Here is a 69,991-nt window from a genome sequence, read left to right on the forward strand (position 1 = left end):
GGATTTCCCACTTTGCCGCTTGAGGACATTTCCAAGGACAATTCGCATAAGAAGAAAAAGGCTACCCAAGTGAAACAGGTGAAATCCCACCCCTCAAAGGAAACAGTGATTTTTAACTCATTTTAATTTGTCCTCAAAGCGTTTGCAGATTTTTGATTTTGCTTCCCTTGTCTTAAACCAGTGGGTAAAAGCACAGCAACCAAAAGATGCCCTGCGGCTACTGGTCTTTTCGACTGACCTTTTTCACTATTTAAGGTCCTCAGTTTTTGAAGCATTTTGAGGCCTACGAACGCTTGTGCAGCGCTGCTCCCCCGCAGGGAGGTTTCTGCCCCAGCCCTGCGAGCGCTGCCTGCAAGCCCAGTGCTCGGCGGTGCCGGCGCCCGCCCCGGGCCCGCTCGGCATTCCCGCTGCCCACAGCCTGGAACGGGGTCCCCTCCGCGGGAGAGGCTCCRAGCGCCTGGACGCACTGGGGCAAGAGCGGTGCCGCGTGTCCTGCCCGCTTCCRTGTGTGGAGGTGAGGAGCAGCTGCCCGGCCTCGGCCTGCGGGCGCCCCTTGGGCAGGGGCTCCCGGGGCAAGGCTCCCACATCTGATTTTCTTGCTTTTGAAGTGACTCCTCTGTCCCCGGCACCTGCCCAGGTAGGCGCATGGGCAAGGAGAAGSGCAGCCTGTGCAGGCAGCTCCCTGCAGCGAAGAGGTGGCAGCAGAAACCAGCTCGCATGCGCACCCCCGGCTGAGGCTTCCCCTGTGATTTCAGGGGCTCGCACTTCCACCACAGCCCTCACTGGCAGCATCTGTAGGGGTGTAGTCTGCCTTATTCTTGGCACAGCTGGAAGAAGAGACACATCTGCATCACACTGCTTAAATATTTTGTGGCTTGCCCTCGTGGCCATACCAAATTGAGCAGATTTCCATCTSTGGTAAGGTCTGCTGTACTTGTGGGACCAAGTGCTTTAAAGCAGCCACCTCATTAGCTTTATCCAGCTCCCCTGAATTCCTGCTAAGTACAAACAGCCGTATGGAAGAAGCTAGAGCCTGGACCTCCCCGGCRCGGGGAGACTTCACTGCGTTGCCGGAGTCATGCATTGCAGGCAGGTGCGAGTGCTCATTGACACCCGTGGAAACAGCCCGGCCAGGACATTGCCTGGTCCTGCGGGGTGCCCAGCGCAGCGGGAGCCAGCGGGGCGGCCACGAGCATCTTGCGGCCAGCAGGGCTCGGCCTCTGCACTCCTTCAGTCTGAGTTTGGGAGCACAGTTTGCAGGAGCAGGCAGCACTGGCCACGTTTCATTCCTCCTGCTACAGCAGAAGAAAGTGCCCTAGCAGCGGCAGGGTGACTGCCAAGCTGATGCTCTTGAAAGCGTATCTCTATCTGCCCTGCAAAGGGACTGTGCTCCCTTCCTGAAATACCAGAGCAATTGCGAAGTTATTGGAGCAATTCTGCATCCAAGAGCTGGTCCCCAGCGAAAGCGGCAGCAGAATTTCATTTTGATCATAAAATGCTCCTCCCCGACCGCCGGGAATGCTGTGCGGCCCCTCCGGGGTGTAAACGGGAGGACGCTGACGGCTTCAGCGGCGGCCTCGCGCCGGCCGCAAGCCCCGAGGCTGCAGCACCAACAGGCGCTTCCCGCCCCGCTGCAAACGCCTCCCTGCGGCATCTGCCGGAGCCCACGGCCCGTGGAGCCCATGGAAGGTGGTGTCCAGCTTGCACCTCAAGAGACTCTAACCCTGCAAATCCCTCCTACCCGCTATGAAGCACCATCAGTGGCAGATAACTGCACAGCAGAGGAGGGATAAAAATTTGCTTGTAATTGTTCCAGAGGAATTTGCCCACCGAGAATTTCACTTGCAAAATGAAATTATCCGTTCCCCTCAACTGCCAGGAGCATCTGTGGAGATGGCAGGAATGGGAGAGCAGCTCCAGAGCAGTGTCTCTCCCCAGCACAAGGCACCGTGAGTCCGTTGCCATCCCCAGGAGCCACCTTTGCGGAGCAGCCGGCTGTGCCTTTTGGCAAGAAGGAGGAAGGAGGGATCTCCAGAGGGAGACAATGGAGGGAGCCTGGATTATAGCCGGGAGGGGGCAAGAGGCATCGTATATTAACAATAAAGCAACAAATGGAGCGGGCACAGCGAGACTGGGCGCAGAGGTTCATGCCGCTCCGTTCTCTCCCCGGGTGCTCCTCTGCACAGATGCCGTTCGCTCAGGGCGCAGGCGCCGCAGCCGTGCGGGGCGCCTCGGCCTGCGCTGCTGTGCTGTGCTGTGCGCGGGGCCGAGCTCGCCCGCCAGCCCCTGCGCGCGCAGCAGCACGCCTCCACCTCGAACCCTCCTTCCCCAGCTCCAATGGAGGCCGCTGGCTCAGTTCCACCAGCGCAGTGAGCTCCGGGCTGCCCACCAAGGACGGCAGAGGGTTTGCATCTTTGCAAGTCTGCTCCTGATGACAGAAGTCTTGTTTTCTCACTCTCTGCTGGGTATCTCATAAACAACCATAGACAGAAGAACAGYAAACTTCCAAGCACCTTCTGGCCAGGTGAAACCTTCGAGGTCCTCAGCACAGGCAGCAGATGCCCTTGCACTGAACGAGCAACTTCATTGTTCATTCAACACAAGTGGACGACGTGGGTTGGGAAAACACGGAACCGTTTCCCGGGAGCTTTCAGTTCACACACAGCTTTCTGCGGACATCTGAAAAACCTACAGTTTAAATGGCACGGGAAAAGAAAACCCTAGGATCTTTTGATAATATCCTGAACATCAACTCTTGTGTTTGTKGTAGAGCTTCCTTGTGTTTAATCCTTGGGACCTGAAAAGCAGAGGAGCTGCTGCAAAGCAGAGCGCGGCGGTGACGTCCGTGAAGAGAGGAGCTGCGCTGGGGAGGTGGGAGCCCGGCAGCCCCTGAGGGCAGGAGGGCCCCGGGGTGCCGGACCGGGGAGCCGGGGGGCACAAGAGCAYGAGTGACGTCCCGGTGCTGTGTGGGACAGCCCCGCTCTGCTCCGTGTGCAGGGAGCCCCGTGCCGGATGCGCCGGGACGAGCAGAGCCCGGACACCCGGGGGAAGAGCYGTGCTGGAGGAATGATAAAATGAGYCCCGAGTCCATCTCTCCCTTTGCAGAGGGAGAAAATTGCAGGCGCCTGCAGGGGAGAGGGATGAAGGGAAAGCTGGGACACCCAGGGCTGGCCCATCAAGAAGCAGCCAAGCACGTTTCCCACGCATGGGGCTTGTGAGGAGCAAATGGTCCCACTGGCCGCAGGACTCAGCTCCAAGCCCTGGATGGAGAGAAGCTTTATGGACCTTCATGGCAGGGAGGGCCCTTCTCCTGCAGACCAGCCTTAAAGCAGCGCTCCCCGTCCAAAGGGCTCTAGAGGCCTCTGCCCACTGCCTGCGGAGCTGGAGCTGCTCTGGCYGGCAGTGCCTTCGGAAATCCCGCGCAGGGCACCAGGGAGGCTGATCCCGCTGCCTTCTCCATTGCACTTCCCAGGCATTTGCAYGGCACGGGAGCAGGAAGAGCAAGCTGATCACAGCCAGCTGGGAGACGTGACAGTGAGACGGGTGGAAACAGAGCAGGAGGAAAACTAGTCGCCAGCAGCACAGGATAAGTGGGGAAGAGGCTGAGGACAAGAGCTTCTCTTTGGGCACTCCCTTGCAGGCTGCAGCGATGCTTCTAGCAAAGAGGGGTGAAAGCCCAGAGCTCGGGGCAGGATCTCGCTCCCGGCCGGAGCGGGGTGAGCGCGGGATGCGCCCCACGCCCGGCTGTCCCGGGTGTCCGCAGGCTCTGCCGGGGTGCGCGCGCTCCCCGCTGCTCCCTCGCAGCTCAGCCACACCGTGGCAGCCGTCAGTCGCGTTCCCCGCGCGCCCTGCGAATCCACCGCGCAGACACCCGCTCTCCGGCCTCCCCGAGTCCCGGGCCTCTCTGCTCCCGGCATTTCGGCCTCGAGCTGCTTCAGGCACGGGGGTTGTTGAGGATGGTTATCCTGGGGGAGGGCCAGGCAMGCGGCAGGAAGGAGAAGGGGTCTCAGCTGTGCGGGGCTGCACGGCCGGCATGGCTCACAGTGCTGCCGCTCCTCTCCGTCCAGCCTTCAGCTTGCGGCAAAATCTGAGCCCTCCAAAGGGAAAACGGCRCCCCGGGGACAGCGTGTGCCCCGCAGGGCCGGGCAGGGCCCTGCTCCYGCAGCAGCGGCACCGTCTGTGCAGGGCAGGGCAGCGCAGCACATGGGGCCAGGCGCGTGCGAGCGAAGCCACCACCTCGTCACCGTGTGAGGGGTCTGCTTGTGGGGCCGGGGGGGGTCACAGCAGGGCCGGGGGGTTCGCAGTGGGACTGGGGTGGCAGGCCCTGCGCCAGCTCCGTTGCGCAGGGGCCGGCGGAGGCGGCTCGTGGCTCGGAGCTGGCGGCTCCAGCTCTGTGCAGGGCACCAGCTCGTCCCCGGGAGGCCTCCAGGGCTCCCTTGCTGAGCGGGCYGCTCCGTGCGGCGCGTTCTGCTCCTACAGCTGCGCGGGGTTGGGCTCTGCTGGCACGTGCTGGCACCCTCGGGGCTCGTGGAGCGCCCGGCTCTGCAGGAGGGGCGCAGCGAGACGCAGCGGCCCCTGGGTGCCCCCGTCGGGACCGCGGGGCTGCGCTTGGCAGCGCACGAAGCCCGAGGACGCAGTGGTTCCCGAGCCGCCCTGCCCGTGTCCCCGCTGGGCTCCTCGCTGCCCAGCAGCTCCCGTGCGTGCTGCTGCAAGTCCCTCCGCGCACGCAGCCGCGCTCGGCGCTCGCTCCTCGAGGCAGCGGAGCAGCGAACGCAGCAGGCGCCGGCGGAGGGAGCGACGCGGGGAACAGGCGGCAAATGCAGCGCGGGGCCCACGGGCGGGACACGGTCCTGAGCTGCCGACGGCACGTGGGTTGGGTTTGGCCCTCGCCTCAAAGCAAGCACGCCCGCGCCCCGGCTGCACGGGGACCAACAGAGCTCGCGGGCATGGGGCCATGGAGCATCCGCGAGCCTGGGCACGCACAGGCCTGAAGGAAAGCAACGACCATGCAAAGACCCAGCGGAGCCGCGGCAGGAGGCAGCAAGCCCTGGCCAGGCTCAAGCAACAGCAATAACAACCGTCTGGGCTGCGACGGCCTCGCGCACCCACTGCCCTGCTCGCCCCTAAGCACCGAAGCCGTGGGTGAGCACAAGGGCGGGCACTTCATGCAGCTGCAAAAGGCCCTCGCGAGGCAAGGACSAACTGAGCAGGTTCGCTTTGAAGAGCCGCTGTGGGTTATAAAGCCATTGTACGAGAGGGGGGAATCCGGGGAAGGGCAACGGGGCTGAAAAGTAACCGCCACAGGACAAGAGAGAGAGCAAGAGAAAGAGGAAGAAAAAAGAAAGAAAATCATCGTCATCAGCAGGACACAACGACGGGACGAGAGACAGAGCGCTTTCCATGGGCAGTTCCCCGCGGAAGAGGAGCTGCCCTGTCGGTGAAACAAACCCAGTGCCCTCTGGCCGGAGGGGGCAGCAGGACTGGTCTGGCATCCCCTCTAGGGCAGAGGGTCCCGTTAGGAGCAGAAAACCCTGCAAGGGAAAGGGGAGAAAGGCCGGGCTTAGCGGGAGCAGCGCCAAGCGCCCGAGCCCCCTCCCAACCCGGCTCCTTCTCAGATCTCGGCGCCAGGGCCTGGGGCAGAATTGGATGAAGCTTTTGGCGGATGCAGAGTGAGGTTTTGCCCTCTGCTTCTAGGAGGGCAGGTTGGGATCAAGGGCGGTTTTGCTGGAAAACGGACCATGGCGCTTCCCAGTGCAACGTGCCTGCGGAGCGGCCCAGCGATTAAAGGCATCAATCACTGCCTGCTCCTTCCCAGAGGGACAATTAAGGCGCCCCGATATAGGCATTAATGCATGGAACGGTCTGCATCTGGCTGCATGGGGAAACAGGAGACTCTTTATACRGAGCAAAGGTGGCTGGGCGCGCTGCTGATCCCCATTAAACTGCYCGGGATGCCGCTCCAGCCGGGCACGACCGGCACAGCCGGCAGTGCCGGGCGCGGGTTGCACCCCGCTGCCCCCGGTGCCAAAGTGAGGGCACAAAACCTGCGGACCAGCTCCAAGAATCCCAGTCCCAGCTTCTTTGGGGTGTTTTTACAACAGCGGAAAGAACAGGAATTCTCCAGATCTTTCCAATGAGGGCGTGAAGCGGTCAGCGTGGAGACCTCCCTGTGGTGGGTACCAGCTGTCCGACACTGGAGGCCGGGGGGGCCTCCCTTTCCATGGGTCCTGCAACCCTTCCCATCCACTCACGGCATTCCCCTTCACTTCCCGCCAGTGGTTGGGTGGGATTGTCAGATCCCAAATGCTCCCATTGGCCCACCCCCTTGTTTGGGGCAGACTCTGCTCCCTCCATGCTGATTCCCTTCTCCAACGATGCTTTGCAGCAGGATGCGGGCTGGAAAGGGAAAGGCAGCATCCATCCGGGTGCCTTGGTGCGCYGGGTGCCATGGGCTGGAAGGCCTGGGGGATTTGCTCCAACGAGGTGGGAGCCATTAAGGGGACAACCCTGTGGTGGCTTCTGCTTCCAGCACAAAAACCGAGCGCCCTTTCCAGCCTCAGCTCTMGGAAGTGCCATTTATGTGGAAAAGTTGAGGCTTCCTTCCCCGAGCCATGGCCCACGCGCCGGGAGACAGCGGCCCGCGCTGAAATAAACATGTCAACTCACTCATCCGTATCTTTTTTGCTCTCCTCAATGAATGCAATAGACTCGGATCTAAGGCGGTTAGTCACTTCGTACGTACGCAGGGTGACTCCAAAAATATCCTCGTGGTACCGGCTGTCATCCTGAAGCAGAGGACGGCGGAGGGACAGTGAGGAGCAACGACGACAACAGAAGTATTTGCAAAGAGTTGGTCTCGCTGCAGCACCGGGAAGCTGCAGCGCTGCGGGCGGCCCCCCCAGCCCCCGAATGTCACCGGGTGTTTTGCAAGAGCCAGTGGGCAGGACGGACGCGCGTGGAAGGTGCAGGGGGTAACGACCTTCCCAAGGTCGCGCTGTGGTGGAGCTGCTTGGGGCCATCGGCCCTGGCGGCCCGGGGACCACCCGCCTCTCTGGGACAGGCCGCCTCCAACCACGGCTCTCCCAAAGCAGCTGTGGGGCTGGAGCCCAGCACACGCAGTGGGGACCGAGCCCCGAGCGCAGCCCTGTGCGCCAGGTGACTTCCAGYGTGGACCCAAAGCTCTGGCTCCGGGACCACAGGCTGCTGGCAGCGCGGGTGGGAGCCGCCGTCCCCTGTGTCCCCCACGCTGCTTCCCCTGGATCCCATGCACTCCATCTGCCTGGATTCCTTGTGCTGCTTCCCTTAGATCCCCCATGCTCCATCCACCTGGATATCCTGCGCTCCCATCCACCTGGATCCCCTGTGCTGCTTCCCCTGGATCCCATGCACTCCATCCACCTGGATCCCCTGCGCTGCTTCCCCTGGATCCCCTGCGCTCCGTTCCCTGGATCCCCCACACTGATTCTCCTGGATCCCCCTCGCTCCATCCACCTGGATCCCCTGTGCTGCTCCCCCCGGGTCCCCGTGGAGGAAGCCCTGGGTGCGGAGGCCGCGCGGGAGCTCACAYGGACGCGGCTCACCCGCAATTTGCTGATGAAGGCGCCCGCCTCCTCCGCCGACAGCTGCCCTTGCTGCCTCACGATGCGCTGGATGGTCTTGAGGACGTCCCCGGCCATGGTGACATCCCCGCACACGTAGATGTGGCCGCCCTGCTCCTTGAGCGCGGTGTACACCGCCGGGGCCAGCTGCTCCTGCAGCACGTCCTGCACGTATTTCTGCACGCGGGAGGAGGTGGCAGCTGCTGCGACCTGCAGCTTCTCAGACCCATCTCCCTGCACGCTCCCTGTGCACCAGCTGCGGCACCCACCCATGTTCTGCAGCCAGCGCCCAAAACCTGCCCTGCATCCCTAGGATGCTCCGTGAACAGCCTGAAGACAGCCCGAGTGTGCGGTGGGGAGCATGGGAGCCAAGGGAGCCTTGGGGTGCTGCTTGCACGTGGAGGTCTGCACCCTGAGGGTCTGCTAAGTGAATCCCCCCTAAAAACACCAGGATGCAGGCAGTATCAGTGGAAAAAATTATCAGCTCTACAGTAGGTGTTTCTGGGGCCCACAGGGAAATTCAGGGGCAAGCAGGGCCTGAGCTGGGTGCAGCGCTTGGCGGGGGAAAAGCTGCTCGCTTCCTCAGAGCTTGCGCTGGGCAAGGCTTTCCCTCCTGCCCTTCCTTGGCAGTCAGGAAAGTGATGAGAAAAGCAGCAAAGCTTCACTTGGCTGGTGCATTTTCACACCTTCCCATCTCACTGCTGGGCCCACTCGGGTGGCAGCGGGAACTGCGCTGGCTCGGGGCCATCCTGCTGGAGGACATCCCTCCCGGCAGGGCAGGAGGGCCYGTCCCCCGGCTCCGCTTGCGCCTGCTCTCCGGGGGAAGAGCCATGGGGACGAGCCCTGGCGTGGGGCTGGCTGGCAGGGGGGCCCCCGGGCTGCGCGTGGGGCCGAGCAGGGCCTGGAACCCACCTTTGGGGTGTCCGGCTCCCGGGAGTAGGCTGTGTACAGCTCTCTGAAGACACCTTGGGTTTTGGCAAAAAGCGTTTCCTCTTTGTAAATGTGGTCGATCCTGGATTGCCGGCAGCCAAACACCAGGACCATAGGGCACGGCTTCAGGCCTGGGGGTGAGATGTGGGACGCGGTTAGCGCCGRAGACCACCGCTTCCCTTGTTCCCCAGACTGCCTCTCAGGATCCCATCTGGACCTGCCTTGTGTCCTGCACAAGACACCTCCATCCACAGGACCATCCCTGGCCCAGGTGGGGAGGAGAAAACCAGCAAGGACGAGGACCTACCTTTGTGCTGGATTTCAAAAAGCCGCTGCTGCCAGAAACTCCGGAAAGGGGCGATTCCTGTGCCGGGGCCGATCAGGATGCAAGGGACCTTGGGATCCTGGGGTAGGTGGAAGCTGGGCGCCCTGCACGAATTGGAGACGTCAGGTAAAACCTCAAAGCCCAGTGCTCCCTCCCTCCCTTGCTCTGACTGTGCGTGGCCAAGGCAAGCTGGAAGGCAGCCCAGAGAGGGAGGGAAAATTAAGTGAATTTGCAGAAAGCGACATTTTAGTGCTGAGGAGCTTTGTYCTGGAGGAACCCGTGTGAGCACAGGGGCAGCCCTGTTTCCTCCACCCCCTTGGTGCTTTACAAGCAAGAGAGCTCCTCCTGCAAGGGCGCTTGCCATGTGCTTCTCACCCCTCATGGGCCACTCACCCCCTCACAAAACAGGGCACTACTTCATCCGTCTGTATCCGATTGAGCCAAGAGGAGCAGACTCCATGGTGGATGGGTCCTTCACCATCTAGGAGGTGAGAGAAGAGCGTCTGAGCTCAACACCCCAGCCACACCAAATACCCTCCTCAAGCCCCTTCTGCTGCTTCTCCATCTGCTCTCCTCACTGAGCCCCTGCACCCTTTAACATCTCTGCATTGTAACTCCATAGACTTGGTAGAAACTGGGCACTTGGATATTGCAGGGACAAACCTGTCTCCCTACATGGTGAGTGGGGAGGTTTGGACACATCAGGGCTTGTGCCACACTGAAATCTGGCTAGTTGTGGCAATGTGGACTTCAGCACAGGCATGGAAATGATCCCACATGGAGCCCAGAGACCCTGTGGTTGGTTTGTTGCTGGTACCTGAGCCCTACACCTGATCTGGTGTCCCTATCCTTAGACRTGAGACCATTCTCAATAATGTGGTACAAAAGGTTGGGCTCTCAAGGAGTCAAGGTCACTGCAGCAGGTAGAAAGGCTTTAAGACAACATCTCTCAGCATTCAGCATCTCAAGACATGCTCGTGTTGCGCAAATGTTAATGTCCTTCTGCCTGGTCCCCGCACCCAGCCTGTCTCCTGCACGAGCGCCCGCGGAGGTACCTCTCGTGCGGTAGGAGACCACGGCCACGGTGAGGTGGACCTCGCCGGGGTACATCTCCGGGGAGGAGCTGATGGAGTAGTAGCGCGGCTGGAGCAGGGGCAGCTGCGTGAGCAGGAGCGTGGAGGGCATCTGCACGGAGGGGAACTCCTCCAGCACCTCCACTACGGTGGGGTTCTTGGACCATTTCCACTCCTCGTACTCCTGCAAGCCCTGCAGCCAGGGAGAGAAGGGAGGCGAGAGCTGCAGCACCTACCTCTTGCAAGCTTGGTGCTCCACCAGCTTCCCGCCAGGCCTGCGGCAGGTGGGTGGAAGGGAAGGCAGGCGGGAAGGCCCTGCCRCCCCATGGGCAGACTCAGCAGAACCACACGGACGTTGTGGGGAATGAAAAAAATGCCCGTTTTCCCCCAGGGCCTTGAGGAACCTGGGGCGCAAGCACAGCATTCAGTGGTAAGGGAGCTAGCTCCAGCACCCATCTCTGCTACAGATCTGCTTGTTTTCAGGCCACTCTGTTTCAAAGTCTTCATTTGTGCTGGGGAGATGAGGTTATATCTAGGAGTTACTTCATTGGGGGCTGAAGGAAGGGGCTAATAAATAGAGCAAATAGCCTTGGGGGAAGGAGTCGTGGAAGATGATGCTGAAGAGGAAGGAGTGCATGCTGGGGCATGTCAAAAAACATTTCTATGTCCACAATGGGCCACCCTTAATGAATCCTGCTCTCCTGTCTGTGAAGAACAAATATTGGCAGTGACTCACATAAGCACTGTCTTTTCTGGTCACATTTTTCCCATGAAGCTCCATGGACGCCCACACATACAAGTGGAGGAATCTGACTACTTGCTCCATAAAGTCAGCAGGAGTCCCTATGAGTCCCTGCTGGTGGGATTTGAGGCTTTACCTTGCTAAGGACCTGAAGACGTTTCTTCTCCTTCTCGCTGGTGGCCAGTAAAGCAAACTGCTGCAGCAGCAGGGGAGTTGGAGGAGTGGTGATGTCCAAATAGTACTTAAATGCCTGGAAGATGGTGCATGGTGGGATGCGGCTCTCATCTGTCCAGTTACTGATAACACCTGCCAAGAGGAAATCCAACACAACCATGGGATCAGCTGAGCTTAAGAGCCAAGACAGACAATCCTTGCTGTCATCCGCCCTTCTCAGCTCTGAGAGTGAACGAGGCAATGAGATATCCCCATGGTCAAAGTGAGACACTGTGCACTGTGACCAAGTACAGTTGCCTTCAGCCTTGGTGAAATATGTGTGGCAGTAGGGCATCTAACCCATCTCCAAAATATAATATTGGAATGGTCCACCAAGATCACCTAACTTTTCTTTCCAGTGCTAGAGTTTGCTGATGAGAATGTAGATGCATTTAGTTTTTTGGAAGATCTAGGAAACATATTCCCCAGGCTCCTGCTCACCCTTCAACCCTTTGCCCTATGGTTTGAGTGCAGGTTAGAAGTGGATCTGAGCAGAAGAAGGTGAAAGGAGGTGTTCCCAGTTCAGGCAAATGTACCAGTGAGGTGGGAAATGATTCCTCATGGGATCATCTATATCCGTGAGGAGCTACAGCAACCAATGTGAGGTGATGGATGGGGAGGGTGGACTCTGTCTATGCCAAGGCTGCCCCCAGCCTCRCCCCCAGCGCTGCCCCCAGTTACCTAGAGCTGTGTTCCTCTCCTCCAGGAGCTCCACCTTCACCAGCTGGTTGGCTGGAGGGGCATCTTCTATCCTGTCGATCAAGGCATTGACCAAGTCTTCATGGTTCCCTGGGAACACACCTAGGTGGTCCCCTGGCAGGTACTGCAGTTCCTGGTGTCCGTTGGTGTGAAGTCGCACGAAAATCGTCGAGCGACTACAAGGAAAGGAGAAAGAACAGGACACGGTTTTGGGGAGTCTCTCAGGGAACTGCTGAGCTCTGTTCCCTGCAGCTTTGAGTCTTGGGGTGTGTTGGTGACAGGGGTAGATCTGCCGCCCTCTGGAGCGCACGAGCTACTGAGCACGTCACCAAACCACGACAGGAGCCACAACGGGCCGGGCACTGCTCGCACACGGCAACCCCCTCTCCCTCCCCGCCCGCTGACTCATGGCCAGGAGATGCTCAGAGGGGGAAGATCATTTAGCCTCTYGCTTCAGCATTTTTATCCTTTCTTTAAACACATCCTGCCACGCCGCAATTGCAGCAACCCATCTTTTCCTTGTCTTTACAGGCAGGAGGTTGATTTACATAGTGGTAGAGCTTTCAATAGATTAGAAGCTAGGAAAAGCTTCACCATATTAGTGTAGCTGTCAGCCGAGATTATGACTTAGGCCACACTTGCACAGGGCTGGGATCCACGGGACATTGTAGGTTCAGGAGATGCATGCAACGGTTTGTGCACAAATACAGTTGGGAGCAAAGCGAGTGCATTACCTCCCACAGGCCGTGGGATACCTGCACCTCCTACCTGGATTTGGGACTCTGGAGGTTCTGGCGCGTTATAAGCCGGGCTGCAAAGACTCGTTTTTTGTGAATGCTGTATAGACCTGTGAAGGACAAGAGTCAGTGAAGCAGCAGCAGTAGCCAGAGCAGAGAGCGTCCGGCTTTCGCAGGGGCACTGCCGGCCGCTGCCTCTCCTTCCGTGCTCCAGGGAGGCCGGCGCGCTCGGAGAGCCAGAAGCCACGAGACAGAGCCGGGCACGGGCCCTGTTTTGTTATTGACTGAGGACGCACCTGTGCGAGGAGCGATGTCCGCTGCTCGCTGCCCGGGCCACCTGGCTGCTACCTGAGCGCCTGAGCTCGGCACGAGCCCGGCCAGAGCTGCGGACCGTCAGCTGCAGGAACCACGCTGCGGGGCCATGTGGCAGGGCACGGAGCTGCCATTGCACCGCCACGCTCGCAGGAGCCGGGTTGGAGCAAAGAGCTTGGAAGGCTCCCAGGTTTCCAGCTCTTTGCTTTGAAAAAGGGGTCAGGAGGAGGAAGAGCAGATCGTATCTTAACGTGTCAGCTACCCAGATACAGAGAGGAGCTGGCACAGCCTTGGCACAGGGAGGAGAGGCAGGCCTGAAGTGCTGGGCATTTACTGATTTATTGATTGAGGAAGACGGGTATTTGGGTCAAGARGTTTGTCCCCTTTGCCCCCAGTAAGTGCTGAGTGGAGCCCCCTCTGCCCACCCCACATCCAGGTCTTTCCAAGTGACCCCGGGCTGTACCTTGGGTGAGCTCAGGGGCCTCGGCCACGTAGCTGAGGCGAAACTTGCTCCTCTTCCAGCTGCGGTCGTTGCTGATGAGCGAGTTGTTGGCCTTCTCGATGTTCACGTCGTCGCCCACGCAGAACACATCGCACGCTGCCTGCAGCGCACAGCGGGCTCTCGCGCAGCTCCCCGGGGTGGCTGCCCCAACGTCTGGGCCATCCCCACAGCCCCCGACCCCCTCGTCCCACCCCACCTCAGGCAACRTGTGTTGGAGGGAGACCACGGTCCGGTAGCGCTAGACCACAGTGACCAGGGACACGTCCCAGGGCATCCACCACCCCAACACCCTCTGGCAACTATATAGCTCAGACCAGAGCTTCAGCTCCTCCAAAATGTGAGGAACCTCAAGAAATTGTGTTTTTCAGTTGTGGACCAAGCTCCTTTATGACCCAGGGTCCCAGTATAGGGAAGGAGAGGCAGAGATTAGATCCAGCTCTAAGCAGAGGCTCTGGCCCTGGTTCCTCTCCCCTCTGYTCCTCCCCGAAGCACAAGGAAGAGGGCTACCTTGAAGACCTTCTTGGCCCAGGTCCTGAAGGACTCCTCCTGGCCACAGAGCTCATCCCCTTCTCCCATGCGGAGGATCCTCTCTCCACCCAACTCCTCCAGGAGGGTGTCTACGGCCCGGGCAAAGGCGCAGAAATGGGGGTAAGCACGCGATCCCAGCCCAAACACRGAGAACCTGCAGAGAGGTGACACAGGGTCGGCCACAGAGCCTTAAGGGACACGGTGCCACTTAGACACCCGGGGGAGTGTGGAGGGATTTGTAGGCTGCAGAAATGCATCGTGTTTTAGGAAGAGCTGMGGTAGGAGGAGGGCCCTGTACAGCACCAGCACCAGCTCTGTCCCTTCTGCAGCTCCTGAAGTTTCCTTGATCTTTTCCGCCTGGACCACAAGAAATGATTGCCGCCCACCCCGTCCTATTTACCTGACGTTAGCCAGCGGCCCTGTGCTTTCAAAGTTGTCCCTGGAGTCAGGCCCGTCGCTTGAAGACTTGCGTGCGTCCGAGTAAGAGGAGACGCTGTTAAAGCGGACCTTGTAGCTCCTGTGAATGGCAACATCATTGAGTGTTACAGCGGTGAGAGCAGACGTGGCTCGCAGGGCTGTGTGAGCCCCGGCTGGGCCCCGGCTGCTCTGTGGGTCCCTCTGGCAGCCCCAGATGTTGGTCATCGCTTTGCAGCACCTYTGGTCCCCAGGCCTTCCCTGGCTGTGGGCAAGGTCGGGTGTACACACGAATAGACACTTTTGAAGGTTTTTCCATTTGTAGGAAGTGGGGGAAGAAAAAGGGAYGGGACAAGGAGGGGGAAGGGGAGAGGAGGAAAAAAAAGTCTGAAAACAGCACAAGTATTTCTGAATTGAGCCATCTTCAGAAATTGCTCTACACAAGAGTTTCTAAATATACCGCAAGAGCAAGGCAGCAGTAGTGTGTGGATGAGTCAGAGCAGAGCTCCTGCACCCAGCAGCTCCGCAGAGGAGAGCGCAGCGTCCGCGCGGAGCAGCGGCCAGGCCCGCGGCGCCCCGGGCTGCCCGTGCCGCGGAGCCACCGGCCACGCGCCCGGCTCCCCCAACCTGCTCCCCTTGTCTCTTCCTCTCGGGCTCTCGCTGGGCTCTGCCGGGCACAGCGGCAGCCTCTGCTCTCGCCGGGCTATGTCCCCACCCTGGCCGAGGTGGGGAAGGTCCAGCCGGCACAAAGCAGGTGCTGGAGGCGCCYGGGTGGCGCGGGTGCTGCCGCTGCAGCGCCTGCTCCCCTCGGCCAGCGCCACCGGGTCTCCATGCACAGCCTCAAGCTGCAGCTCTGGGCAGGAGTCTTTTCCCCCTCGCCAAAACAAGACAATGTTTTACAGGGTTAGTTCCGCAGTTCAGGTATAGCAGTCTACTCACAGTGCTGCTGTAAYAATTATTTTGATTGCCCAGGATACACAAGCTCTCTTACACACTTCTGATGACCCTGAGCTCTATTTTCCTTTAACAACAGCATGCAATGCAGTGGCACACGGATGCCTTGAAAATCCTTGGAGGACTCTTGTGGAATTGGCTAGTGTTGGACACACAGACCTGAACAAATGACCATAACTAAAGAGCTGAGCTGTGGAGCGAGGCCCAGGCGCTGCACTCCAGTAAACTCACCGAGTTTGCCAGGGCAGTGCCAGCCACCAGCTCCCAGCAGGATGCGGAGCTGGGAGTCCGCTGAGTGCCCAGAACTGCTGCTTTCTCCTGCCCCTTCCTGCCTGACACCGGCCCTCTTCTCCAGACGCTCTCCCTCAGGCCTCCTTTTGGCACTTCAAAAGCTTCTTCTCATGCCTAACATCAGCCTCTCTTGCTACCATCCTGATCTATGATCTCCGAGCCTGTCCCATTTCGGGGGTGCAGGGAATATTTTATTCCTTCCTCTTCTGCAGTCTCCTTTTCCATATGTGAGATCTGCTACCAGACAAAATAACTCACCGTTTTGCTCTGTCCTCCTAGATCACTTTTTCCAGCACTCTGACCACTTTTGCTGTCAGGAAACCAAGCCACAGGCTCTCCTGGTCCTTCCAAACCCTTGCCAGGTCCTTAAATTAGATGTAGAGGTGACTGGGGCAGCCAACATTGAGCTCGAATTTGTCTTTTGTCCTTCTCAAATCTCTGGCTTGCCAGGGATGGCCCCTCTGCACCCAGCCACACGCAGCAGCAACCCARGTCCTCCAGGTGGGAGATCCTTGGGGCAAGAGGCTCGGACAAAACACCCCAACATCTTCCTGATCCAGACACCTCCAGGGCTGCCTGCATGTCCCGTTTTGTCAGCTGTGCCCATTAAAGGACGCGGCCATTAGCAACCTAATGGGTTTTGGCTCGCAAGCCCTGCGGGGATCTGTTTGATGATTTGCCTCACTTCCCAGTCTCTGGATCCTGCCCGGAGATGCTTGAGGCTCCTCCTTCACCAATGGGAGTTTTCTAAACCCCAAGCCTTGTCTTCAAGACAAGTCCTTGTTCTGGACTCAGCATTATAAAAATCACAAGCAGAAGTTACAACAGCTCTTATTTTCCCCAGATTTTTTTTTTTTAATTATACCAGATGATAGATTTGGTTCTCAAACTCTCTCCGTCCTTTTGGGCCGCCTACATCCACACAGCTGGGAACTCCCCTCTTCCTGCAAGTCGCACTATTTTTGTGTCTCCTTGAAAGCCTCAGCTATAGGACTTAATGATTGTGGGTGAATTCCTGCTTTTATCTGTTTTTCTCTAGCCGCCTGCCTCTTACAGCTGCAGAGAAAAACTTTAAAATGCCAGCCCTACAGTCTCAAATCCCAGAAGGCGACTCAAAAGAACCACAGATTTGGTATTTTAATAAACTCTTCACTTCTGAAAAGTATTTGTTGGTCGGCAGCTGTGCTTTCAGCCCTCGTGACAGATCAGCTCTAACAACTCACGCGAGTGCCCCCACTCACGTGGGACCTCCGGCAGGCTTGCAAGGCACCTCCTCACCTCACGGGACCTCGATTTAGGGACCTCCTGCAAAAGCAYGACGTGCTCCAGGGTGTCTTGGTTCATATGGGTATGTGCTAAGTGCCCATGGGACATTTGTGGCTGGGAATTATACTAGGGAATTATAAACAGGAATCCACGCACGTGCCTGACTAGATGCTATTGCTCCTGTGGTGGTCCCAGCCTGCTCCAGCCCCTAGTTCCCCAGGTCTCATTGCTCCAAACTTTGCAAAAACCAAGGGATTGGGCTGATTTTCCTTTGGAAAACCAAGGGATTGGGCTGTGCTGGCCGCTGGGGCTGCCTCCTCGCTGGACTGTGAGAGAGGATGTGCAGCTCTTACTTTGTCTCCTCCAGGTTGGAGTTGGGATTCTTCATTTCCATCAGCGCGCAGCCAAATTTCTATGGAGAAAAAAGGGAAAACCCACAGGAGAGACCATCARTCTGCAAGTTGGCATTGGTTTGCAAGTCTAGCTACAGGAACCAAAGCAATGACCAAAGCTTTGCCCCAGGCCATTAATAAATCATTTGTCTCACAGCTGGCAAGGGAATAACTGGATATCCCTGTTTCAAAGAGCTGGAAGCAGAGATAGGCACGACACCAAGTATGACATAGCATCCTGTTTCAGGCCCTTTCAGCAGGCAACAGCTGAGCTTAGAGCCCCAGGGGTTCTTCCCTGTTCTCCACCACCCCTCCTCTGCCCACGTCCCCACGGGCTGTCCTACCTCTCCATTCTCAGGTGGGTCTCCATTGCCAAAGGTGCTTGTGACCACCAGGACCATGGTTTCATGCTCTAAGTGAACTATGTCGTACTCATCCATGGACATCACCTGGGAGCAACAGAGATGTTAGGGAGAGTCCCTCRGTGGGGAGACCTTCCACCAACCAGTCTGCTGATTCCCTGCTGCCTAAGGGTGGGAAATGCMTCACTGATTCCATGCCAATGTACTGGCAGAAATCTCCATGCCAGGAGAATGAAATCAAGAGATTTGATTAACAAATCTCACAAAACTTTGGTACTACCTGAGAAGAAGAGTACAAATCTAGGCCCCACCACCCAYTGGAGTATTAACTGGCAATGCTGTTGAGATGCAGGCATCTCCTGAGTAACCCAGGCCAACCAGGACACATTCTGGGAGCTGCTGAGGGCCCACACCAATTGGGAAGGTCCATGTGTCTGGCCCCAAAGCCATTTACCTCCTTGGGTTACCCACAGGTGTGTGCAATCTTGCAGGGGCTGGAAGCAAGTACTCTACCTTGGCATCGAAAGCATGCTTGAAAATTTCGCACAGAGTTTTTGCATAGACCTGGGACTTCCCTGTTTCTGTGGCATACAGGATGGTTGCTTTGACCCGCTTGGCCATGGCCTGTCCCATCAGTTTGGCTGAGAATTTCACCGCTCTAGGAAGCAAGAACAGATTCCCATTAGAGAGTAATAGGAGTGCCCACCTCCCTATTGGTGCCTCTAGCCCAGACTATGTGGAGCATGTTTATCATTAAATGAACATCCTGCCTTCAAAACTGCACTTTTTTTTTGGTGTTGTATGTCAAACTTGAGCACTATGGAAGAACCTGTTTGTCTTGACTTAGCAAACAGGTGGACTGGATTGGGCTGGGGCCTGACCACAGAGTTGAAGTACCTCAGTGAGGAGAAGACAGGAGGTAAATGCTAAAGCAGGCCTGGAAGGGCTCTTTTCGCAGGGACTGAGAATCGGAAGAAGAACGTGGGACAGCAGTCCCTGAGATTAGCAGCTAAATTAAAAGCAAAAGCCAGAGCCTAAACAGAGATGAACTGCTGAAGAAACAGTGGCTTCTYCATCTCTTCACATCTTTAGACCATTCCTGGCCGCCCGTCTGCAGGAGTTGTCCTAGCCAGGCACGAGTGCCCAGGCTCCACACGTCACTCGGAAAGCCTGAGGCACCCAGAAGGTCAGACAAGCCTGTCTGTAGTGCCTTTGATTTGCGCTCCAGGGSCTCTATGAACTTGGCTCGGAGGATCAGCCCTCCCGAGGCGCGGAGGCTGTACATTTATTGGCGTGTTTTGCGGGGCTGCATCTAGCGGGGTCGCTCCCGTGGCTGCAGCTGTGCCTGGACGCGTTTGCTCCAGCCTTCCCCCCGGCTCTGCTGTGACAGCAGGGCAGAGCGGCCCTCCGGGGTCACCCGCCTCCCTAATGGTGGCTGCGGCGATGCCGCTCCAGCGACACCGGCTCCTCGAGCTCAGAGCAGAGGCCGGGGTCTAGCCCCGTGTGCTGCGAAGTGGAAGGGGCTTCTGAGGGGGGCTGCCAGGGCACAAAGCATCTTATGTGGCCCCAGCGACATGGGCTGCTTGATTCACTCTGACAGCTCGGAGATGTATAGAAAGTTTCCCAGAAGGTGGCAAAATATAAAGTCCAAAGAGGGAAGGCTCAGCAGCACCTCCTGCTCCCAGTGGTCTAGTTGTGACTCCTGCAGATGAACTGTGGAGGAGCAGAGGTTGCAGCTGTGCTGGTTATGCCAGCAGGAGAAACCCGTGCCCCTGCGCCAAGCGGTCTCTGAGCTGGCCACCCTTTCCAAGGAGGGGAGGAATTCTGTATGTTTAAAAATTCCCTTAGGAAAAGAAAAGGGAGGAGGAAAGGGGAAGAACCCCCTGCCAGGCGGTTATCTCCTGCCTCTGGGCTGTGTGGCTGGAGGCCACGGTGTCCACTGAGAGCTTCCCAGTGGCAGGGCTCCTCTGGGGAGATCCTGCCACTTCCAAGTCAGGATTTACATTCCTTGCTATAGAATCACTCCTGATGTAATTCTGCATGTTAATGTCACCCCTTTGCTTTCCCTGGATGGCAGCATCTCCTGGTTCCAGGGCTAACACTGACCACTGGGCAGGGMAGGGGCAGGATGGGGAGGGACTGCAGATTTGAGCCCTTGGATTTGGCCAGAACCAGCACAGCCTGTCTGAACAGGCACCAAAACCATGGCAAAACCAGTGCCAGGTGCAACACTCAGGATGGCTGGGCTTGGTCTGCCACTTGTTCAGCTGATTAGCTCACATCCAGGCAGGATTAATGGTAAATTAAAAGAAATAAATTCCTTCCCCCCATCAGGAACAATGCAGAGTTGTTTTTAAAAAAAGCATACCTGCCAGCCTTACATTTTTATAAAAGCATTTATCAAGTGCACACACACGATGACTGCAAATAAAATCCATTGTTTCTCCAAACTCAATGGCTCAATTAATCTCTCCGAGATCTCCACCAGCCCCGGCTGCAGCCCGGACCCACGCACCGGTGCCAGCCTGAGGGGTGTATTCATGACCCAGCTGCTGATCCTGCCTAATAAATGTACCCTGGAAAATAGCTTGCAGTAGGTGACGACTGAAGAGTGAGAACAAACTGATAGTGGGCACGCAGGAAACTAACGCGTGGGAAAAGCTGTGAAGAGCACAAGGCCACCTGGCAGCCTGGGCACGGATGCAGGGCAGGCCCAGCCCTCCTCCGCGCTGGCGCCGCGCTCTTCTTCCTCGGTGAACACCTCCAACACAACCCTCCCTGCCAACGGCCCACAAGGAAGGCGTTCGGGCCAGGATCAGTCAAAGGGGCCAAATTGCACTTCCTTCCTCCATCCCTGCTGACTGGGAGCTCAGGAGCGTTTGGCACAGGACAGGGCTTGCACAGCCCATTACAAGGGGAGGACCAGCCGTGAAGCCTGAATCTCAGCTTTGCTCTGAAAAACAAGGGATGCTCAGATCTGCATCCTGATCTAGAGTCCAGACCACACTGTAACGTGTATGAAGATTCCTTACTCCCATCTTCCTCCTCCTTGCAAAAGGGACAGTCAGAGATTTAGACACCCRGTAGAGACAACTATTCCTCAAATAGCTAAAGAGTCGGTGAAAAATAAAGGCAAGAGTTTGATCTTGCCTGTGGCCCCATTGCCGTGCACAGCAGTGACTGATCTCTTTGCCCCAGGAGCCTGTGAAAGGAGAAGCAGGTGATATAACCCCAAGAAGTGAGCTAGCCACCCCAGAGCTTTGAAGACCACCTTACTGGAGAGCGATACATCTTAGGAACAGAGACTACATGCAGTATTCRGTATACATCAGCCCCTATCCACACATCCTTTAAAGTCCTACTGGGGTTTTCAAAGGGTTTCTCTTTGAACGTCCCTCTGAATGTTTCCCTGAAGGTCCCTCTTTTCAACCAAAGCCTTCAGCAGCCTCAGATCCAGACTCACAGCTCAGCACCCAGGAGTTTGCAGACATCCTTAGGGCGACATTGCCAAGCAGGACAACAAGCGAAGCTGCCCCCGACTAGGACCAGCCCATGACATTCCAGGGCATCTCAGGGTCCACTGTCACTTACTTTGCTAGCTTCTTAAAGCCAATGGCCCTCTTCTTGGTCGGCGTCCCGTTGACCCCTTTCCAGATGTGAGTGTTCCAAGGGTCCGGCTAGGAGAGAGAAGAGCAGCCGCAGCTGATGGGCAGTGCTCAGCTCTTGGAGAAAGGCTGCCTCCATGGCGCTCAGCACTGAATTCCCTTCATCCTGAGCAGCAGGATTATCTGGCCTCAAACACTCTTCACAGCTTTGGATTCTTGAAGCTCATGGGTCTCTTGGGGTATACGAGCATTTAAGTAYGCCTAGACCACTGCAGTATAATAAAATGTTGCTGGCTCATAGCAGTGTCTGGTCAAATGCCCCTTCAGCTCCAAAATGAGCATTAATAAACAACAAGCAGAAATAGAAGAAGCACTGCTAGAAAAGGGAGAAAATGGAAACACATCCTTCCCCCAAACCAAATCCCTTTTCTTTGGAGACTCTTTGGGAAGGAGGGGTCAGCCAAAGAAAGAAACGAGTGCACAGAAGCTAATTCAATGCTCTTGCAGGCTGCTGTCTGTAATCAGGGCCAGGAATCATCGGGGTTCCTGGTGGACTGATTATAAAAATGAACAGACTGCTCTGTTTTCTGATTGTTCCTTAAGGGCTCTCGATTAAAGGTCACATTGTGTGAAAAACCACCAGAGCAGGGATGTTTGGTTAATGAGGGTGTGTTTGCTTAGGGCCCTTTTTCCCATGCTCTGAAGTGCTAAATATTCAAGCACCATCATGTCAGCCCGCGGCTTGGCTTGTTSAGCAGGAGCCCCTGATGAACTTGTTGGATCCCCAAGCTGGCAGGAGTCATCTACTCAAATCTACAAGCTGGAGAATGGAGGGAGGCAGGGGCTGCCAGGGCATTTCCCCACTTACTGACCAAAGAGGAGAATTAGGCACCTCCAGAAGGAGGAGCYCTGCTTGAACCAAAGGTGCAAGCTAAGGTGTCCCATGCTCGGGTGTAGAATGGAGAAGGGAGCTCTGGTTATTACACCAGATTAGGGAGATCCTCAGCTAAACATGTCCATGGATTCACTGACTCAAGGGAGAGTTGCTCAAGTGAGGGGCTAGGGCATTTCCTTCTTGCTGCATTGCTCAGTTCCTCCAGCTCATACTCTGCTCTTGGTTATACCTTTGGGCATGCAGCACTGCAGTAGGGTAGAGTGCAGACAGTACCTGGTACTCAAAAGATGGTGTGAGACGGTAGTTGAGCATCTCCTGATGGAAAACAGGGGTGATGCTGCCAGACATCGGGGGAACAATCCACACCCAGTCAGCGGGACAGCCTCCACGGCATCGATACTCGTTCTCCATGTGCTTGATAAAGGACTCTGTGGCTGAATGGTGATCCACAATGGTCACCTTGTCACTCTGGTGGAAGGAAGAGAGCAGAGCCCAGAATAGCGAGTTAATACTCCAGACTGAAAGCCAAACACTTCATCTGTGAGGACTATGGCCAGGAGCAGAGCTCTGGGGAAGAGTGTACACCAAGCATTAATTGTAGCAAACATAAACACCACATGAACTAGCATCATGGACTAGGAGTCCYCCAGAAGGGCCTTGTAGGGTACAATAGAGGTATTTGACCCCACAGTGCCTCACTCTCACAGTCCTAAAGCATTGTACCAATAAAAATGTGCACACAGTGGCTACTGCTACCATCTTTCCAAAGAACACAGGCCTTGAGCAATGCATTTCTTTACAGCTGAGAAGCAGCCCTTGGCCTTCCTGAGTAGACATGCTGTGGGACAGTGTTCGTCTTGCTCTTGGTCATGAGCTGAGCAAGGACCAAGACGGCACAAACAGGCTTGAGCCGCTGCTCAGCCCCCTCGGCCTTTCATGTCTTGCAGATCTCAAGGATCCAGCTCTGAAAGGACTTCCACCCTCTGCAGATACATTACCAAGGACCAGTTTTAYTTCTCAGCCTTACTGCTCAGTGCAAGTGGGGAGAGGCTGGGCCAGGTTTATGGTGTCAAACCTGCCGATTCCTGTCCCGGACAGTACAGCAGGGCTGGATCCCGTGCCCTCGGGGCGCTCCCTCTGCACTGGCGGAGCTCAGACTGTGCTAGTGCCATCTTTGCAACATCCAGGGCACAGAGATTATTAAATTTCACTGCAGGCTCCTGGAACAGCCTGCAATTAGGAAGGCACAACATAATTTTATCTGAGTGTATCAGTAGCCACGATTGTCCTTGGCGGATATCTCCATACTTTTCCTATCCAGTCCCTGCATCCCTCAAGTCTCACCAAAACACTTCAGAGAGTCCTGCAGCTCAGATACCTGGAAGCTGTACAGGACAGCAATGTTGATCTCCACCAAGGCTTGGTCTTTCCACAGCGAGGAGGTTTTCCTCATATCCAGATTCATTTTCTTGGCCACTTGCTGTAACAAAACATGGTAGAAGGACTGAAGATCTCTGAGGAATGAGAAACCTAAARGAATGAGCTATGTTCATTCAAGGCACCCATAAGACTCATTGCAGCACCTTTGCAATGAGTGGCAGATGGTTTTGCCTTCGTCTGAGATGTGGCCCTGCTTCTTCCTTTCCACAACTGGAGCAAGACAAGCGGGACAAGCTTCTCCCTCCTCCCGCTTTCCCACAGGCTGCTGAAAACGGATGTATAAAGTCACTGCTCTCTGTGGAGTGGAGGCTAATGGGCCCAGGAGAAGATGACAATGCAGATGTTGGGAGGAACAGGCCCTTGTCATCATGCCCCGTGCCTGACTGGAGCAGCTCCCAAACTCCATTATTTCTCAGCCCTTTTCTTCCACCTAGAATTCATGTCCCGAACAGTCACACATGTGCATGTGCACATAAACACACGCACACTTGTTCTGAGTCCCCTGRTTTTCAAGTGAGCTCTCAAGCGACTCGAGAAGGATGCACCCCCTCTGAGTGACACAGCATGTTCCTTGAGAGGGGAAAGGAGCCCAGTGAGATTCATCTTGAGTTTTGTGCTGCCAACTGTGGGATTTGGACTTTTTCCCCTCCTCCTCCTCCATCTACAGTGCCAGCATCTCACCACAGTTCGGCCTCATCTCTGACTCACACAGTCCCTGGCTCAGGGAATTCCCAAGCCACAGGAAAGCACCTGGTGGTTTCTCCCGGATGGGCCAGCTGGAGGGCCCCATGGATGGGCACGTCTCTGAGGAGTCGCTGAGTGCCTTGGCACCAGCTCGCCCTCAGCACTTCACCCCGAGCAAGCACACAGAACTCACAGGTTCCCACCTCACCAGGTGCCTGCTGACCCATATGATACTTTCATAGGTCTTGGGGATGCTCAATAGATACCAGCTTTGTAATGCTTAGTACCAGCTGGTCCCAAAGGACAAGGACACAGCAAAACTTGCCAGCGCCATAGCTGCTTTGGCCATGTGAGTCCAGAAGAACATGACTGCTTTGCAGTGGCTACCTGTACTTGCATATCCTGCTCTCTCCCACCCCAGGTGACACAGTCCCAGGATCCTGTCCTGCTCCCCAGTAGTTTCACGTATACCCAATGTACCATGAGAAATGCCCGGCCTGACACAAGGAGCAGGGAATTACCTCCAGGATGTTGTAGCGAGAGTTGTCACAATAATCTCGGACCCCGATCTCGGTGCCCATGTACCAGCCGCTGAAGGGACAGGCAGAAAACTCCAAGCCACCAATCTCAAGGAGCATGTTGGAAACCGCAGGCAARCCGTACCACTTCAGGCCCAGGTCCTTAAACCACTCAAACCTGCCAGGACACAACAGGGTCAGGCAAGGAGCCAAATCTCCCCCGCCAAATGCAGACAGAGCAATGGAGGGGACTACTCTGCCATGAGCCACCCGACCCAAGGAGGCATGAGCAGAATGGTCCGTGGAGATAAAGTCAGTGGAGGTAAAACCTTTGTTTTGGCTGTTGTGAGGAGAGAGTAATACACCAGGATCGTCACAGAGCAAGAAAGCCAGAGGAACCGAGTCCTGCTGATGCCCTTGAGAAGTTTGGGGGCTTTCTCTGACTTACTTGGGATGCCGAATGGGCACTTCCAGCACGAGCTCTGGGGGGATTTCAAAGAGCTCTGGATCATTGCCGTTGGCTTGGAGGAGCAGTGGCAGGATATCGAAGCGCCCGTATGGTGCCTTCCACCCTTGCTGGATGCAGATCTAAGGACAAAAGAAAGCTGGAGTTAGAAGTCCCAGCAGATCTCCTGCCCTTCGGAGATAGCCAGATAGYCTCTCCTAACAGCATCTCTGCTGAGCCCTTATGGTCAAGGAAAGTTCTCCATCCGAAGGAGCTACGGCAGAGGTTGCCTGGTACAGCCAACCCATGGCCACAGCAACGGGTGCACAGGAGAACTGCAGTGAAAGTGARTCCAGACTAAGAATCCCAGAAAGGATCATGGATCTGGAAAAGCTGCTCAACATTTCTGTGCCTAGATGAAGAAGGGAGGTTGAGTGGGTGAGAAAAGTGGAAAAGGGTGCATCAGCACAAGGCACATCTCTCATTTGTGGTTCCTGCTGGCCTAGGTCGGTGGTGGGCATGAATGTCCTCCAGCAACAGTTCCCTTAACACTACTACCCTTCCCCTTCTCCTCAAAGGAAAATAAGACCAGAAGTCTTCTAGTAAAGCTATGGTCAACTCCTGCATGTGTGAGAACAGCTTTGACTCCTGGGAAAATAGTTAAGTCCCGCTTGTCCGGCAGTGCAGTGGATCTGATCAGCCCTGMGTGACCCACATGGTCTGCGTCCTCCTCGCCCCAAGTGCAGAGCCCCCGTGYGACCTGCCTGGCTCGTCAGACAGTATTTGTGAGAAATCTGCCATGGCAAGGGCCATCCGGCAAGAATCTCTCCTGCAAGGGCATCTAACCTGTGTTAGATGGGCTGGAAGGCAGCAAAGTCCCGTGTAGATGCTCCCTCTTATTGGAGCAATGATTATTGGGGCTCCYGGGAAGGTCAGAGCTGCTGCCTTTCCCCCGGCGATGGCCAGAACAGACGGCCCAGCCACGTACCTCCGTGAGCTCCGCGTTCGCTGGGTCTCCCAGCACGGTCCCGTCGGGCTGCTTGTAGCCCGCGTAGCGGATGAGCTGGGCGTTCCAGATGCGGAAGTCGTGCTTGCTGTCCGTCCGCTGCGGGAATATGGTGATAGCAGATCTGGAAGGGAGAGGCAGCCCTGGTGAACACYGCGACAAACAGGAGCACGGGACAGCGGGTGTCGAAGACACGGAGAAGAAATGCTGGGGGAATGTGCAGTCACTGCCTGCCCACCACGTGTGCCCCAGACCCTCTGCGACCTGCACAAGCCCCAGAAGCCATGGCCAGGTGTTTCCATATCTCCCGACAACAGGGAGACACACCCGGGCATCTGGAGAGAGGGAGGATTTGTTCCTGCTTGACCACTGCAAGTAAAATTTGCTTCCTGTTCTGAGGTGGGGAGTAGACTGAGAGAAAGMCCTTGGGAAAGGACATGAAATACTGAAGGTTAGAGTCATTTATTATGTTCCTTCACTGGCAGAAATCTCAGCCAGGCATCCTCYGGCTCTGGAATTTGGGGAATTTCCAGCAATTCTGCTCCACACAGGTTGTTTACAGGTGTGTTTCACAGAGATCTGGGGTGAAGTCCATGCTCTGCTTTTGGTGCAGAAGGAAGGGGCAAATGGAGGAAAAGCCAAATAACTGGAAAAGCTGGGGTTTTTTTTCTTTTTTTTTTTTTTTTCTTTTTTTTTTTCCCAAGGAGAGCAAGAACAGAGATACGATGGCACCAGCAGGACACCCTCTCCCTGGCATCAGAGCCCTCTTGTGCTTCCCAGGACAGGTGCCAGCTACAAGTTGTGAAGCTACAACTGGAGGAGACAAAGTCAGCAGGGACCAGAGCAGGGTTGACACACATCCASAGGCCCTCGGATTTAAACCCTGATCGCTCCCGGACGACTCACCTGAGATTCCCTTTGTTGGTGGCGTATTTGATATGGTTGCAGATATAATTGAACATCCCATGGGCTGTGGTGCAGTCTCGGGCATCAAACACCTGAAAGAGTGGATGCGTCAGAGGATCATGCTCCAGAGCTAAGCCAAGCAGAAGCAGAGCTGCAACACCATGTGCTCGCTGCCATTTTAATGTGGGGCATCTAATATTGTTGCCTCCTGTGCCCTGGAGAGCTGATTCATTTGCTTTAGCAAGAACAGCCCCAGTCCTGTGCTCTCAATCCACTGCTGTTTCTGACTCACCCACCAGTAGTTTTGGCTTCTGTCATTTGTCACTCGTAGATCAAAACTCAAAAGTGAAATAGGAGAGGCGTAAACCAGATCTGAGGGACACGGAGAGGGTGGGAAAGCCAGGAAGAGGAGCCAGCTGAAGGAGGCTGGAAGACAGCTTCTTGCAGCAGTTACTTCCCCTCAGAGTTTAAACTAAAACTAGCCAAAAGGAACAGGAGAAGAGAAGAGCTGAGGGCTGAATGGGGAGCGAAGGAGGCCCAGCCTCCTGGTGGCAGTGGTGGCAATTCCCTGCTCAGAGCTGCAGGAATGGTTTGGCATTGAGCTGCGCTCTCGTTACGATGTGACACGTCATCTCAGCACCAAGAAAATCCAAATTCCACTAAAGATGGCAAATTCAGATCTTACCCGTGTGCTCCCAGCTCAGCCAAAAGACACTGAGCCAAGTGTTCTCCAGCCTCAGCGACTCTGAGTGYGCCAAAGATGAACGTGTCCTGCTGCCTCTTGCTCAGCAGAGCTGTAGTTTTGGAGGCAGCATGTGGGATATTGAAACAGTATTTGATTTGGGAAAATGGTTTTGGAGTGCCAGCTTCCAGCTGGCCAGGGTTCAGACAYCGACACCTCTGCTGCACCTTCCCCCACGGATGCATTTGCAGGTCCAGCTCCCTTCCCAGCCCCTGCACCTCCAAAGCCTTTGGGGAGAGCTTGGCTGCTCCGGGTTTTCATCACCTACAGCAGTTCCCATGCTGTGCTTCCCTGGCTATGTGAAGAGCAAGAGCCTTTCCAAAACTCCAGGGAATCCTTTGCTGGGCAACCTGCCAGCCCTCACCTGCAGCTTGGACCACTGAATCCTGCCCACGCAGCGCGCAGCATTTCTCCAGGCGTGCTTTGCTCCGTAGATGAGCTCTGTGTCCCGCAGCTGATATGTATCTGTGTCTTCGATCTCCTTGGTCACCTCCTCCAGCCTTTCCATGTGGGCCTTAGAGCCAGATCTGTATGTGTAGGGGAAGGAGAAGACACCGGTCACCAGCCAGGGCAYGGAGGACAGAGGCTCCTGCTTTCCTTCTTGCGTGTGCAGCATCCCCCCCATGCACATGGACACCCACTCGCGTATGTGTTCAGCTAACACAGGACCAAGTGCAAAAAGGAGAGGTCAGCAGCCTGCCCTGAGGCACAGCACAAACACCATGAGCTCCACTGAGGAGTCAGCTACACCTGTAACACCAAGGTCTCACCCTGCCATGACTTGCAAGAACGAAAGATCAGATAATTTGTTATATCTCAACATGAGCAATAGCCAGGGTTTGTGACTTTCTCCAGCCAGTGCTTACCTCTTTATGGAGGAGTAGTACTGGTCAATGAAGTCCTTAGCCAAAACGAGCAGCTCCTCTTTTGATCTGATATCTTCTGACTTGCGGACGTGCTGGCTGGGGGTCATTACTGAGCCCATGCAGATCTGCTCAGTGCATGCAGTAGCCTGGTGGGACAAAGGGAGGGTCTTGCACTTCTGAATCATCACTAATTGAAGTTGGTGGCATTTTGTCAAATGGGGACATTTCCAATTTATTTGTTTTCACACCTGTACATAATGTATAGAACAGCCCAAGCCTGTATAGTCATCTCTTAGCCCACCCAATACAGACTGGTTGATCCCCAGAGGTCCCTTCCAACCTCAGCCGTTCTGTGATTCCGTGACTTGTGGCTCACTAGATTCCTGCCACAGCCTGGCATGAAGTCACCTGCTTTTCCTCATTCCTCCCAGATGAACTTCCCTCTCACTCAGCTTAGTGCACCAACATCCAGAGGTTTGACATTTGGATACCACAGGAACCACGAAATTTGGTCTGCATGAGCACATTGAGGCAAGCCCACCTTGGAAACACCGCAATCCACTCAATTAAGGGCAGACAATTTTTGCCCAGTGCTTTCAGATCTACTCACCATTGCTGTCTTGAGGTGCAGGGTATCGTGAAGTATGGAGCCTGTTTCCCAGTTTTTGATTTTGACAAAGCGTGGGCATTTGGAAGGGCTTCCATTCACCGTGTTCTTCGTTGGGGACTGCCGCCCTGATGGTGGTGGCTGGACAACAGTGAAGACCAGGCACTAGGTTAATATTCAGCAGTGGAATCACAGGAGGAAGACAGGGCACAGCCACAAGCACATCTTGAATTAGTGGATTTCTCCTGTGAATGCTTGTGCTTAAATCCTAATGCTAATACAGGGACTCAAGGATGTGCATGAGCCTAAAGATCTCATTTGAGATCCTATATTGGAGCAATCAACTCAGCTTTTAGGAAGTTAACTCCATTTACTGCCCAGCCAAATCTGGAGGAAAGAAGAATTACAGGAACAGAGACAGAAATGACATGAGAGGGTGTTAAACTCAAGTTTCCCAGTGCAAGAGCTTGCTCTCTGGAACTTATATTAAATAGATCTTCTTACAGAGCATCACCTGCTCGGGTTTTACTTGTGCCGAGGCCTGCCTCGCTGACCCGAGCCCTCCGAGATGGAGCTGATCATTCCTCCGAGCAGACCAAACGTGCGTCTCCCATATCACCTCCGCAAGGCGGTGGGAGTAAGGACGGGTAAAGTGTGCAAGCGGAAAGGCTATTGAATTATGCATCGCTGGATTACTTCAGCCACAGCCCTGCGTCTCCAGCCCTCCCTGATATCTGCGTCAGGGCGCGCTCGTCTGGCACATCGTGAATTATATCTCGACATTAGRAGCCTGCTCAGCCAGCAAAGAGCTCATAACGAGAGGCCCTGACTGCGTGTTTGGCTTCCAAAAACATGCATGTATCTGTCCATGTTTTTACATATGGTATTTAGTATTTGCAGCATAACCCTTGCTCACTTCAAGCACTTGAGACACTTAAAGAGAAGTTGGTGTCTACCAGTGCGCTCTGTGAGAGCSAGCTCCCCGCTGGCCCTGCCCATGGAGACGGTTCCTCAGGGAATTAGTTGTTACGGTCACGTGTGTTTCAATCCCTGCAGCTGCGAAGGAATTGCTGGAGGTTTCAAGAGGAAACCTAAACTCAGACCAGATCATCCTGTCAAAACCTATTGAAGTTTGGTGCCACTTAACTACTTGGCATCCCTGCAGAGTCGTTGTGGGCTTGTGGTGGGTTTTGACATAAACCTTTTCTGCGAACCTTGCAGCTCCTGTCCCTTTCTAATTTATCTGGAAGTTCTAAAAAAAAAAAGAAAGAAAGAAAAACAAACCCCATAAAAATGGTCCTGCTCTCAGCGTGTGTTTTATGATCCACTTTGAGGTTCACGCTCCTTTTCAGTGGAGCTGGAGGAGCTATTGCTCTGGGCTCTTGGGCTGGCAGCAAGTGTAAATTTGGCCTTACAGTCTCATTCACCGAAGGACTAACTGGAAAAGCAGCTTCCTATGGCAGAAGAAGCTCTTCTGAACAAGCGGTCCTGCAAACATCACTGCATTGCTCTGGTGACAATAATGGCCATACTATTGCCCAGGTTGTATTTTTAAYGTGTTAACCTGCACGTTGCACGCTTGGAGAAAGCAAACACTCACTGTCTGCAGCTTCTGGATGCCTCTTAATGTTCTACCCAAAGGTCTTCTCCAAGCTGCTCCCTTGCTCTCCTCCTTTTGTGTGCAGGCTGCCGTGAGGTTTGTGTCCCCGGGGAACGCGGGGCCGGGGCGAGGATGGGAATGCTCCAGGTGTGTGTGTGTGTGTGTTTGCCTTGCCTGCAAGGCGTATATGAAGCCAAATATTTCCCCCGGTCCTGTCAGGGAGCTGATATGAGATCCTTTCACGCTTTAAGCARCTGCAACACTGGTGACTCAAGAGCGGGACAAGCGGAGACGAGCGGCACGYGCGTTACCCAAGCGGCTCTTACGGCATTGCGGCTTGCAGGAGCAAGGATGCACCCGGCCTCAGGCGCTGCTCGGGTTCCCAAAGGAGCCTCCTGCTTTTAGCCCACCCATCGGGGCTTCACAGCTCCTCAGCCGCCTTGCCCTGGCCTCCTGGCCAAGCTTTGGGGCGCCCTGCAAGGACGGTGCATAGCACCGGCTCCAGGGGGGAGCAGACTTGGAGCGGTTTCCCAGGTCCTGCTGACGTTTCCTTCCAGACTGCGTTAGCTGTGCTAGTTGAAAACGTGTTTTTCCCTTGTTATAAAGCTGTAAATCTTCCTTGCAAGGCYGGAGCTGAGCTGCCTCCCTTGGCCCGCTCGCGCGCCCGCACACCCCGTGGTCACCCCACAAATCAACCCGCGCAGCCTGAAATGCAGCTCACGCCCGAGCCCTCAGGGCTCTGGTGAAGTCACAGCACGTGTCTGTCGGGAAGCTTTGGGGCCAAGTGAACAGGTCTGCCGGGAGACCAGCAGAATCCACTGCATCATTTTGCAAAAAAAAAGAATAAAGGCAACAAGAGGGCCCCATGCCCGCCTGGGCTCCGGGCAGCCTCTTGCAAGCACCCGGGAGCATCCTCCACTTGGAGAAGTGATACCCCAGACACCGCTTTAAGAACAACATATATAAAAAGCTCATATATAAAAAGCTTGGCACCATCACTGTGTTAAAGTCTGATTGATTGCCTTTTGTATTCAGCTCAGTGAAACCACTGATGGTGACAAAACCATCTTCCCAGAGCACAGCTAGCCCAACTCGCCTCCACACGCCCTCCATACAGCACTAACCAGCCTGTATCCCTGGAAAACCGCAATCTCTGGGAGGTGAGTGCTGCAGGGTTGGTTTTGCAGGGTTTTGAAGGTGCTGTGTCGAGGTGGTGGCTTCTCTGAGCTCACATGGCCCAGGGGAGTGGGGACACCGGCTGCAGCCTGGAGACCGCAGCGAGGAAAAGCAAAACCCCAAACTGCCTCCAGCGCAGGAGGCATCGAGATCTGGGGATAAGWAGGATAAAAAGAAAGCCTGCATCTAATAAAAGGAAAGAACAAAAATGAGTTTAATAGCAGCTTAAGACTGCGGATTTTAGCAGCCCTAACATGGAGAGAAATTAAGCTCTGAACACAGAAGGTTATAAAGTGCTTAGAGTAACAGGCACACACACGCAAGGAGCTTAGCAAAGGAGGCGGAAAGACAGGCTCTTTGCACAGCCAGGGGAAAGGGACCGCAGTGTCACCTGTCCTTGGGTGAGATGGACTCGTGATAGCTGCCACTGCGCATTAGGGAGGACACGGAGCTGCCCAGGGACGTCTCTGCGGCGGCCGAGCGTGGCAGCTCTCGGATGCACTTGCATGCTTTGCATATGGGGACACATGAGGAGACCCGCGGGGAGAGAAATCGCTCCAAATTGAGCACCCAGCATGGATCCGACACCAAGATTATCCCGGCCTCCCTGAGGAGTCAGGTCTCRGGACAGCAGGAGGTGACCCCTGTCACAAGCTGTGCTGCAGGGCCCTGGTCAGGGTGCTCCTGTCCCTGCCTTGTGCACAGGGCCCTTAAACACGCAGCAGCGGCACGTCCGCTCGCCTCCCTCTTTCTGTGCCTGCGTCTCATCTGAGCCTGGAAAATCTTCGGAAAACACCAAGAACAGCTGCTGGACACGGCCCGGGCATTGATGCCAGGCTCAGTGTATGGGTGCCAGGCTTGGTGTGTAGAGCTGCATGTGGTTGTGGCCCTAGCAAGTGCACAGACGGGTCCTGCAGGCAGCGTGTTGATGAAGATGCTCTAGCATCTTCACCAGGCTTCATTGGGAGCCAGGAGGAGGCATCGACCAGGCCCATCCAGTGCTGCCCTTTCCACCGAGGAAGCTCCTGAGCTTCCTTCTTGGAAGTCTTCATGTGACCATTAATCTGCCTTTTTCCCCCTCCTTTGGAAAATATTCCTTACTAGGTCACCCTGAGAAATCCGGTGGGCAGAGGCGAGGTGAGCAGATGCTCCCAGGACTGGTACCACACGGTCCTGCCCCTGCTGCCACTTAGTCCCATCTGGGAGACGTGTTTGGCCGAAGGAGCTTGGCTGCGTGGAGGTAACATTGTGTTTTCCCCGAGGAAATCCTTCTGGCCTGGCAGGGACCGCCTTGCTTCTCTGGCTCTGCTACAGACAGGGACTTAATCCACGTTTGGCAGGGAAGCCTGTGAATTTACGCTCGCGGAGAGTGTGGAGATGAAAAGGCACCGTGCAACGTATTAGCTGAAGTGCTCTATTGAATTACCTTCACACAAATCAAAACAAGCTTAACCAGAGCACTCGGCTTTTCGCCGCGGGAAATGACGGTGATCCCAAGGGAAGGTTTCCGAGAAGGATCGTGAGGCTCCTGCTCTCCCTGMCGCGCTCCCGACCCTGCTGCAGCCCCTGCTCCCTCCCAGCACCGCCAAGGGGTATTTGGCTTGTGGCCCTAAGTGGTTCTGTGCCCAGTTGCACTGGGGAGCCTGTTGGGAGATGGYGCTGGGGATGGGGATGCTGTGCCCAGGCCTTTGGATCCCATGACCATTGCTCCGCCGAGGAGCCACCTCCACCAGCTGATGACCAGGAATAATTCCGGGCTCTCTGTCCTTGCAGCAGACCCAGGGTTACTCTGTGCTGGATGCCACTGTGCCCGGTGCTGGGCTCCCTCCTTCCCCTTGAAGTGGGGAGCCCTCACTGCAGCAAAGGGGGTCCGTGAGCATTGCCCATGGTGGGAGACCCACCAAGGTGGTTCTCCCTCTGCCGAGCCCCTCCTGCGCACGGCCGCGGTGCTCTTACCTGCTCAGCTTCGGAGTAGGGGTTGTTGAGGACCACGGGCGCGTTGCTCTTTCCCCACAGGTCACCGAAGACGCGGTCATTCTCCATCTGAGCAGGGAATTTCTGGGGCTTGTTTTCCCCTTCTCTGAAACTGAAGGGTTAAAAACTGCGTGGGTGAGCAGGCGGTGGAGGGCTGCGCGCTGTGCACCGGAGCGGGGTTGGAGCTGGGTGTGGAGCGGCTCCGTCTGGAGTGGGGCCGGAGCTGGCTGGGTGTGGAGCAGCTCCGTCTGGAGTGGGGTTGGAGCCGAGTGCAGAGCGGCTCTGTCCGGAGCGGGGTTGGAGCTGGGTGCGGAGAGGCTCCGTCTGGAGCGGGGTTGGAGCTGGATGCGGAGCGGCTCCGGCGCGCTCCACGCAGAGCCAGCGCTCGCTCCGGACTCGCTCGCACCACTTCATGCAAGGGCAAAAACTTCAGCGTTGCGCCCAGGGAGAGGGAGGCACCGCTCTGCGTTGGTCAGGGCAATGAATCACCTTCCATGAGGACAACCAAAACACAATGGACATTTCCCAGAGAAACCACTGCAGAGACTTTTAAAAAAGYGACCAGGAAGCCAGTGCGCTGTGTTGGCTGTGGGACTGAAGCTGGGTCCTTCGCCAAGCCCAGCACCCAAAGCCCATGTCAGCCCCTAGCAMCCACCACCTGCACCCATGGGCTGGCAGCCTGGGCCCCCTTCCCTCTGTGCAGTGAGTCCAAACAGCCCCTGCGAAAGCACCGGGCCGGAGGCAAGGAGGGGAGCTCACATGTTTATCTACAAAGCCTAACGGCAAAACCAGCCAGGTTTGCAGAGAGCGGCTTGTGTTTGTGAGCGGAGGAGAGGAAAAAACCCAAGAAAACAGAGGTGGCTCCCGGGAGGCAGACACAGCTCGCACTGCTCTTCCTGACCTTTACCAACGCTGTAAATGCCTCTGCAGGCAAGGGATTTAACCCAGGTGAATCTGTTCGAGCAAACAGAGCACTTGCTTACACAAAGCTCAGTGCACTTGGGAGGTCGGGGCAACAAGGACGTCTCCAGCGCTGGCTACRAGCGCTTGGAACCGGCATCGCTCGCAAAGTCCACCCCGCGGCCAGGCCCACCGGGGCAGCGCCCGGGGACGGTGCCGAGGGACCCAGTGCTGGTCGGATCCAGGCGGCTCCCAGCGCCACGGGATGTTCGGCGGCTGCGACCGCACGGCCGCGCTGCCCTCGCCCTTGCTCCACAGACCCGCGAGCTAATGGGCTCTGGCAATTACTTTGCTCCTGCTGTCGGTTCTGAAAAGTCTTCCAGATGCCCACTAAAGCCAGTAATGAGCCTTTCCATTAGCAGCGGCAGGTCTGGGCACTGCCCGAAGGACGGCTCTCGTGCTCAAGCTGCAATTCTCGCCAACACGATGCTCTTGAAACAGTCTCTGGGAGATGCATGCACACATATGTATGAATTGAGATTCACCACCCACCTCGCCTCCAGCCCCTATCTTTGGGTACAGCCTAGGCAAAATATTTCATTTAAAGGCAATTTCCCTTTGTTCTAACTTTTCAGTATATTTTCGGTGTTTACTGAGCAATATTCTGCTGCCAAGATGTCACAGCAGGCTCCTGGATATCTTCCAAACTCTGCGTGCCGTTGGGTGAGAGAGGCCAGCTCGGTGCAAGAAAGGAGGCCTCAGGGCAATGGGGGTAGCGTTTTGTTGAAATCACTCTCTTCTCTTACTCAGAGGAGCTACTAAATGGTTTTCCTTGGAAAAACAAGTGTCTTCCCTTGATTACTGTGCTCTGRGTGAGGTGAAACACCTTGTGGAGGAGGAAGGGCAGACTATGTCTTGCGTACAAAACATTGAGGTTTTCTGCAACGTTCTTTGACCTCCTTCAGGCTTTTCAACAGCCCTTGGGCAGAACTGTCCTATGGATGGGCAGGTCACCCAGCAGCAGCATCCAGAATCAAGACAAACACAAAATCCAGAAGGAGATGGGAGAAATCCCTCAGCTTTACCCTCTCAAAGGGGAGCTACAGGCGAGGAACCTGCTGGGGGATCCCAGTACCTCTCTAAGAGCACAGGGCCACTTGGCCAGGCAGATCCCACCATGGCAGATGTTCCACAGGTGCCCCCAAAGTGACAGGGAGCAGATGCCTGGCGTGACCCACTGCTTCTAGGAAGGGGTTTGCAAGCACCTCTAAATGGGCATCTGCAGACGTGAGGGAATCTCAGAGAGGAATCCATCAGCTGGCAGCAGCCGCAGCTGCAGGACGCGGCTAGAAAGCTGCACGCGTAATCTCGCTGTCTGCACACCAGTAGGGCCATAAACACCGGTACCTGTGCCAGCAGCACGGAAAAAGCCCAGATGCTAGAATTAAGTCCTCGCTGTAATTGGTTACCTCGTGCATTACAAGCAGGAGGAAGCTGCTGGGTGGAGGTGGGCCCGGCTCCTGTTTGCTGGCCTCGAGGCCCATCCAGCAGTGAGCCACGTCATCCTGAGGAGCAGGGAGGCATTAGTGGCTGGATGCTCCAGAGCCAGGGCTCTGCATCCTGCTGTGAGTTTGCAATTGGGGCAGAAATGAGATGCTTGTTGCTGTTCTCGTTTGGCAGCCCTATGGCTGCGTGCAAGGCGCTGCCCCCTTTGCTCTCTGCTCTTAGAGCAGCCAAGCGTAGCTGCAATTAAACCATTAGATAAAACCTGGGGTTATGTCTCTGGCACCTGTGCTGTCCTTGGATTCTGTGCAGAGCTAGTTAAGGAGGCTGGATGCTGTGGAGACATCCAGCCTTAGAAGAGTGGCTGGTACGTGCTCCACRGCTGTGCAGGATCAGGCTCTGTCTTTGGGAGAGAGAGGATTGAAGCCACAGCTTTATCCTCCTCAGAGCCAAGATAGGAGAAAAAAACCAATTGCTTAACTCTACAAATACTTCCTGCACTTYCCTTGGAATCACCTTGCTTGTTATCCCAGACAGGGCTGTGACCAAGGCTGGTCAAAATCACCACATGCAGCATCTGCAGCAAAGCTGCAGCCAAAGCAGTCCCTTCTGCTACCAAAGGCAGAGGGAGCTTCCCTAGGCTTGGCTGACATCGGCCTTTAGAGAAATCCTCTCRACTCGCTCCCAATCCCAATCCAGCAGCTTTCAAGAACTGGAACAAATCCTGAAGATCTTGTCCTCCAAGACATCTATTTTGCCGAATGGCTAATATCRCTCTCCTAAATGCCAAACCCAAGATTCAAAGTTCTCCTTTGTGGCCTAGATCCCACTGACAGATCTATTGAATGCTATTTCAGCATTAGCAAATTCTCTTGGATCCGGAGCAGGTTTCTGAGAAGGAACCAAAGCTTAGGCCTTTAGTTCTCAAGGCAATTTTCTCTCGGAAGAAAAGCAAGCGGAGTCCTGCCATCCCCCGCTCTCGAAGCGGCGCAGCGCTGGCTTTGCTGTCTCACCTCCGAAAGAGCATCTGGCTGCTTGGGAAATGAGAGGCACCACCGCTCTCTTTTGACTAATCTGATGATGTTGCAGTGCTCAGAGTGATGAAGCAGAAGGAAARTTGCTGAGACAGGCCTTTGAGAATTTTCTCCAAAGCCGTTCCAAACGAAAGGGGGAAAAAAAAAAAAAGGCATTAACAAAAGTTTGTTATTTCACTCCTTTGAATTTGCTTGTCAGAAGGATCTCTCTGATTTCCCATGCAGAGATGAGAGGTACAGCTAGCACCAGCAGTCCCAAGGGGCCAATTTGGATGAACTGATGAGGACCTGGAAGCCCTCACACCTGGTGGCTCTCGTGCTGTGACGCTGCTTGCCGTGCCCAGTGCTGGGACTGCAAGGCTGGGATGCTGCTAGAGAGGAAGGTCTCCTTCCAGATCCTTGTCCTGGCAGCTGAAAAGCCTCCCCCRGATATTGGGACTTGCCCATCACACGTGCACACACTGCTTGCTCCGAGCAGCCAGCGAGAAATACCTTCTTTTTTCCCCATCCTGGTTTGTCCTTGGGGACTGCTGCAAGGTTGTCCTACTAAAGCACCAACACGCTGCTTCCTCCTGCTGAGCTAAATGGCTCTTACTGGTCTTTTTTGCAGCTTGGAAATCCTTGGAAAACCCATTTTATTCTCAGAAGTTAATGTTTCTCTGCTATGAAGCCCCTGGGGTTCAGTAACTGTCTGCAATGTCGAAAAACGTGCTAGCTATGGACCCCTCGCCTCCTTGCTGGAGAACTAAGGCAGGAGCTCGCCCAACAAGGTTATGGGGAGAGCCTGGAGAAGAGATCCACGTTATGTGTCTGCATGGAGCAGGGCCTGGGATCTGCGCAGAACAGGAGCAGGTAGGACCATAGCTCAGGAAGAAGCAGGGGCATCAGAAGCAGCCATAGAAATAACTTCAGGAGGCAGGAGGCRCTGGCTGGAGATGGAGCGGGGCCAGCCTGCCCGTGCAGCACGCTCCGAGCGGAGCAGGTGAGAGCAGAATGATCAAAGCAGCAAAGTACTTTCCAAATGAGAAGGGAAAGTCTGAACGGGGTCAAAAGAAGAGGATATAAGCGTCCCTAATGAGCACATGGTGTGGCAGGAGAAGTGGGTCCCACGCTCTTGGGACCTYTTTGGAGGCCGGGGACACCATTTGGCTGTGCTGAGAGCTGGGATTAGGATCTAATGAGCTGAGCAGGTTGTGCAAAGCTGGTTCTGAGAGAGGTCATATGATGAAATACAAGGCTGCTAAATGCCATGCATGGCTTGTGAACAATGAAGACRTGGAGACAGATCCCTGTACTCTGACCATCTCGGACTCCCACCAAATTAATTCAGAAGTGAAAGGTGGTGCACAGGCAAGTGTGGGACTCCAGATGGTGCAGCCCATGGAACTGGGTGGTCTCCAAGAGTTTAGCAGCCCTGGGTGCACCATGGCCACTGCAAGTTTGCTGTCACCTTCCTGTGATCCCAGAGTGCTGCCCCKCTCTCATGACCCCATGAGAGAAAGCCCCATGCCTATGGTGTGGACTTGGACTCACTGTCACCTGGAGCCGACAACCCCCTTAGCAGTGGGGACGCCCCTTAGGCTGACTGCCAGGGAGAACTTGAACCATCTTGGTGCAGATCAAGAATGATGAGAAGAGCCTGGGGAAACCTGCCACRGGGTGGCCCATGAAGACGGGGAAATAGCAAGAAGGATCATGATGCCACATCGGTGGCTTAACTATAGAGCCTGATATGTGCATTCAGTTTTGAGTTCTTTACTATGCTTTTGAGCTTTGCTCTACTTGCAGGTTGTCTGGTGTTAATTGGATAGTGTTGTCCAGCAAAAGTCTCCTGTGAAGAACCACTTAGGTCTAATAAATCTTTATAGTTAACAAAGGATGATGTCTGGATTGCCACTTGCCCTGGAATCAAAAGATTCCCAGATGCTCCTCAGGTGGCACGTCACAGGAATTCGGCCAGTTTCCRATGCTCCTTGTCCTTTCCTAGCCATGTCTTTCTGAACACAACGAGTGTCCTGAAGATTTCAGCCTCAACATCTTATTTCAATGTGGTTTACAAAATAATTCAAGTCTCTCAGGAAAGTGTAGGTTCACACAAGGACTTTGAGACAATCTGCTGAGGATCAAGGTCTGAAAGAAGAGCTATTCCAGGCRTTTCAAGGAGCACCACAGCACAGAGGCCTGCGCTCACATTTGGTGCTATGACAGAGTAGGCAAAGGACTTCCAAGCCCCAAGAGGTGGAATTTGGAGTTTTGCTCAAGCATTGCCCTGAAAACTGCTCCTGCAGTTGGGAATTTGTGTGGTGATGGATGGCAGACATGCCACCAGCCACACCGCCACCCTACTGCCCCTACATTGGGTTCAGCCCCTACATTTACACCTCTATATACTAGAAGCATCTCAATGAAAGAGGGGCAATACCAGACCGAATAACTTTGCAGCTTGCTGAACAGAACTGGGAGCACGGGCGGGAAGGAGAGATGAATATCTCAAGCTCTGGTGGTCTCCATCCTGCTGGACCAACCTTCAATGGGCCCAAACACCACAATATCCTCCAAGTGGTGGTGGGTCTCAGAGGGACAGGGCATAAACATGACACTCTGCACAAAGGACCTTGAACACTCTYTCTTTGGGAGGGTGACCAGAGATATTCTGGTGGAACAGGCTGTATGCAGGAACCAAACACCTCTCCAGGTTAGATGGATGTAGTCAGAGTGACGAGGAGGAAGAATCTGCAGAGGGAGAAGGGGAGTAAGGGGAGGGTTATTCACTGTCAAAGCTTCCTGCTTCGACATTTTGCAGAATGAAATAACATGATAGTTTCAGGGAACCTTTTCATTTCAGAGGTTTTAAAGTTTTGTGTCCAAGTACATAATAATGAAGACATCAGAAATGCAAATGAAATGTTTTGAGCCACACAAAGAGATTTTGGCGGCAGCGAAGGAGGTGGGAGGAAGAGAATTTTCTCTTAGAGAACTGCAAAATTATGGGGTTTATTCCAATGCAGGATGGAGCCTGAAACCTTGAAACCCTTCATAAGACTGAATTCCTGCTCTCAGCACAGTTCTCCCGCTTTGGGCTGCTGATGCTGCCTTTTGGACCCAAACTGCCATGTTTCCATCATACAGTTCATGCTATGGAATAAACCCAAGAAGAAAAATAAATACTGGCTACTTGAGGCAGGAGGAGAGAGGGGAGATGGGACATGACAATCTCCTTAGAGCCTAGAGGGAAAAACAGACCAACAGACCTAGGCTAGCTGACAATGAATGAATCAAACTCTATTTTTATTTTCTAGCCCCAGGTGAGCCTCATGGGAGAGGTGACAGCTCTCATCATACCTTGCTCCCCCATTTCCATGCTCCATGCTTTTCTGACCAGACTCATCACAGACGGGTTGTGCCAAAAGCAGATGTTTGACCAGTGCTACCGACTATCCCATGGACACAAGACACAGGCACAGGGAACCTTGGGATCGAGGGGACTAGAAAACAATGAGAGGGTAAATGCCAGGTCATTTTAGGAGAAGCTGCCCAGGGAACACAAGCCATGGGTGGAASGGATGTGATTAAACTGTTTTGGTTTTCTTTTCAGTACAATCTTAACAGCTTCCAATTTTCCTTACATGTAACATTATAGACATAGACTGAAATCCCAGAGCATCAAGTGTAGTTTGAATCACTTTGGGCAAAGTCCGTCTTGAACAGCACAGGAATAACTTAGACTTGTACCGATCCTTTTTGTCCTAAGAAAATGGTCAAAGCCCTGCGGGCAGGACTGGCTTGGACAACGCACAGCTGGCTCTGGAGGTCAGAGAACGGGATCGACCCCAAGGCCAGCTTCTTCTGCTGGATTGATGGTCAAGAGACGTCTAGAGCTAAGCCTTGAGAGAAGTTAGAGTCCCTTTAGACTCTTCTGGTATGTAGGTAGTCCTCTATTTCCAGTTTGACTAACGTCAGCTTTGCTTGGTTTCTCTAGCCTGAAGAAGTCACACTCTAAGGCAATAGAGATGCATCAATCAGAAGAGGGTTACTTGTATTTTTGGACATTTCTTTGGCATCTATCAACACAGTATGCATAGTTATGTACTTCTCAGGTGGACCAAGAAAATTCTCTCTGTCAAAGACCTCTACAATGCCCCGGTTCTTGCTGAGACCAAGCAAGGGAAATGAATCATCCTCAGCACATGCAGGAGTGGGAGGAGAGGCCCTTCAGCCTGCGGAGCAGCTCCCCACAGTTTCCCCTTCAGTGTACGGACGTCCTTTCCCTCTTCTCTGCTGAAGCCCAAGCCCTCTCTTTCATACCAAGTCCTACCACAAAAGCAAAGCTGCAGCTTCTTCCTCAAGCAAAGAACTGAAGACTGATTTTGACTGAAAAGTGGATTTTCAGGCTCAAAGTGCTACTCTTTTTTTTTTTTTTTTAATGAATTTTGAAAAATAAATTAATCCTGAGTTTTGGTGAAGTATTCAGTCTGCCAATATGACTTGAGGTTCTTTTTTTTGTTTGTTTGTTTTTTTGTTTTTGTTTTCAGTGAATTCAAGCTGTTTTGATTTAATTTCTTTAAGAATATACGAGATACTGAAAAGAAAAGCTACATTTTTCTCCCCTCTTAGAACTTCTTAGCCAGCTGATGACATGGGACAGGGACAAGGGGAGACACGCACGGAAGGGTGAGGCTGCACCTTGCATCACCCCACCTGGTGCCCTGGGCTTTGCCGGGCAGCGACACATCCCTCCGACCCATCCCAACCGCACATCCCATCCGCCAGAGCAGACTGAAATCAGCAGGTTAACAAAACAAYGTATTTTTTCCCCTCAATCCACTGTCGAGATCAAAATATGCTCACAAAGCAGCCAGATGCCAATGCCTGAGGCCGCAGGAAGGGGATGGCTGTCCCTGAGCCACCCTGTTCCCCCTTCCCCAAATTCCCGCTACCAGCTGCTGGCTCCGAGCTGAGCAGATTTTTCCCTGACTTGGTTTGGCTCTGCTGGTGAGCTTGGAGTAACTGCATCCTCCTTGTAAAAACTGCACCGTTCAAGAGGACAGAAACAACAACACAAAACATTCATCTGAAAAAAAATAAATCTCGATAAACATAAAGTGTGGATGTTAGCTTCTAATGGAAGCAACCAGGAACGTGGTTTGTGGTCGCAGTGTCCCTGGCTGGGAATGCAGCCCACGGGAGGATCCAGCCAGGGATCAGCTCCAYCGCAGCCCGTGTGTCTGGCTTTCCCCTCTTGCTACCTCTGAAAAGAAAAGAGCGCTTTTTGCTCCAAGGCAATGGGCACCTCCCAAGACGCAGGCACCTCCAACAGACGCAGCAGGGAACCTGGAAGTCACCCATCCCACGTCACTAGAAGGCAGCAAGCAAACCCTCATGAAAAAAAAGATGTTTTTTACCTTCAGTCACTAACCTATGACCACAACAAACCCAAGACAACTCTTAACATGCTTGAGGACATGGGGAGAAGCAACAGGAAAAGGCCAAGGACCATTGCTAATATATTGTCAGGAGGCAAGGGTGGGGATATGCAAAATGTAACTACCAAAAGTGTCCTTGCTAAGCATAAAGGACCATAGGGAGATGCCTTCGCTTGGAGGGGTGGTGTCCCTCCAAAGGCATATCTTAAGTGAAAGCAATCAGGGGATGATCAGAGAGGCAATCCCACACGCACGGGCTCTTGCAGGAATCGGTCTCACAGAATGAACCTCTTGCTCTCCCCAGTGCAACTTCCCTCTCCGCAAGGCCGTGGGGCAGACATCCATGTGGGCCGCACCCTCCTTGCACACGCACATTGAAATGCTTAATTACACCAAGAAGCAGCAGAAGGGGAGAACAAGCAGCTCCACCTTTGCGTTCCAGCTCCACCTTTGCGTTCCAGACTGATCCATCTGAGCTCCCTGGATGCGAGAACCCATCCTCCCCCTTCCATTACACCATCAACCAAGCAGCCAAGATAGATCCCACTGCCCTTTGTGCACCTCAGCTGGGGCCAGATTGGGCTCGTCTCYTTCCACCAAAGCCTGTTTGTCAAACACCACTTAGTTCTGGTTTCAACACCCCTTTCTTTGGGGAGCGCCGTACTCGGTCGCACTGACATTCCTCCACCCATCTGGGCAGCAGATTTTGACTGGGGAGCTCCCCAACAGAGCACCGAGGACAGCCAGCACCGTGAATCTCACTTGGCAAAGGGGGAAGCTGAGTCATGAGGTTTTGGCCAAAATGTTGCTGCAAACATGTCCCAGAGCACAGAGAGAGGCAAATCCGAGGCCCGCCTGCCATTCCCGCATTGCACTGTTACAACGTCACTCCTGCTGTCTCTCTCCCATTTCTCATGCTTACGTCTTTCTCCTTTTCTTCCAGTAACTACTCCCAATATTTCATTCCTTTCCCACCACCTTTTTTTGCATCTTTTCCTCTCCCATATCTGAGATGGCAACAGTGCCACTTTAGATAGTCATAAACAAGCAAATTTCACCGAAAGTAATAAATAAATAAATAAAGTWAAAAAAGTATTTAGGAACCTACCAGTCCACCTGGACTTCTATATCTCTTGTTTCTACCTTGAAGGGTGCATCTCCATTGCTGTCCTTACTGCTGCTCTTCAGGAGATCCAAGACAGGCTCAATTTCTTTGAGCAGTTCATTGTCTTCCACGCCACCATTGAGGCAAAAGTGACCACAAGCACTGTCCTTCCCCTTCTCAGTGTCCTGCCCTTTCGCATCGGGAACAACACCATTAACATGGACCAAGGGCTCCACTTCCCGTCTGACGTCTCTGGTCCACAGGGAGCCCATGGTGCGGTCTGCTCCTGACAGGGGCTGCTCTTTGCTGCACAGGCTTGGATTGGACAAGTCAACTGCTTTCGAGGTCGGACACAAGGGCCTGGTTACACGGACAGTTTTTGGTGTCCCATCGCCAGCAAAGGTGGTCTCCAGGTGAGTGGTGAAGCCCTCGGGGCCCCGCAGAATGAGGACCACATAGGTCTCGGAGGCGATGCTTCTCAGTATCTCCAGCGCGGTCTCATAGCTCATGTCCACCAGGGGTCTGCCATTGACGGCTAAAATGATGTCCCCAGCCTGGATGAGGCCGCTCTGCTCCGCAGCTCCTCCGCGGATCAGGTCCGAGATGATGACGGGTGGCTTGTTGACGCGCTCCTTCACCAGGAAGCCAAGGCCCCCGACCTTGCGCTTGAAGAGTCTCACCGAGATGACGTTGGGCTGTATCTGCTGCACACTGAACACATTCTCTTCCATGGCAGTCTTCTGGCCTGCGGGTGAGGACCTCGAGACCTGTTGAGCACAGAGAAACTCAGCGCCCAGAGCTCACCAGCTGAGAAGCTTATCTACCCAAGGATGCGCTGGGCTGGGGAAAGGGAAACGAAACTCGGCTCACTGCAAAACTCCTCTGGCCTTTGGGTCTGGGCTGGTGCTTCGCAGCATATTCCCTCCTGCTTCTCTCTTCTAACGCAGAAAGCCCGGGGACAATGAGAACACGTCACTAGAGGGACGCAAGCTGAGGAGCAGCGGGTGCAGRTCTGGGCATCACGTGGCCGAGCAGGGGCTGGAGGGGCAGCAGGGCAGCTTCACGTCAAGCTCTGCTCCCRCGCGGGGCAGAGTGGGGCAGGAGGTCTGCTGGCATTGCGCACATCCCCCAGGCTGCTTCTCAGGCTGCAAATGGGCCAGAAGCTTCTTGATCTAGAAGGGAGGAAAGAAACAAAAAAGGGAAAAGAAACAAGTGACATAGGGTAGGTGCAAGCACAGGCTCCGCGTGCATCAGCCAGTCCACACAGGTGTCATCCCCAGGCTGTATTTCAAGGAGAGCCTGAAGCCTTGTTTCGCTCTGAGCAATTTCTTCTGCTCCCCCTGCAAAAACCTCCACCTTCTCCTCTCCAGGGGAAGCTAAAGCATTGCCGAGCAGGGACGTGCTGGAGGCRGCTGCTGAGCAGCCTGGCTCTGAGCCTCCCCTCTTGCCGTTTTGGTTACAAGCAGAAGAAAATGCAAGTTGCACAAAGTGGTGGAGCCGCTTGGAGCTCAGCAATGACTTCTACCTGCTGAGGATCTTGTCTCCTTGCATTTGTCAGGGTGTCTTCAAGAACCTGCCCCTCAGGTGGAGAGGGCTGGGGGTGACCAGGCAGGGACCTTGCGCCCCTGTCCAGGACGAAGTAGGTGCCAGCAGCACCTTCACACAGACTCTGCCAGTGGGGCAGGAGGAAGAGTGGCACCCACCGGCAAACCAGGCCATAGAAGGGGACACTCTTTATCCTGGGTTACATCAAATCACTTCCCCCGCGGCGCTATAAAGCCTGGCTGAAGACATCACAACCTCAGCTGGACTTAGCCAATTCTTAAGGCAGTTCTCAAACAGATTGCTTTAACTGATGGAAAAACATCTAGGAGAGAACATGCGGTGAGTTTATGCAGCTCCCAAGGGACCTGCTGCATCCAGACATGACTTTCCACAGCGCTCGAGTGGCCGAGGGAAACACATCTCATGGACTTCTGCTGGGACCCCAGTTCCTACATGCCTGTGCTTGAGTTAGATCACTTCAGCTCCCAAACCCTTGCCACACTTCTCTCCCCTTTCTTAGATGCTTTGGAAAATGTTTCTCCATGGGCTTGAAGTTTAACAACAAGCTGAAAACCTCTCTATTTTCTTTTTTAAAGATTTTTTTCTTTTTCTCCTTTTCAGAGAAATGACAGAAGGCAGGATCAGTTACCGAACGTGGCCCTGTGCTTTACGAGGTCTGCAGATTGGAGGTAGTGACAACGTGAAGGAAAGCAGCGCCCTGTCCCCCGAGCTGGTGGGTGGCCTCCCATGGGGCACCCACATCCCTGGAGCAGCCAGGGAGCCGGATGAGGAGCACCCAGCAGGTCTGTGAGCCCTGGGAGATGAATTCAGCACTGCAGGATGCACCAAGGCCAGCTCTGCTCCCTCCCTGCTTGCTCAGGAGCCCTGGGAACGGGAATATCCTCCAGTGTCCRTGGGGTGGGACAGGGGGACGCAGCCCTGGTGCTCCAAGGGGGACGAGGGGAGCTGAGGGGCAGAGAGGTTTGTGATGCCAGGCCCAGCATTAGCTCACTTGGGTGCTCTAATTCCCCTGGGACAAGGGTGGCCAAGCCCATGGGGGCTCTTTGCAGGGGAGCGGAGAACAAAGCAGGAGCAGCATCAGAGGTAACCCAAGATGAAGGATTTGACCCCTGTTGCTCTTGTGCCCTGCAGAGCAGTAGCAGCACACGGAGGGACAAGTAATTTTTCTGCTGCCCCCACCCCGGACACTGCAGGTCCCCTCTTCCCACCGGAGCCCCGCAGGACTGGCTGTGCTCTCTGCCAGCACCCTCGCTGCCCGGGTGGGAGCTCCCCRTGCCGCAGAGGACAGTGGCCCTGGCAGGGATGGACCTGCTCCCCGGGGACATTCCCTAGCCCTTCCAGCAGCACCCCACTGCGCAGAGGGAAGGAGACACCTCTGGAGGACCAGAGCATGGATGGATGGCAGGAGCTTGAGGGCTGCTTTGCCCTTGGGCTCTGCAGCCACCCAAGTGGGAAAAATCTTCCTTCTCTGACAGCCAAGAAGCCTGGGGCTYGGCAGCAGCAGCACCCAGGGCTGGGACCAGCTTGCCTTTCCCTGCATGGGATGTTTCTTTCCTCTGAAGGAAAGGAAGCCTGGCCAGGAGCAGAGCACCATTCCCTGCATCCTGGGAACGATGCTCTGCTCTGTTCCTGGTGCTCCAGCCAAGGGCAGCACAACTTTGACCTAACCCAGTCACCGGATCCTTGTGCAGACGAGGTCRCTGCAACCCTGATGCCCGGACAAGCCCTCTGATTCACATGGGATTCATCCCAACTGTTTAAGCTGACTCCATAAGCATAAACTAGGCTTGGAAAGGAGTCCAACTGTCAGGCTTGCTGCCAAGGGGAGAGCCCTGTTATTTGTTTGCAATTASTCACAGACCAGGGTCGTTTTTGGGATGGCAAAGCACAACTCCTGATCATGGTTAGTGTAAGGTATGGAGCCTTGCACATTATTATGTCCCCAGCAGATAGAAAAAAACCCAATCCCAAAGTCTCCCTTTAGTGTCGTGTCTGAGAAATTAAGCACAGTGATGCCTGTAGGACTCAAGGACCAAGGATCATCAATTCTTGGACCCTGAGGAGACCCTCTGAGCCAGGCAGATCCCACAGTAGCCCCATCTCCACCCTSCCCTGTTCATCCCCACACAACCGTGGAGATTCAGGCACCAGCTTTGCTSCAGCCATGCAGCAGCAGCAAGCAGAGTCTGTGCGCCCCCAAAATGCTCTTCACGTCAAGGCAGCTTCCTCCTAATGGGGCGGCAAGTGTCACAGACCAGCAGCAGGGGATGAGACGTGGGAAAGGATGGCACCTACTCAGCAGCAAGGAAGGATAGTGAGGAGAAGCGTCACCAAGTTGGAAATTTGATTGTCAACATGTAGATGCCGCAATGCTTTCCTAGACACATCCAAACCTATTAGAGGCCATCATGTGTCAAGAAACCGAGGTCTTTTTGAAGGGAGAATCAGGTAGGGTGAGAAAATGCCAATCTCCCAGCAGAGCAAACAACTTCACTCATCCCTGCCAGCACAGACGGCTCCCAGCACCAGCGCCCAGGCTGCAAAATCCCAGCATTGCTGGATAGGCTGCGTTTGCTACCCCGAAAACCTCTGCAATCCCCCCGTCACTTAAAAGTACTGAGAGAAGAAAATCAGATTGTAGGAGATGCCTATCTGTCCGGCCAGGAATTTCTCCAAGGTCAGGATTAGCACCAACCTCTCCCAGGAAGAGAGGAGGAAAACTCACTGTCATTCCCCCAGGGACAACCTGCCTCCGAATCCTGGACTCGACTGCTTTCCTGGGAGATCTGGGCAGGCATTCAGAGGTACAAAATCTCATGCAAACTGCGCGGTGCCTTTTAGCTCCCTGCTAGACTCAAGGCAGAAAGCCCCATCTGAAAAGAAAGCTGAGTTGGGGGATTTCATGAATTCTTGGTGAAAAGGTTCTGCGGGACCAAGAGCTGACACTGGAGAGATCAGAATGAAGGGGTGAGGGACAGGCAGACAGTCAGGACATGGGAGACTGTCAGGAACCTTGGGGAGGACATCCCAGGACACTCAGATGTCAGGCCATGTCCCACACAGCCTGTTCCATAGGGTTCTCCGGGCAACAGGCATGTTCTCTCATCAAGGGGCACATTTTGCATCAACCTGGAGCATTTTCCTCCATGCAAAGGACTGGGAGATGCAGTGTCCAGCCGTGCTGGACTCCATCAAGTTCAGTTCCATTTAAAGGAAATTAAAGCACCTTATTTATGTGTCCAAGAGCAGTGGCCCATTTGCCAGATAGTCCTCGAGGTGCCACACCTTGCTCCTGAAATTTGGTGTGAGCTGCGCAGAGAGCAGTGTTTGCCCGCAGGGAAACGTCTCATTTCACCCCAAAAGGCAGCCGAGAGATGCTGCAAACATTCCCTAGCACCTCAGGCAAACGCTCTGACAGCTCTGGCCACYGCTCCACGCTGCAGAATGGGAACCTGGGAGCCGACTGCAAGGCCCAGGCGCCGCGGGGCTTGGGAGGCATTTGCTTAAGAAACGTTAAGTGCTTAGGAAAAAAAAAAAAACCCAACGATAAAGAAAAGCTTTTAGAGCCACCAAACAGCATTTTGCAAGCAACTAACTCCAGCGCATATGCTAATTGGATGATTTGATTTCAAAAGCAAAGCGGAGGAGAAATAAATCTCCTCTGAGCTTAACACAATCTCCCGCTATGGGATGGCTGCGGGCAGGCGGCACGGAGCGGGCACCGGGTCTCCCTCGCCCATGGACAGCGAGGCCGAGCCTTGTCTCTCACCCGTGGCAATGGCTCGCCATTCCACACGCCAGCTTTCAGCGGACACCATTGTCCTATTTAATTAGTTTTCTTGGGATTTATATTGTTCGGCAGTGAACCCCAGGGCTGATGGATTTATGCCGGCTTAATTCTTGCAACCCGTGGCGCGCCGGCGAGCGTGATGAGGAGCAATGGGATGCAACATATGCACAGTTACTGTAAACCTACTGGTTTGTGCAGCTGAAAAGGGAGCATTAAAGTGATTCACTGGCACTCGGCTGTGCTCGCGCCAACCGCTCATCTCCCTTCGGCTCACATCGAAGCCATGAACCAGCTATGCTCCAGGGCCTTTTAATCCTGAAAATATATATATATATACATATATACATATATATGTATATATATATATATTTCCTTTCCCTAGCAATCCCAAATGATGCCCCTATGATCAGCCGCCCAGGCTCACCTGGAAGAGTGCAAGTTGTTTTTCCCTTTCTGCCCAATAGCCATGGGTCTCCCTTCTCCCCTCATCCCCAGTCACGATGCAAGAGGCAGCTGAGTGGCTGTTTCACCTAGACCAGCTTCTTTTCCTCACCCCTCTATAAAGGTGATTTACGTCAAGGGGTGAATTAATAAAAGATGTCCTTAGTGCCCCAGGGGGCACTGGAGCTTTTCCTGATGCATTTTAACCCATTTTTACTCTGTGGCAGGGGCTGCGATGGGCTCCCTGGAGGAACCAAGCGGTCCATTCTCAGCCCTAGGGCTCGGATCTTCCTGCACACTTCCCTACCGCACGACTGCTCCCGCTGAAAACTGATGCGGGGCTCTCCCTGGCAGGAGAACAGTTAATAAACCAGATGCTTGCTTTCTGATATAAATAAATCTGTGTTCGCTCCCCGAGAGCCTCCATTTGCCTCTAATCAGGGCTTTGTTTCCTGCAAAGCGGAACGATTCGCGCCGCGGGCTCGTGCCAGCCGCAGCTCGCGCACCTCGGCCGGCGGCTGCGTGGCGCCCGTCACCGTCGCTTCTGGGCGGCGCAGGGCTCAGCCCTTCACCCTGCTCCTGGCTCCCCTGGCCCAYGGACAAAGGGCACCTTTCCCAGTAGGTTGCGGGTGCTAAGCCCTAATGTTGCCAAGACAACTCTGTTGTCACCGGGAGAAGGGGAATTTTGGTCAAAATATGGGGTTTGTTTCAATTTGCAGCCCAAGGCTGAACGTATTTTGGCAACGCAATCGASGTTCCTCTTTTGTGGCAGGAGCTAATGTTCTCTTGGTGCCCACASGGCACTGCTGAAATGGAGCCTAGAGGAAAATCCTGCCCCAACCCCATCTGAACCCGATGTTCTTATTAGGGCCGGGTYCATCTGTAAGACATAAATTTCATTGTGATCAAGATGCCAAATGGATTGGAATTACCCCAGTGCCTGCGATGTGACAAATGGGGTCCGTGTTAATGCAACAACGTGTTGTCCTAAGTGACGAAATAGGTAGATGGGAAATAAATGAGCAAACGGCACTTGATATATGGCCTTGCAATCTGATCGCAGCATGTGAGAGGAATCATGCTTTCATTTAAGAAAAAGAAAAAGGGCATTTAAAATCGCAGCGGGTTGGCTGGAGCTGTAATCGCTCCCGAGCAGCCGGTCGGCATCAATAAGAGCAGCCGTGGAGATCTCAGCCCAGACTGGCTCCTACCTCACCCTCGCGCTCTTGCTCCTTCATTCCCCCAAGCCTTTCCAGCACGGGGTTAATTTTTCCAGCTCTAACGAGCCTGTGAGAGAAGGAGTCCAATTAGGACACTAAATGGCAATAAACCTTATTGTCGCTGACTTTCATAAAGAGTGACTCACATCACTATTAAAAAACCTCCTGCAAACATCAGACTTCTCCTGGCACGCGTCTCAGTTCCCCTTCCTTGCCTCCTTCCTTCCTCTCCAAGGCTTCAATCTCCTGCCCGTGTGAAACACCCTGCTACAACAYTAGGAAAAGCAGAGGAATTTTCTCCATCTGCTACGCTTCCCTGTTCTGCAATGCCAAAGGGTGCAGTAAAACCAAGAGGTGCGATTCCCTGTTGCCGCATGGCACTGTCTGCTCTGCAGGTCTCGCGCTCTCTCCCTGCACTGACCTCCCCAGCAGGAGTGTGGAGCAGAGCATGGAGCAGAGCACCCGTAATTCGGTCCTCTGGGTTTCTGTTAATATTTCTCTTGGGGTTTTGCATTTATCACTTGTTGCCATCGTATCAATAAAGACCTCCACAAGCCTCCTGGGACCTGTGTCTTGCCCCATGGAGGACTGGGACTCTAATTTGGGCAGGACAGGATGGGAAAAAGGAAGACAAAATTTCTGCTTCCTAGTTTTTGCCCAAGGAGATGCTGTTCCCTAGGGACAACCTCAGCCACACTCGCTCCCTTACTGCCAGAGTCCCTGGAAAGGATTAGAGCAGAAAAACATGGGTGCAAAAACAAGCTCTTCAAACTGAGACTTATCATCTGAGACCTTTCTCTTAACTGAAAAGGCATAGCCAGCTGTGAGAGTTATCAGCAAACCTAAGAGAGTGTTGTTTTAGATGGCCTTAAAAGAAGCCTCCCCACGGCTCTCAATAGGTGACTGTTATCACAGGGAGACACAGTGGGGCAGGGGGTTGCACCAAGAGCCGTGGTGCTGAACCAACCGTGCTCAGAAGGGACTGGAGTCTGGGACTGACACGGCTGCTGCCCTTGTCAAGGGTCTGTGTTGATTTTGGTGGCACCTGGGGATGCAGGGTGGGCCCCACCCTGAGAACACCCGGCTCTCATCGCAACAAGAGCTTCGCGCCTGAAGGCATAAGCTGGAGAGCCTGCAAAATGGGATTAAGACAACCCGAGAAGTGTGTTGAAAGGTCTCGTTAAGCATTTTCGAATTGTCATGCAAAACAAGGGCTACAGAAAAAGAGTATATTAGCATAAATACTGCCAGGTTTTATATGTACACACGGCACTTGCCAGCTTCCAAGCTCGGTGCGTGGAAGCAACATACTGACAACATATGGGCTTAGCAGACCCGCTCCTTGGCTCCGCATTCCCACTTTCCCCAGCCCGACACCGAGCACTCACGCGTGGCCACCGAGGCGGCTCCGCTGCACAGCTGTTGTGTGCGGGGACGCTTGGGGAGGTGACAGTGACACGGGGCGCGTGCCGATGGGGACCGCGCGCTCGGCCTGCGGCAGAGCTCGCTTGCAGTGAGCTGCCAGGAGGGAACGCGCTTCCATCTGCCTTCGACCAAAGGCAGCAACTTGCTCCTCTCGTAGGGACACRAAGTGTGTGTTTGTAGATACGTACGAGTGGTCAGATCGTGTGTACAGATTTGGTCTGATACATAGATACAAGCAAAGCAGCACGACTAGATCAGCTCTGCAGCAGTCACAGCCTTTGCTTCAAGCTGGCTCCTTGCTTTAGGGTCTGGGTTTCTTTAGCAAAAATTGATGGTATCAACAAGTATCAGACAATATCCTTGCTACACAGGAAAGGTAAATGCTAATCTATGCAAGCAGATCTCATGTGACTTATTGGTTACTATATATAGTTGTTTGCAAGCACCAGTTTAGGCAAACTGGCAGATTTCCTGTGCCCTTGTACAGATTCACTACGGAAATGCAAAACAAAACACAGAAGCAAAGCAGAGGGGGGAAAAAAAAATATATGTCTGGCAAGGCTGAAATGCCGGCGAGAGTCAGTGAGGAGCAGCCACACAGCACTTACCGGCCGGTGAGGATTGCGCCCGGACTCCGCTGCCTAGGAGGGCCTCTACGCACACGTTAGAGGCACAGGGAGCAGGCAAACAGAATGCAAAGGGCAGAGGGACTCGCCGCGCTCCTGCACTCACGAACGAGTTTGACGCTTCTCCCAGCGCCGAAACCGTGCGGAGAAACATCCTCCAAAACCYGTGCCTGCGCGGAAGGAGACGCTCTGTACGGGGAGTTTGTTGGCAAACACACACATGTTTTAAGACTACTGAGTATATGACTGAGTTTGTGGCATCTTTAGGAAAATAGCCTGGATAATACATGCTGGAAGGAGTTAGAGTAGAAAAATATGGGTGCTAAAACAAGCTCTTTGAAATGAGACTTCCTCACTTGAGAGGGTTTTTTTTTTTKTTTTTTTTTTTTGACTGAAAAGGCATAGCCAGCTATGAGAATTATTAGCAAATGTAAGAGTGCTATTTAGTGCTATTTTATACAGCCTTAAAACAAGCCTCCCCACACACCACTCTCATGATTGTCCTTGTAAGTCCTATTCCTTCTTCTGTCCTGGCTGACATAGAAGAGGAAGCTGTTTTAAAACAGAGCAAACTGGCATTTAAAGCAGGCAAGCCCCAAACCCCTGAAACTGCCCCACTGCAAGCTTCAGCTCCATCCAGCCTCTGCTCCAGCTGGAAGGAAGGAGAAACATCTCCCTTTCAGGGGGAGATGGATCCGCTCCTCAGGGACTCAGCAGATAATTGTCAAGTTGCCTGCCAGAATTTCCTTCTGACAGTCATAACTCGAGCGTGTTGGAAGAAAATGTCTGCACCTGGGCTGGGGAGTCGGCACGCTTGACGGGCGCACGTCTGAGGCAGGGAAAGTCTAAGGGGGACCCAGAGCAGGAAGAGGTGATGCCCATTTGCACCCATCATGGAGCCAAATATTCCGCATATGGACATGTAAAGGGTTGCTCTTCCTCTGCCCACAAAACCTAAGGCTCCCTCCTGCCCCAGGCGCTGAAAATACAAACCAAGCTGAGTTTCCCAGCAGGGTGAGTAGGATTTGATCCTTGCCCCAACACCTCCCGCCTGCGCTTCCCGCTCGCTGAGCGGGGTCCGCCTGGTTTCTTGTGAGTGGGCTGGGAGATGGGTCCGGACCAGGCTCACCCTGCAGGACCGGAGCCCTGGGACATCCCGGGGCCCCGCGGGAGCTCCCCGTGCGCCGGGCSGGGGTTCGGGAGCCCTTCAGCACCCGGGACAGCTCCGCGAGCCGCGGCCGGGCGAGGGCAGCGCCGCATCCCGGTCCCCGCATCCCGCGGGAGCTTCCCTTGCACCCCGGGGGAGCTGCCTCTGCCCGGGCACGCCGGCCGCCTGCCCTTGCCTTCCCCCGTGYCCACCGCCGGGCTGCCCTCGTCTTTTCTCCCGTGCAAGCCCCGGGCGAACCGTCCCCGCTGCAAACGGCCCCCTCGACCCCTTCAAACTTGCTGCAAAGCTTTGCGGGGGGAGGCAGGAAAGAGGCCCCCTCGCTGGTTTTCCGCAGCTCCCTTCAGCTCGGCGGGGAGCTGGGGACGGAGGCGCCGCATGAAGTTCGCGGCGGAGCAGCCCCGGTGCCGGGGGGAACGCGGCGGGCACAGCCCGGGGACACTCGGTGGCGGAGGCGACTTTGGCAGTTGTGTCCCCGGCTCGGCGCGGCCCCCACGGCCAGAAAGCGGCTTTAGCTGCGCGGCTCCCACGCGCGTCCGCGGAGCCGCCCGCTCAGCCCGCTCCGCAGGGCGGCCCCGGGGGGAGCCCGGCCGGGCCGCTCCGGGCACACACAGCCCGGGACCGGGCAGCGCCGGCTCTGCCGAGCGGCGGCGAGCGCTCCCCGCCGCACCCCGCGTCCTTCCCCGAGGGCGCCGCTCCCGCAGCCGCTGCCCCGCCGCAAAGTTTCGCGGAGAAGCGGYCCGGGGCAGCCCGACCTACCGTGGGGCGGCGAGGGGCCGTGGCCGCGCATCGCTCCGGGGCTCGGCGGCTCCGCTGCCCCGCGCGGCTCGCACGGAGGGAGCCRCTCCTCGCTGCGCCCCTTTATCCCCGCGGCACCGAAACGAATCCGCTTTGGCGTCCAACCAGGGTTTTTATGGGTGTGGAGCGAGCCGGTGCAGCCCTCATTAGGAGACACTCCACTCTCCAAATCATACATCTTTTATATAACCTCATTTCCAGGGTGGCTTCTCTTCCCCCTCCCTCCCTCCCCTCACCAGGGAGCATTGCCTCCCCCGCCAATTAAAGAGATGAGAGACACCCCTCTGGCCCAACAGCCCCCACCTGTTGTCGGGAAGCACCATTCCCTATCCTAGTGTCCCAGCGCAGCCTGTCCCCASGGGCTCAGTCTCCCAGCCCCCCTGCCCAGCTGCAGTATGTCAGGACCCTGCTTGGTGTGCCTGGGAAGCCACTGCATCCCTCCTTGCTTCCCAAGCCTGCACCCAGCTTGGGAAGGAGCCGGGTCCCAGTCTGTGGAGACCAGGAGGCTGCAGATGAGCCCCCTCTCCCTCCAAGGCCACCTCCACCCTTGGGTGCCAGCCCCACCAGGATCCTGCCACGACCTGCCCCGAGCGCCGAGGTCAGACTGGGGTGCAGGCTGCAGCCCAGGATCCCTGTAGAGCTGCCCGCATTTCTCCTGCTAGAGCCGCGCTACACCCAGGGGCGCGAGGGAAAGGGCTTCTCTTCACCCTGCTTTCCCTTCTGAGCCCTGGCTTGYACCTGATGAGGGCCGGTGTAGACACAAGCTTGACACCAGTCACCAGGCTTTGCAACCGCGCTCATTCCCATGGCAACAACAAACACACAATTAGAGATATATAATATTATATAAGCCCAAGCGGGCACTCGGGCAGGTCTGCACCGCTCACCTGCTCCCAGGCTCCTCCTGAGCCCCTGCCAGAGCGGGGCCCGTGGCCGCAGCCCGGCGAGTTGCGCTCACGGCCAGCTCACTCGTGTGCACCCCAGCGCACCCGGCCGTGCCGCTGCCCGTCCGGAGGCGCGCGGAGGGAGCCGAGCGCGGCAGGCGATTCAATTACTCAACTTCCCGCAGGGGAAAGGAAATCAGGCAGCCTTGTTCCTCCCGCAACGCGCGGGGAGTTTTGCAGAGGTGGGGAAGGGAGAGGGTGGCCCCGCAAGCCGGCACCAGAACGGGTTGGGGCGTTGGGCTGCTTCACCCGCACTGCGCTCTGCTCTCACCAGACTCACGTGGAGCGGCTTCGCTCAGTCTGGGGCTGACGAACACATAATTATGCCAATGGAGATGCAGGAGGGCTAATTTAATAGTGAGCTACCCAAAGATATATGCACTGAGCCATTGGGCAGCAAAATCTGCCCCAAATGCAATGTGTCTGGCTTTTCTGGCCATTAGCCTCATGCACTGACCACTAGCCAGGGTCCCAGCCCTGCAAGGGCTCCATTCCCCTTTCCATTCAAGAGGAGGGAGCCAGACAACCTGCTCMTCCAGGGGCCAAGTCCTCCCAGAGCACGGCAGCCTCCACCAGCATCAAACTTAATGAAGTGGCGCTGATTTTTATAGGCGCAGCGCCCGCCACTTCGCCAGTGCCATCATTCCCGGCAAGCGGGACCTCGGCAGGGAAGGAGCCGCCGGCCTGGGCACGTCCCGTGAAGCACCCGGAGCCGGGGGGAGCTCTCGCCTCCCACCCAGAGCCGTGACTCAGCCCGGAGGCTGGTAAACAACTAATGTCACAGCTGCTGGGCTGCAAACGGAGGTGGGGAGAGACCCTCTTCAGCCCATGCGCAGCCACCCAGCCTGTCCCCTTCCTGCAGCCAAGAGCATCTGCAAACAGCCTTTCTCTGCAGGGAGCACCACATTCCTGCCTCATCCTGGTTGGAAAACCAAGGCTCGAGGGAACCGAGGTGGGTCCCTGCCCTGGTCCCTGTGCTCACCCAAGCCCAAGGAAACAACTTGGAGCCAGGAGCAGCAGGGCTGAATGAGCCACGGGAACGAGAGGGTTTGGGAGAGGAAAGAGCCTCCTCCTGCCCCTTGCCCTGCTGCCTCCCGCTTCCCCCTTGCCCGCCGACAACCTCAGCACCGCTCGCCATATGCTCGCCACCGAGCCAGCCGCTACCCCGCCAAGTTTCCTCCCCTCCTCCCGTCCCTCTCCCGCTCGCACCCACCTCTCGCAGGAGCCGGCAGCTCCCTGCGGCGGCTCCGAGGAAGGAGCTGGCGCGGGGTCTTCCTCRGGCAGAGGGCCGCGCTCGGCTCGCGCCCCTGGGGAGCTAAGATCCTTGGGGAGCTGCGGCCTCGGCGCGGATCACGCACACAATCTCCGCGGCAGCCGCCGCTCTGGAGTTAGCCTGCTGCTATTTCTATTCACCTCGGAACGTGTTCGAGGGATTACCGCCGCGGGAATAAAGAAACGGCTGAACATATTTATACTAAAGCTTAAGGAGCCTATGTAACCGCGCGCACACACACACACACACACACACACCAGCTGATGGGGGTCTGGCACAGAGACTGCAGCGATTTGGGACAAATCCCAGGATTGTGTCTCTGCTCCAGTTTAGAGCGGTGCCTTTGCTGGCGCTTGCCTAGAGGTGGCAGTGAACCTTCGCTGTTCCCTGCCCGCCGCAGCGCCGCGGACCTGGAGGGTGCCCAGCCCGACTTTTGGCCATGGGCAAAGCACTCGGGGTGCCAGCGAGGCCAGGCCTGTGCCCGAACAGTGCCGGGGGGTGTCCTGTCCCCTCCTGTGCACGGCCACGCACATGTCCCACACGCACTGGGGTTCTCCGGCATCCTCGTCCCTGCAGCCTTTCTCTGATGCCATCCAGGTTGCATTTAGGGCTGGGGGGACACGCCTGGGAGCCCTCTGCACACCAACRTGCCCATGATGAGCTCTGCCGGCTCACGCGCTGCCCGCGCGCTCGGGGACCCGTTTGCGGGAAAGCGCTTCCCTTCTGGGGTTGTAGCCTCCCCGACACCACACACCGCACCAGAGCATCCCAAGCGTCCAGGCAGGACACGGACACACTGACAGGATAACATAGGGATCCGGCGTGGACACCGACTTGCCGCTCGCTGCTCGAGCTGCCTCCCTCCCCACAAAGAGCTGGGTGTAAATCCCGCGCGCCCGGCTTAGCTGTGACAGCGCCGGGGGCTCCCTTCCCCAACGCGTCCCTGGAAAGATTCTTCAAGAGCAAATTTCAAAGGCTGCATCGGCATCAAGAGGGATGTAAAGGGTGATCTCTCTCTCTCGCATGCGCCAGCACACAGAAACACACACGAGCGCGCAGAATCTAATAAAAAGATATTAGTTGAAGAGTATTTGGCTTCTGGCATTAAACTAGCTCAAGCTTCATACAGACACCAAAGAAATGAAATTACGGGAGCTCACAAACAAGAAATTCCAGGGGGATGAATTAATGTTTCATCGCTATCACAGTGCGGAGCAGCACCTGCCTGTCTGCCCTCGCGCTTCTTCCCCCGGCACTTCAAGATGTGAAAACTCCCCCCTTGAAAAGTCACAGCGTCGCGTTTCCTCCAGCACGAGTCCTACCACCTTTCCATCAACATTTAAATTATTCCCATTACCATTTTGCAGACGCACTGGAGGGCTCACAAACATATCCGAGTTCAAGGACTTCTTTTACATTCAAGGTCTAATTTAAAAAAGGATAAAAACCTCAGGGTCTCGCTTCCCATGCAAAAGGAGGCTCAAGGTACTTGTGGGTTCTTCAGCCACAATCACTGCCATTAAATGCGACGCTGSCACCATTGGGCATAGGGGCGAATTAGGGGCCAGAATGGCAAAAGGGGCCAAGTTCCACAGCTCCAGCAAAACCAGCAGAGTCAAGGGCATTACAGCTAGTTAAAAAACACGCATTCTCCATATTTTTGTGCCATCTAAGTCTTTACTTCAAGCCTCTTCACTTCTAGTAGCATCACATCCCTTTTAATCTTCAGATCCATGTTGGGGGGTATTTGTAATCTAAAAGATTGCTTTGGGGTCAACCCTACATAATACAGTGGAGGTTTTCCTGCTAGGCTGTGCGTCTCAGAGCAGCGTGGGTTAAAGCTGGTTTCAGAACGGCAGAAATCCCAGCTCTGCGAGTAGCCCTTATCGCAGAGGACCTGCGGGGTGGGTGCTGGCAAGCACAGGAATAGGGCCCTGCGTCAGCGCGCGCCCTGGGTAAACAGCCCGGGGCCGAGGCAGGAGGGTTCCCAGCAGCCTGCCAGCCCCGATAAGCCAAATCAGCAAAGCATTTCTTGCAAAGACAAAAAAGAATCAAAAAAAAMCAAAGACGTAGCAGCCCCAAAACAGAGAAAAAGCCGCCGGTGAGCTTTTAAATTTCTAAAAATAAAATAAATTCCACTACTGGAGAAAAAGAATGGAGAAAAATGCCTGAAAAGGGGCAGGAAGGACTTGGGGTGATGCTGGGATAAAGGGGYGCAATGAGGACCAGCTCCTTCCCTGCGAGGGCTGGAATCATCTGTTTGTATCCAAGGAACCCTGGGAAGCTCCCCTGGATGGAAAGTGCCCATCAGCAGCTCCCTGAACCAAGTCCCTCCGTTGGTGCTGGGGACTTTCTCTGCCTTTTTTCCCCCTGATCTGAACAAAAGAAAACCCTCTCTCAGCCCTCCCAGGGACCAGCATGAAGTTTGCTGAAGCTGTGCCAGGAATTAGATTTATTCCTGGACTGATTTCAATGGGATGGTGAAAGGCTGCTGTAACGTAAAGGTCTGTGAGAGCTTCAGCTCTCCAGCTAACGCCTCGCTGCTGCGCCTGCCTACGGGCAGCTCAGGACCCACCCTGGGACCAGAGCCCAATCCCAGCGGCACCACTGACCCCGGCACTGGAGGGGCACGAAGGGACCAAGCGGCCCCAAACCCCCCTCGAGTTCAGTGCCCCGGTCAGGGGGCCAAGGGAGCGGGTTCGGAGGGTGCGAGTGCTGGCAGACACCTCGCCTGCTGCAGAAGGTTCCTTGYGCGCTCGCTGGTGCCCCACTCGCATAGGTGCCCAGAGCCCTGTTTTGAAGGGACTCTCCAAAATGAACCATTTTGGAGGTTTCTGCCTCCCCTTTGGGTTTGGCTGAGAGCAGGCAGGTGCCGACGGGACTGATGGACACACAAGAGCAGAGAGACCAGTCCTGCTTGCTTAAGAAAACAGACTACAGAGAGTCCCCCAAATACCCGCAGTGCTGCCAAGCACCAGCCCTTGGCTTTCCCAAGCGTCTCGGGCAGGATAAGGTGGCCGAGCYGGGCCGGCCCCGGGCAGCCCTTCCAGCCCAGCCACCCGCTCCTCCCTGCACAGCAGCCCCGTCACCCGGCCAGGCACCGCTCCCATCTCCGGCTCCCTMCGGAGCCAACACTCAGAGCCCGTTCCAGGAGACCCTCCCTTGTTGGGAAGGTGCTGGACAGGTCCCAGTGGCTTTTACTGCCAGGGTCCTCCATGCTCTGCTGTTTCTCAGGAGGCTTCATCCCTACAGGGATGCTCCACAGGCTCCCTATGAGATACATTAGTGAGGCACTAATGTCCAACCTACAGGTCTGGCTCCCATCAGGGGCAGTTTTTTGGTCCCCAACAAACTTGCAGATAACTCCTGTCTCCATAACAAAACCCGTCAGCTGCAGAGCTCCGGATGTTGCTGCCCTTCCTCTAGTTTTCCTCACAACATTCCCAGCTGCGGCTGTCACTTTTGTCACATCAGGTGCYGTGTACAGCCATGCAAAGCTTCTCTCTCCCCTTGGGAAATGCCAACATAGCTGCCACCCGACCCACCCTCCCAGTTTTGCTTTGCTTTTAGCAATATTTTTTCCTTCCCCAGTTTGAGGTCCCTGCAGCTGGAGGCACATGAGCACGTGGCCCGAGGGAACGCATCCAGGCTACGAACACGGTGAAAGGGGGAAAAAAACAGCCCTGCAAATACTGAGTCCCCTGTGGTCCCATAAAGCTCCGCACTGCAGAGAGCTCCTGCCCATTCCCATTTAATAAGCAGGGAAGTGCAGAGCAGAAGGGGCAATTGGCTCATTTCCAAGCAACMCCAAGAGCAAAGGGCTGAGAAGCCCTTCCTTTTGCTCACCTGCTTGCTGGAAATTGAGGCAAGGGCCAGGGTCTCCAGCATGAGGTTAAGGGAATGTCACCCGTCTCCAGAGCAAGGGAGCACTGGGAATGCTCGCCCTGGAGCACGGGAGAAGCTCAGGCCTGAGCTGGGCTGGCCAAAAACTTCTGTTCCTCCTCAAGCAGGGAGAAACCAGGGGTCAGAGAGGAGTCTCCAAGGAAGAGGAGAAAAACTTCAAGCAAAATATTGCATGAGGAGCTCAATGTGCTCCCCAGCTGACAAATTCTCTTTCAAGGGGAGGGTGCCTCCTTACCCAATGGTAAAGTTAGGCCAATGTGGATCAATTAGGAATACCTGCAAGCAAGGGCTGGCAGAGGCTAAGCTTGCACTGGGTGCAGGAGCCTGCAGTGAAGCCCTGGGGCTTGCCCAGCTCTACCACCCGCTGCTGGTTTGAAAGAGGGGCAGGGGGACCTCAGGCTGGTGACATCCAAGCCTCGCTCCTGGCAGGAGCTCGTGGGGTTCAGTGCCCGAGCAGACCCTATTGTAGAGACTTCATTATCCATGCATGTTGAAATCAATCCTTTTGGCCCTTCCTCCTTCCAAACCTGCCATGCTCTTCTCCGTCACGTGCACTGCAGCAAGGCTGGGGGGCCTCCCCAGATTCCCACGGCTGCAGCTCCACAATCAGATTTTCCACTTTGCCAAAGAGCAGAAAACACTGGGATGCTCCCCAGAGCCCTTTGCTGAGTGGAGCCGCTCACAGGAGAAGCGCAATGTGCTCTGGAGGTCCCCGAGACATGTCCCTCCACGGGGGACACACGGGGGTTCGGAGGAGCAGCCCCCACAGGCTGAGTCCTCGTCCTCGTCCCGCGTGGCCGGTGCCACCTGCTCTGGGTGAGCGGCTGCCGGGCCGAGCAAGGCACAGACAGCCCCACGGCAGCAGCGGTGAGCGCCCAGATTAGTGACAGTCCCCACGCGGCTCTGCGCTGCAGCGGACACCGAGCTGCTGCTCCGCTCGTGCAAGCRGAGCAGCCTCCTGAGCCCTCCGCTTGCAGCCTCCTTGGGGCTACAGGSACGGCACACGGTCACCTCTGGCCCCGCCGGGGAGAGCCCTGCTCTGTTGGGGACAGCGGGGGACGAGCTGCTGCCCTGCGGCCACCCTGGGCACCGGCTCCTCGGCACGCCACGCTCTCGCCCATTGCTTTGGGGCAGTGACCCCAGCGGGCAAATCCTGCTCTCAAATACACCCCGCGGATCTTGCTGGAGAGGGAACGAGTCTCCTCGCTTCTCCCCTTGCAGGACACCTATGTCAGAGCGTATTTTGGGCACTGCTCCGTGCAATTCTATTTGTTCGGCACAGAAATCACCGTCTTTCTAGGGTGTGTTTTCTGCTCASCAGCTCCACGGCCTCTTTCCTTTTCCCTCTGCAGCTCCCTGCTGGTTCCTATAGAAGTCTCTCTTGCCRGCGCTGGGGTTTGCAGCGATATCACAACCTCAGATGTGTTTTTCTTGCTCTCGGGGCCCTATCAACCACCTGCCGAGGAGTGCAGGGCAATCKACTGCCCTTACAGCTGTGCTCACGGGGAGCAGAAGTGAGCTGCAATAAACAGGCACATCTGAGAGCTCTTCAGGTCTTGGATACAGTCAAGATTGACAGAGGCTGAGACAGGTTTCCCCCTGCTTTTTTTTTTTTCTTTTTTTTTTCCTCTCTCTCTTTTTAATTTTTTTTTTTTTAACTTTTATTCCCAATGGCCAGGAACATTTAGTCTGGCCGGGAAAAGGAAATCACATTACAGAATTACGGTTCATTTAGCAGGTCCCACTGGAAGCCCTGCAATAACCACCAGCTTCCTAACAGGATTAGCCAGTGCCTGGACCTCCCGATCTTACTGGAGTCGTCTCCACTCCCCCACAACAGGCTTGAGGAGCCCAGAAGCCCCCAGGCAGCTGCAGAAGTCCCCAGTGCAGGTGGACACRTAGGAACGAGATCTGGGGCACCCAGCACAGGAAAGTCCTCTGCATGGTGGGGACTTGGTTACTAGAGGTTACTAGCCTGGGTGTGCAGCTCTGCCTGGCTCCAATTGCAAATCCCACTTTGCTCTGCTTTGCTCTCTTGGTCTCTTCCACCCTAATGGCTCATTCTCACTCAATGGAGCGTGCTGCATCCCAGGAGGGGTCTCAGGATATAAACCTCAAAAACAGCAACAAGACTTTGGAATAAACAAGTTCTGCTGTAGCGTTAGGAAGGACATGCTACACCCAAACCCTTCATCATGTGCATAGCAGCTTCTGTGGTGCCGGGGGGCTATCAAACCACCCATGTAACTTGGTTGAGGCTCCTCTTGACTGGAGTCGTTGAGTTGAATGAACACAGGGTGTTCCAGTTTGCCTCGCATTGCAAGGCTGCCCATTCACCAGGACCAGCTCTTTATTCAGCAAGTGGTCCAAAGGGTCCAGAGGAAAAGACTTAATAGGATAAGAAGGGCAGGAAAGAAGCCAAGTTACAGGGGGGCCATGGAAGAGAGAAGATCCTCGTTTAGATCCAATTTTGTCTTTGGCAATGCTGAGATATCATCATTTCTCCTCCCTCTCCAGTACAATAGAGAAGAAGAGGAGGTGAAAAGGCAATAAATTAGCTGTGCAGGGCAGTGGAAATGTCTCTACCATTTCACCAGAGTTGAACAGCTGCCTCTCACCACAATCAGCTCCCGGCTTTTCATTAGGGCAGTGGTTTGCACGGAGCGGGAAAGCAAACGCCTTCCCACGCGGAGCGGGCTGGCCACGGCAAGGCCGCCGGATCCAGCCCAGCAAGCGCGTTCCCAACACAACGTGCACCACGCTCGGCATGGCGGCCCGGCCCCGGGGAGGCGGCAGTGACACAACAGTCGGGCACAGAAGAGCTAATTAAGACAACACGAATGGTCTCAGTGGCATCTCTGTGAGTGCTCACCTGCAAAGACGACACATCCCACCAAATTTACCTCGCTGCCAAGTTAGCCTGGACAAYGTTCCAGCCCTGCCACCCTATTAGCCCCCGTCCCTGCAGGGGTGGCCCCRGAGTCGCTCTGACTGCCCTCTGCAGACACACGGACCCAGCTGCTCTGCTGCGGTCCCTTGAGCAGTGGGAAGAGGCATGTGTGGAACATACTGGAGTCAATCCCCATGCAGCCCTCTGGAGATGACCTCTGCTCGTTGACAACACTAGGAGCCAAAAGTATCGGCTCCAAATGTCAGTGCTCCGATCGAGCTGGCAGGGTTGAGGAGCTTCATTACTGCCAGCAAGAGAAAGGCCAAGTGGGGTTGGTTTTTCTGGGAGGGAGAGCGCTGCATCCCGGAGCTCCCACGCTGTTCTCACTCAGCAAGGAGATCTTCTTCCTTCATTAGCAAGACCTTCAGCTGCAAGTGAAGGGGCTCTGTGGTCTTCACACGCTACTAATGAAGCCGTGTGGGCAGGGGTTAAGTGCTGTRGGTCAGAGCAGAGCGAGGGACGTGCTGAGGAAGGTCGTGGCTGCTCACGGAGTGAAGGTGCTCGGCCAAGGCAGAAGTGGTGGGAAGAGAAGAGGGAGGGATGATGCAGACCTGAGAGTAAGGAAAGTTTTGCTCATGCACACACGGCGTAATTCAGTTTGCAGGATCTCACCGAAGCCAAGAATTGAGTAAGCGGCCGAAAGGGCCGAGGCGTTTTTATGGCTAATGAGAATACATGGCCCGTAATCATCCCGCTGATGAGAGCGCCTAAGGAGGGCTGCAAAGCCCTACTCCTGGCCTTCAACCAGTCTGTAATTACTGAGACCATGAGGGGATCCTCACTGGGAGGCAGGTGACGAATGAGCTCTGATTCTGTCTGGGAACCTCTCACTGCTCTCCCTGCACCCGGCGCTGATTTGCCCGGAGCGGCGGCTCCCGCAAACCCGGGTCTGCCCCTGGGCACTCACTGCATCCTAAGGACTGACTGGGGTCCCCAGTCCCAGGGACCTGGGGTCGTGCAGGAGCTGCCCACCCCTTGCAACAGCTCTAGGGAGGACGATCTCCCTCCCCAGCGCACAGATTGCAGTTGTGCCTGTCACTGTGGCCTTTGCAAGGGATTTTTCCCTTTTGGCTGCCAGCTGGAGCAGATGGGCAAGTGCTCGGGCTTCCTCTGGCCCTGCTGCTGGGACCCTCTGAGCAACTTTGCCCTTCCCAGCATCACTCCCCATGCAGCTACACAGGGCAGGAATGCTGCGCATGAGCAAACATGCCCTTTTAATGTGCCACATGCCTCCGAGAGCACTGGCCACACCAGAGATGGGATACGGGACTTGGTCCAAGAACAGTAGCGAGCTTTGGAGATACTCTCAGAAGGAATAAAGAGGAAGTTTCTTCTTCCTTTGCATTGATGCCTGCTGCTATGACATGCTGTTGCTGCAGAAGTGACCTCACCAGCTTCACAGTTTTCAATATAGCGTTTGGGGATGGGTTAATAGCCAAGAAACTGTTTATAAGGAAAGTGCCAGGATCCAAGCAGGCTCTGAYTGCATGCAGAAAACGAAAAAGGGCCAATACAAAGAGGCTAATGTAGATCTGTCCTGGTGCTACAGATCAAATGAGTATGAATTTAGGAAAGTCTGCAGCAAAGCAAAGAGCTAGGTGTAGCCAGCCTCAGTCACCGAGTCCATAAAACCCAGTCAGAGGAACCTCTCACCAGGRACTTGGTCTGGAAATGAAATGTCATGGACAAGCGCCTCGGTTTTGCCATCTGTGGGTGCAATGATCCTCCGCAGTGTCTCCAGTACAGGAGTGCTGCCCGCRGGATCCCGCCCTGCACGGGCTGCGTGCGGCTCTGCTCCTGCCCCTCTGGCCCTGCCGCACCGGGTGCAGGCTCCCTGCTCCGTACCCTGCAGACGGACACACAAGAGCCCACAGCAGCCACAGAGTTTCCCTCACCCTCTCCCATATCTCCCCTCTCTTGTTTGTTTGTTTTCCCATCCAAGCAGCATCAGAGGCAGCGGGGTCTGGCGGCCAAAAACTTCCCTAGGGAAGAAGTTCTTGCATCCAGCAGGCGAGTCCAGACTCTGGAAAGTTGCTCAGAGCCTGTCTCATCTCACTGCTTGACATATCATCGCTGTCCATTCCACTTCCCAAGGAAATCTGATTTGTTCCAAAGTTTATAGTTTCAGTGACCTAATCCCAGCATAGTTGTTCCTGTTTCCCTTTAATTTACTGCCACAGCTTGTATTAATTGATGTATTGCAGAGGGCTTGAGCTGAGCTAATTGCTTTAAAAAAAAAAAAGAGGAAAAAAAAGAAAAAGAAAGAAAAGAAGAACAAAAAGGGTCTTGTGAGGTCCCTTGGAGGATTGCAGAAGTATTTGAAGGGGGAAACGGCGGCTGGCAGACGCAGTGACAGGCTGCAGCTGTGACATGCCACCATGCGAAGTAGGAGCAGAGCTGCCTTCCCGGGGACAGCCCAGGAACGGCTGCACCTTCCTCTTCCCTCCTCTGCTGGAATTCTGGGCTCCCATGACATGAGCGGGGTTTCCTGAGGGACTACAGAAACACAAGGCATGGCACAAGGCGGGGATGGACAGTGTCTGAGAGGGCAGGGATGGGTCTGGGAAAGTCACAGCTCACTTGGGGAAATGGCAGGGCCACAAGGGCTGCTCCAAGGACACGGGCAGCAAGATGAAGGCAAACAGGATCATGCTGCTCATGAGGACAGGGTGTTTTCACCAGCTAAACACACCTAAGTGTGCATCAGAGGCTGCTGACAGAGCCACGTACTRTCACTGTGAGGCCGCTCTCTACCCCTGGAAGGTCACGGGGATCAGGAGATTCTCCTGAAGGAGGATCAAGAGACCTACAAGCTGGTCAGCCGGCTCACAGTGCCCAGGAGGGTGATGGAGCTCCCTCCTGGGAGCCGTTGCCACCCATGTGGTGGATAAGGACATCGTTGGGAACAGCCTGGTGGACAACAGGGTGAGACAACCTTTAGCTTGGCCATCACTGTCCGCTTGCTGGGCTGTATTAGCAAAAACATAGCATGGCTAGGAAGAGAAGGGAAGACAACACCTGATTCTGTACTATAACTACCGAGGTGGAAGCTGAAGAGAAGACAGAGAGTCTCTTTTTGGAGGTGGCAAGGGAAAGGATGAGAGGCAACAGCACAAGCTGGAGGATGGGGAATTCTGACTCCGTATAGGAAAAAATGCACCCCTCCCCCCACCCCCATGAAGGTGGTCACACACCAGAACAAGAGCTGATGGACACATGGGACATCCATTCCTGGAGATACACAGATACCACTGGTAAGAGGCCTGGGCAACCTTCTCCAACTGGTGCTGCTTCGGTCAAGGAGCTCTTGTGCTGCGGGTGGCTGGGAAGGACCCCAGGCAGAGCACGGAGCTTGCCTGAGGCTGCAGTTTTCTGGAGCCTTCGGACTTAGCTTTGCTGTTTGTTTTTGAGCAGATGCCAACCAAGAAATAGGTGGAAGAGGAAAAGGACRCCAGGCTTCATCTCAGAGAGCAGACAGCTCCAGCCAGCTGGATCACAGAGCATTTCTGCTGCCTGATGTGTAATGCAATGCTCTGGGGCACAAAGCAGATCTGCTTCTGGGAGGCAGCTGAGGTATCAAGAGCTAAATAAGATCCCACAGGAATGTGTAGCGAAGCAAGGAAGGAAGCCCAGGTCTYCTCCACACTTCCACGAAGCACAAACCATTTATTGATCCTCCATTCCACCTGGGGTCCCTTCTGCATGTCCTGCATCTCGCCATGGACAAGGAGAAGGCCAGAAGCAAACCACGAGCAGTGGGTCAAGCAGAGGCCCCAGGCTCTTATCAGGACCTCTGCGAGACAACTTCTCATGAAGCAAGTGCCCTGTGCAAGGTCTCTGCCTCCTCTCCTCCCACACACCTTCCCCTTCATGGCCTTGTGCAGCCCGTCTCGGGCTCCACTTGTCCCCCAAGCCACAAGGACTCGTGATGCGGTGAGTCCAAGCTCTACAACCCATAGGACGTCACSAACAGGGTTCTTGGATGGCCCCAAGCTCCAGCTCCTGCATGAGGCTGCCACACAGACCTCCCTGCCGGCAGCCCAAGGGAATATCCCCCCGGGTCCCGCGGCTCTCCGCAGCACGTCACCTTCCTCTGCAAGATTCCTGGGAAAGAAACTTTGCCTTGTTGTTTTGGAGGCCAGAGAAAGCCCCCGCGTTATGTAAATCAGTGCAGACTTTGAGCGCGGCTCTGGCTGAGAGGGTGATTTATTCGGGAGCAACACRGGGAGTTTCCAGATTAACACTAATTGCTCTTCCAAATTACTTAATGGTTTGAATTGCAGGCCTCTCTTTGGAAATCATCTCCAATGGTTCAATAAAGAAAGAGAGAAAAAAACAAAAGTATCATCCGAGAGACAACTGCAAATTGATAAAGTCTTTGAGACCTAATATCGATGCTGTCTGGCAGATTTATCCATCTGAAAGAGCGCGGAGAGGCAGCAGGCGCCTCTCTCCACCGGTGAGGAGGATGCCGCTCGCTGCTGAGCTGCTCAGTCCCTTCTGCGAGAGGCACCGGGGTGTTTGGAGAGAGCAGAGAGCAAACAGACTAAATGAAAAGCAACCCTASGAACACCTGCACGCGGGGAAGCGGCACCGTGACCTTTGCTGGGAGGCAGGAGGGGCAGCGGGAGATGCCGGGAAGCTCCGGGCTGGGCTCTGCTCCGGAGGCCGGCGCAGGGGCCGCTGCCAGCGCGCGGCGGCCGCGCTCGCTTGCTCGGACGCAGCTCCTGCAGGGCTTGAATTGTCACCCAGGCGGGAAGGGGAAAACTTGTTTCATTTTGGCCGCTTCCCAATTTCCCATCCCCTGCAGGGGCCCGAGATGCAGTGCCGCTGGCCGGGGCGGCTGAGGGGAGGAGGAGGAGGAGGGGACRTTGTCGGGAAGCACACAGGGCCCCAGGGCATCCGCTGGGCTGGATGCGGCTTGGATACAGCTCAACACGTTGCTCTGCAGGCACCAGAGCCCCAGGTCAGGCGCCGTGCGGGAAATCCGCATGGAGAAGGGCCCGGCAGGTGGGAGCGGGGCTCGGATGCCGCCTGTGCTCAAAGGGGAGGCAGGAGCATCGCGTYCTTGGCCGGTGCGCGGTTAGGGAGCGAGGGGGTTACGGAGAGCAGCTGTCCCGCTCGCTGCCAGGAGTCACGGAGAGTCGAGAGAAAGCCCGGCTGGCGGATGCCATCTGCTCCTGGCACCACGCGTCCCGGCCAGCAGCATGAGCAGCCCCGCTGCACACGGACGGGCTGCGCGGCGCCAGCAGTGCCCGCGCACCGGCTCTGCCACCCGGGCCCTGCCGGGACCCGCCGGGAATGGTCGGGAACGGCCGGGTGCAGAGAGCAGGGAGCGCACGGGCGGAGGCGCCCGCAGAGCCGCCACGCTGCTTAACGGGACCCAAGGGCATCTCGCCCACGAGCCCTGGCTCCGGCCTCGCTGCCCCTCTCCACAGTTGGGTGCTCGTCCAGGCTAAAGGCAAGGGGAGGAGGGACAGGGAGGTGGCAGGTCCCCCCCAGGCCTGCGGGCAGCCTGGCTGGATTCATGTTCCTGGGGCCGACTTGGGCACGGGGTGAGGATGCCCTTCCGGAGGCCGCGTCCTTCCTCCTGCTGCGTGCGGAGGCACCGACGGGGCTGGCTGTCCAGGGCCCCGCAGCACGCGCGGAGACCAGAGCCAAGGCCGGCAGCGGCGCATCCCCTCCACGGCGCCCGCGGAAGCGCTGGGGCTGTTGCCAGGGGACCGAGGTGACGGTGACGGTGACGGTGATGGTGGCGGCAGCTACGCTAAAGGGCAGCGGCAGCAGCGCCCGGTGGGGCGGCTGCTTTGATGAACCTGGAGGGATCCGGCCTCATCCCTCGGCAGCTCYGGAAGGCGCCCGCGGGAACGGCCTCAAGCAGCAGCCGAGTAGAGGGAGAACCGCGATCCTCGGAGCAGGAGCCCYGCGGCTCCGTCCCTGCCGTCCCTTCAAAGTCACGAGCCCGGCGCGGGGCCGATGCGCTGCCGAGAGCAGCGCTCGTGTCCCACCACCCTCCTCAGAAACCCAAAGTCTCATCCATCATTCACCCTCTGTTTGTTTTCGGCACTCTGCTAGGCTCAAACAAGCAAAACAGATTAGCTGGGCTCATTTGTTTCCTACTTA

The 69,991-nt window shown here is 55.3% G+C and overlaps 1 protein-coding gene across 1 annotated transcript; it reads right to left on the minus strand.

The window, feature by feature from the left end:
* Positions 1–4,851: 4,851 nt before the first annotated feature.
* Positions 4,852–44,570, minus strand: NOS1 (nitric oxide synthase 1). The gene is made up of 28 exons (XM_026042890.1): positions 43,771–44,570; positions 33,785–33,914; positions 29,056–29,193; positions 28,446–28,591; positions 27,944–28,106; positions 26,838–26,929; positions 25,914–26,055; positions 24,929–25,068; positions 24,484–24,658; positions 23,217–23,318; positions 22,112–22,306; positions 20,930–21,015; positions 17,852–17,996; positions 17,321–17,425; positions 16,938–16,996; positions 14,060–14,176; positions 13,639–13,813; positions 13,093–13,231; positions 12,349–12,427; positions 11,563–11,756; positions 10,805–10,974; positions 9,909–10,119; positions 9,247–9,334; positions 8,836–8,957; positions 8,511–8,659; positions 7,581–7,775; positions 6,667–6,785; positions 4,852–5,531 (listed from the first exon to the last, which is right to left on the minus strand). Exons 1-28 carry the CDS (start codon positions 44,496–44,498, stop codon positions 5,516–5,518), a joined length of 4,320 nt encoding a protein of 1,439 aa, XP_025898675.1. The 5' UTR covers positions 44,499–44,570; the 3' UTR covers positions 4,852–5,515.
* Between the last annotated feature and the right edge of the window lie 25,421 nt (positions 44,571–69,991).

Source organism: Nothoprocta perdicaria, unplaced genomic scaffold (genome assembly GCF_003342845.1).
Source record: "Nothoprocta perdicaria isolate Ctin4 unplaced genomic scaffold, notPer1 scaffold_317, whole genome shotgun sequence".
NCBI lineage: Eukaryota > Metazoa > Chordata > Aves > Tinamiformes > Tinamidae > Nothoprocta > Nothoprocta perdicaria.